Source organism: Mus caroli, unplaced genomic scaffold, assembly GCF_978045245.1.
Source record: "Mus caroli unplaced genomic scaffold, Mus_caroli_1 scaffold_8, whole genome shotgun sequence".
Classification (NCBI taxonomy): Eukaryota; Metazoa; Chordata; class Mammalia; order Rodentia; family Muridae; genus Mus; species Mus caroli.
Window position 1 is genome coordinate 131,852,707 of NW_028227263.1, and position 72,089 is coordinate 131,924,795.

The window sequence follows — 72,089 nt, forward strand, 5'->3', positions numbered from 1 at the left end:
GCAGATGCTGGTGAGGATGTGGAGAAAGAGGAACACTCCTCCATTGTTGGTGGGATTGCAAGCTTGTACAACCACTCTGGAAATCAGTCTGGCGGTTCCTCAGAAAATTGGACATAGTACTACCGGAGGATCCAGCAATACCTCTCCTGGGCATATATCCAGAAGATGTCCCAACCGGTAAAAAGGACACATGCTCCACTATGTTCATAGCAGCCCTATTTATAATAGCCAGAAGCTGGAAAGAACCCAGATGTCCCTCAACAGAGGAATGGATACAGAAATTATGGTACATTTACACAATGGAGTACTACTCAGCTATTAAAAAGAATGAATTTATGAAATTCCTAGCCAAATGGATGGACCTGGAGGGCATCATCTTGAGTGAAGTAACACAATCACAAAAGAACTCATACAATATGTATTCACTGATAAGTGGATATTAGCCCAAAACTTAGGATACCCAAGATATAAGATACAATTTGATAAACGCATGAAACTCAAGAAGAATGAAGACCAAAGTGTGGACACTGTGCACCTTCTTAGAATTGGGAACAAAACACCCAGGGAAGGAGTTACAGAGACAAAGTTCGTAGCTGTGATGAAAGGATGGACCATTTAGAGACTGCCGTATCCAGGGATCCGTCCCATAATCAGCTTCTAAACGCTGACACCATTGCATACACTAGCAAGATTTTGCTGAAAGGACCCAAATATAGCTGTCTCTTGTGAGACGATGCCGGGGCCTAGCAAACACAGGAGTGGATGTTCACAGTCAGCTATTGGATGTATCACAGGGCTCCCAATGGAGAAGCTAGAGAAAGTACCCAAGGAGCTAAAGGGATCTGCAACCCTATTGTTGGAACAACATGATGTACTAACCAGAACCCCGGAGCTCTTGTCTCTAGCTGCATATGTATCGAAAGATGGCCTAGTCGGCCATCAATGGAAAGAGAGGCCCATTGGACTTGCAAACTTTATATGCCCCAATATAGGGGAATGCCAGGGCCAAAAGAATGGGAATGGGTGGGTAGGGAAGTGGGGGGCGCTATGGGGGACTTTTGGGATAGCATTGGAAATGTAATTGAGGAAAATATGTAATAAAAATATTAAAAATCAAAAAAAAAAAATGTGTGGGCCCTAGGGAGAGGAGGCTGAAATCAAAGCATGCTTACTGCTTTTCCTATTGCCAAATAATCCCCTTAATAATCATAGCTTTTTTCCTATTAACCCATGCTAATACTGGCCTGGTAACCTAGATGTCAGAAGATGCATATCACACTGAAGGCCTGCTTGGTGTTAATTCACATAACAAGGGATTGTTCTCAGAATCAGCAACTCAGTTTTGTGGGTAGCCATTTACAGGAGTAGCTTCAACCAAGAGGAAGCAGGACCCTGAAGACTACAGGGTCCAGTGGGCACAGTAGAGCACACTGCTGACCTGGTTAGGTAATAGTGGCATCACCTCTCCTGGCTTATCTGCCAGGCTTTCCGGGCTCTCTCTGTCTTGAAAAGAGCAAGGTGACATTCATTGTCCAACCACATGTGCTCCTTGGACCATTCAACAAGTGTTATTTCAAACCTTGCCTGGGAGAGTGTGGGATGGGGTGGGGTGGGGTCATGTGGTCCACAACATTAAATTCTAATATCGATAAATGTAAAAAAAAAAAAAATTATCCAGGAAATCCAAGATACAATGAGAAGGAAAAAAACCTAAGGACTATAGGTATAGACTAGAGTGACGATTCTCAACTTAAAGGGCCAGTAAATATCTTCAACAACATTATAGAAGAAAACTTCCCTAACCTAAAGAAAGAGATGCACATGAACATACAAGAAGCCTCCCATCACATAATAATCAAAACACCAAATGCGCTAAACAAAGAATATTAAAATCAGTAAGGGAAGAAGGTCAAGTAACATATTAAGGCAGACCTATCAGAATTACACCAGACTTCTCACCAGAGACTATGCAAGCTAGAAGATCCTGGACAGAGGTTATACAGACACTAAGAGAACACAAATGCCAGCCCAGGCTACTATACCCAACCAAACACTCAATTACCATAGATGGAGAAAAAAGATACCCTACAACAAAACCAAATTTACACAGTATCTTTCCATAAATTCAGCCCAAAAAAGGATAATAGATGGAAAACAACAACACACCCTAGGAGGGAAACTATACCCTAGAAAAAAGCATGAAATAATCTTTCAACAAACCCAAAAGAAGAAAGCTATACAAACATAATTCCACCTCTAACACCAAAAATAACTGAAAGTAACAGTCACTATTTCTTAATATCTCTTAATATCAATGGCCTCAACTATCCTATAAAAGACATGGACTAACAGACTGGACACATAAATAGGACTCAGCATTTTGTGGCATTGAGGAAATTCACCTCAGTGACAAAGACAAACACTGCCTCAGAGTAAAGCAAATGGTCCCAAGAAACAAGCTGGGGTAGGCATTATACTATTGAATTAAATCAACTTTCAAGCAAAAGTTATCAAAAAAGATAAGGAATGACATCTTCATACTCATCAATGGAAAAAAAAATCTACCAAGGTGAACTCTCAATTCTTAACATCTACACTCCAAATGAAAGGGCAGCCACATTCATAAAAGAAACTTTACTAAAGCTCAAAGCATACATCGCATCCCACACAATGATAATGGGAGACTTCAACATCCCACTCTCAGCAATGGACAGATCATGGAAACAGAAACTAAACATAGACATAGTGAAACTAACAGAAGTATGAACCAAATGGATCTAACAGATACTTATAGAACATTTCATCCTAAAGCAAAAGAATAAAGCTGCTTCTCAGCAACTCATGATACTTTCTCCAAAACTGATCATATAATTCATCACAAAACAGGTCTCAACAGATACGAGAAGATTGAAATAATCCCATGCACCCTATCTCATAACCACAGACTAAGTCTGGTCTTAAATACCAACAAAAGCAACAGAAAGCACATATACACGTGGAAGCTGAACAATGCTCTACTCAATGATAACTTGGTCAAGGAAGAAATAAAGAAAAAAATTAAAGATTTTTTAGAATTTAATGAAAATGAAGAGTCTGGGTCTGAAGGCGGCCGGAGCGGCTGTCTCAATTACGATGAGGCTCCTGCTACTTCTGCTGGTGGCGGCGTCGGCAGTGGTCCGCAGCGAGGCTTCTGCCAACCTGGGCGGCGTGCCCAGCAAGAGATTAAAGATGCAGTACGCCACCGGGCCGCTGCTCAAGTTCCAGATTTGTGTGTCCTGAGGGTACAGGCGGGTGTTTGAGGAGTACATGCGGATTATTAGCCAGCGGTATCCAGACATCCGCATTGAAGGCGAGAATTATCTCCCTCAACCAATTTACAGACACATAGCATCTTTCCTGTCAGTCTTCAAACTAGTATTAATAGGCTTAATAATTGTTGGCAAAGATCCTTTTGCTTTTTTCGGCATGCAAGCTCCTAGCATCTGGCAGTGGGGCCAAGAAAATAAGGTTTATGCATGTATGATGGTTTTCTTCCTGAGCAACATGATTGAGAACCAGTGTATGTCAACAGGTGCATTTGAGATAACTTTAAATGATGTGCCAGTGTGGTCTAAGCTGGAATCTGGACATCTTCCATCCATGCAACAACTTGTTCAAATTCTTGACAATGAAATGAAACTCAATGTGCATATGGATTCAATCCCACATCATCGATCATAGCCCTACCTATCAGCACCGAAAACTCTTTTACACTAAGGGATTTTGCAAGAGCAGCGTGACTGACATTATGAAGGCCTGTACTGAAGACAGCAAGTTGTTAGTACAGACCAGATGTTTCTTGGCAGGCTCGTTGTACCTCTTGGAAAACCTCAGTGCAAGACAGTTTTCCATGCTGGCACATGCTGAATTCTGCACATACATGTAGTGCAGTGGTCCTGTGTAGCTTCCCCGAGCCCACTGTTCATAGTTTCTTCTTGACACAGCATTACTACTTGTAATTCTTTTCTTGGTCATGGGTGAGAAAGCACAGCATTCAGTTCTAACTTGAGTTTTTTTCAACATGTGTGTTAAGTTGTGTTTTTATATGAATTTTCTTTTTAAATAGTTAAACATCAGTGTTCTTGGCAACACCTGAAGTTCCCAAATAATTTTTAAGAGTTTCTCAGATAGCTCTAATTGGCCATGTTTAATACATAGTTTTGAAAACATTGCAGATTGTGAACAGTAAATTTTACAGGATTATGGAGAGGAAATCCAATATCCAGAATACTCTACTCTGTGTGTGTGTGTGTGTGTGTGTGTGTGTGTGTGTGAGGTGGGATTATCAAGAACAGTAAAACCAACTACTTTAAAAATCCTATTGTGTAGTTCAAATGTCTTGCCTTGACCAATCTAATGAATTGATTAATGGGCCCTTTATACTAAACTAATTTTTTTAAATATATTTTATTACGTATTTTCCTCAATTACATTTCCAATGCTATCCCAAAAGTCCCCCATACCCTCCCTATACTAAACTAATTGAAACTGAGCAGATGTTAAGGTAAATGAAAGTGTACTGCTCAGTGCTTCTGTTAGTTAGCATTATTTTTAACAACCATCTGCCTAAGTTTTTTGTTTTTGACTTACAGACAATCTCATAAAGAACATACTTTAGATTCACACACAAGTAATGAGCTAATTTACTGTTTTTAGAACAGTTGAAACTCACCTCACTAAAGAAAAATTCAGCGAAACCTCTTTACAAAGTATGTATTATGTAAACAGAGATCGTTTGTCTAGTGATTGAATTATCTTAACATCATATATCAGAATTTTATTGTATTTGAAAGACAAAATTAAAAATATTTTTAATGTTTTCATATATTTCCAGAGTTCTAAAGAGAAATTCAGAGTTGATAAAGACAATAAGAATGATTTCGCAGAAATAGAGCATAATTTTGAATAGCAGTTACATAGCAGCTGTGGCAACAGAAAGGGATTAAGTGGAAGAGCCAAATGTAACCCTGGACTTGTGAGTGGAAGTTATGAGCTGAGGGAAGGAAATGCAATGGATGACTTGATGTTGATGCCACCTGACTCTTAGATGTTGAGAGCAGCTTGACTACTGGACATACACTGAGTGCATTCAGGCAATGCCTCTTACAGCCTAAAGTGGAATCTACTGTGATCTTCAGATAGCAGGAAGATAGTCTAGTGATGGAATGTTACCCTTTTGACTAGGATCGTAGCACTGCTAGCCTAGGTTCTTTTGGTAATAGACATTGTAATTTAAATGGAAAGTTCCATATATATGTATATATTGACTAGATCTTAAAACCTTGCTAATATGGTTGCCTACCACTTCAGACTTGCAAAGTTTAACATCGGAGGGGCCTTTCTTCAAGTAATAGGCATTCCATTTGTGATGCAGTTAGCTTTATGGCATATAGACATTCATAATTTGAGCCATGGATGTTCATGTGTACTTGACAGGTCAAACTATGAAGGACAATGTCAAATCCAACTTTCTCCGTGTATGCCTTAGGTTGAATTTGTTTCCAAGTTAATAGCTTTTACTGGCTTAGACATTCACACTCATCTCTGTTTTATTTTATGCTTAGTCATATTTAAAGCCAGAATTTAATAGTCTACTAGACAGATAAATGAGATGCATGAATATAAAAATATATAAGGGAAAGGAGATGGTAAACTATTTATAACTTTATTATATTACTAACAGTTCAAAGTTTATTAGTTGCTTATAAATTGTATAGTTACAAAATGTCTGTGCTCCATTAATCAGAAGATCGCAATGTATCAGCAGGCTGGCTAATTTTACTGGAGTTTTCAACACAGTTGCTATTGTGGAAGGTTTTTTGCATTAATTAAAAAGTTGGTAAAACCTGGCTTTTACCTCAGCGTGTCAGATGTATAGAGAACACGTGCTTTCACTGTGTGAGTGGCATTGGCTGTGCACTGGCATTCGTGATAGTTGCTCAGCCTGAACAGCTGTGAAAAGGGGTGAGCTCCAGTCATGGTTCATTCTTTCTTCAGAGGTTTAGTAGTTTGGAATTTTGATTGACTGGCACATTCTATCATTGTCATAACTTAAATAATTCAGTTAAAATTTTTTAAAACATGATTTGATATTTAGGGCTTTTCTTTTTTAAAAAATGAGAAGCAAGTAGAGAATTGTAAAGATTTGGGACTTATTTGTGGCATTGTGAAAATAAATAAGCCAATGTGAAAGGAAAAAAAAAAAAGAAAAGAAAATGAAGCCACAACAGAAACAAACTTTTGGGACACAATGAAAGCAGTCCTAAGAAGAAAACTCATAGCTCTAAGTGCCTACAAAATAAACTGAAGAGAGCTTACAATAGCAGCCTGACAGCACACCTGAAAGCCCTAGAACAAAAAGAAGCAAATACACCCAAAAGGAGTAGATGGCAGGAAATAATCAAACTCAGGACTGAAATCAACCAAATAGAAGCAAAAGGAACTATACAAAGAATCAACCAAACTAGGAGCTGGTTCTTTGAGAAAAATCAAAAAGATAGATAAACCCTTAGCCAGACTAACCAGAGGGCACAAAGACAGTATCCAAATTAATAAACTCAGAAATGCAAAGGGAGACATAATGGAATATATCTTAAAATAACTTTTCTGTTTATTGAATATTAACAGTTGAAAATATTGAAATCATGTTCTACAAACATCATGGAAATAATATTGATATTTTTTTCTCACTGTGCTTGAAATTAGCATTTTTTAACGTTTAACTTCTAAGAGTTTTTGCTATTTTGAAATTTTTAAAATATACTTACAGATAAAATAATTTCTCTTCAAGAAACACTGATAATCTTTTCTAAGTAAACTTATAGTTAGTCGGTGGGGTCGTTCTTTCTCTTTTGTGTGCAAGACGACACCAGCATACTGGAACAAAAAAAATTCCTCCTGCTTTTGCATTGATCTCCTACTCCAAGTTATTTACTCAGGGGATCTCCAGTAAGTTAAGGCTTGCCAGAGTCTTACATTTGGTGTGTTGGCCATTCATTGCCCAGGAATTCAACTCCCTGTAGGAACACACCAGAGCAGTGAATCGGAGGTCTCCAACAGGTACCTCAGTTCTTGTTTTTCTTGCTATTTGTCAAAGTCTGAGTCTGTAAGTCTCTTGGATCTTTCAGTTTGCTTGAAAGTGTGGGGTTGATACCCCAGGGTTGGGGGCCCTGAAGGACGCTTCAGTCCCCCCTGAAGGGAGCTGTGATGGCTCCACTCCTTCTGGAAATGCCAAGACAGTAACAGCAGGGGCAACTGGTTTGTTTCAGTGCAGCTAGAGCCAGCCAAGCAACTCGATTCTGCGTCTATGGATGGGACGAACTTTCTGTAATTGGGCCCATGAAAGGGGCAAATTGTGTGTTGATTGTCTTTCTCTGTGTTCTTGGACCTAGGCACCCATCCATTGCAGGGTCTAGCTGTCTGTGTGTTGATTGTTTTTCTCTGTTTGTTGGTATCTCGTCATGTGTTCTTGGACTAAGACTGGCAACATTTTTTTTTTTTTTTTGGACATTGAACAAACTGAAAGACAAGTTAGTTACTCTCTGCTTCTCCAAATGACCCCCTTCAGAGTAGGGTGGCCACTTGTAAGGACCTTCAACTTGCAGGTGATCAAAGCAGTAGAGGAGAGCCTTTAGGCCAGGATCCCTCAGGCATCTGGAACAAGTGTCCTATATAGTTACCTGGAAGACTCTAGTGGAGGACTCTCCTTCTCCCTCATAGATAAAAGCCTTTTTTCCTAAGACCCAACCAACAGGTTCTGGCCTTCAGGAAGAAGGAAGCACAAGAGGAAGGATCCAGACCTAAGGAGAAGTTGATCCTCCAAGACCCTTCAACAACGGATCTGTTGCTCCAAGACCCTCCTCAGGCATATCTCCCTACCCTTGCCCCCATGGCCCACCCAGCACCAGTAAAGGTTCTGGGATTCCCAGCCCACATGGGACCAGGGCTATTGTACCCCCCTTTACTGGAGGAAGGAGCGGGAGGAGACTTGAGAGCCACCACCCCTGATACCACAGTGGCTCTCTCACTAAGGGCAAATGGGCCTCTGGAAAGTCAATCAGGATATGCAATATTGGCCCTCTCTTTGGGCAACTTGTACAACTGGGCGGCCCAGCCCCCACCCCCTTTTCCAAGGGGCCAATTAATCTCTTTGAAACTGTATTAATTATAATGCAGGAAGTCAGAAAGACTGCCCCCTCAGACATGGGGGCACCATCAATTAACCAGGCTGTCCTGGATAGCAGGCTTTCCCTGACTAGCCCTGACTGGGACTTTAATATGGCAAAAGGTAAGGGGCACCTGAAGGTCCACCACCAGATTCCATTGGCAGGTCATAAGGGGGCTGCATGACGACCCACAAATTTGACCAAGGTACATGAGTTTAAGCAGGGACCAGATTAGTTACTCACAGTGTTTCTAGTGCAGCCCATGGAGGCATTTCACCATAATACACCCTATAACCCCAGCAACAAGGAGCATAAAACTATTGCGACAATGGCTTTTATAGACCAGACTAGTAGAGATACCAGGTAAAATCTTCACAAGCTAGAAAGACAGAATAAAGTGTTGAGGGATTTAGTGTAGGTTGTTGAGAAAGTCTACCATTACAAGGAGACATAGGAGGAGAAGGAGCAGAGAAAGAGAAAGAAAGAAAAGTAACAGGAAACGAATCTACAGAGAGTCCTGGCTACAATAGTTAGGGGATGCAGAGAAGAGAGACAGAAAAGGGCAAGAGTGCATACTGCAAGGAGAGAGGCCACTGGACTCTAACAAATGAGTTCCCTAACAAATGGAAGCCAGGAACAGGAAAGCTCATGCCTTGGGAAAAGTACCCCCAAACATCAAAGGTCTTAGCCCTGGGTGAAGACAGTAATTAGTGGAGACAGGGTTCATACCCCCTCCCCAAACCCAGGGTAACTCTGGGAGTGGAGGGGAAACTTACTCATTTCTTGGTGGACACAGGGGCTCAACACTTGGTCCTCCAAACTGATGGCCCCATTTCCAAAAAAAGATGTTCGGTCCAAGGAATCATTGACACCAAAATGTATTCATGAACTACCCGAAGAACAGTGGACCTAGGGGATGGTATGGGTATCCAATTCATTTAGGGTCACCCCAGTCTGTCCCTCCCCTCTGTTGGGCTGAGACATACTCTCCAAAATGGGGGCCCAGATACACTTCCTGCCTGACGGGCTGCAACTAACAGGCCCAAAAGGAAAGAACTCTCCAACTGATCCCTGCATCAAGTTGAGGCTACCTGGTTTACAGATGGGAGCAGTTTTCTCCATGAAGGTCAGAGACAAGCAGGTGCTGCTGTGGTGGATGGCAGAAATGTCATCTGGGCAGAACCTCTACCCCACTCTCCCCCCACCATAACCCACCACACCATACCCCGCACCTCTACCCCCTGGCACATCAACGCAGAAAGTGGAGATAATTGCCCTCACCAAGGACTTGGAACTTGGAGCTAGCAAGAAAATTAACATCCACATGGAAAACATCCACAGCCCATGTCCACAGAGCTATATGCCAAGACTGCTCACATCAGAGATAACAAAAAACAAACAAGAAATCTTGAATCTCTTGGATGCCCTAATGAAGCTGGCAACTGTGAGTATTATTTACTTCCTAGGACATCAGAAGGGAAGAGACTATAGTGACTAAGTGGCCTTGGGCAATATCCAGGCAGATCAAGTGACTATGCAAGAGCCAATCCTGGTCTACAAGAAACACCTGCTGGGAAATGGGACTGGACTAAGGGATGGCTTCACTTAAAATATATGGAAGAAAAAAGGACTCAGATTGCTAGCCAACCTACCAACTACTACCTAGAGAAGGAAGGGCAATGGCACATAAAAGAAAGAAAACTATACTTCCCAGAAATCAAGCAAAAGACTTACTAGGCCAAATGCACAGATGGACTCATTTAGGGGATAAAAAGCTCATTCAAGCAGTTAAGGGACCTAAAGTATATATAACAGGCTTTAGGTCCTAGGCCAAAGAGGTGGTAGAACAGTGTAAGGTATGCCAGCAAGTGAATGCTTATGCAGCCAAGAATAAACAGGGCAAAAGACCTAGGGGAGAAGGGCCTGGAGTATATTGTTAGGTCAATTTTACAGAACTTAAGCCAGGAAAATGTGGTTACAAATACCTTCTAGTGTTTGTAGATAATGTCTCTGGATGGGTTGAGGCTTTCCCCACTGAACAGGAAACAGCTACCATGGTAGTTAAGAAGATATTAGAAGAAATTTTCCAGAGGTTCAGAATGTCCAAGGTAATTGGATCAGACAATGTTCTGCATTTGTCTCTTAAGGTAAGTCAGGGATTGGCAGAAACCTTGGGGACTAATTGGAAGCTCCATTGTGTGTACTGTCCCCAGAGCTCAGGGCAGGTAGAGAGAATAAGTAGAACCTTAAAAGAGACCTTGACTAAATTGACCTTGGAGACTGGCTCAGATTGGTTGGTGCTCCTCCCCTTGGCCCTGTTCTGAGCCCAGAACACCTCCTATCATTTTAACCTGACCCCTTTGAGATCCTGTATGGGACTCAAACTCTCTTGATCCCCCCCCAGAGTGATTTTTCAGGCTGACAATGATCTTATGGCTCGATTGCAAGCTTTCCAGATCAGCCACCAGCATTTGTGACCTAAATTTAGTGCCCTGTATTACACAGGTACCCCAGAGGTTTCACACAAGTACCAATTTTGAGATTGGGTATATGTTAAGAGTCATTGTGATGAAAACTTGGGAGCAAAGTGGATAGGGCTGTTCCCGGTATTGTTGACCACCCTGACATCCATTAAACTGGATGGAGTAACTGCTTGGGTTCACATCAGACCAGCACCTGTGCCTGACACCAACTAGATGGCAGCCAGACACCCAAGTTACCGCCTTCTGCAAACCCAGAGAAACCACAAGAAGGCTATGGTGTACCTTCTGGTGCTGAGTCTTGGCAGCCCTCACAACCCTACGAGGGTGACTTGGCAGGTGCTCTTAGCCACTGGGGATGTGGCTTGGTCCACTACCCACATTGTATCTGGTGGCTGGAACCTGTCTTTGGTTTCTGTGATTTAGGAGTGGGCTTTGACTTCTGGGGTGTCCCTGCCCTGCAGACACAGGGGGAGGGATTGTCTGAATGTGGGGGAGAAGGGACTTGTAAATCTAAACCATGTCCCAGAAGTGGTCATGGATGGTGGTTTAGGGTGTGGACACCCAAAATTGAGAAGTGTCTTGAGAGAAATCCCCATATACATGTGCCCCTGAGATGGGAGAAGGCAGCATCAGGCTCATCAGTGTTAGGGGGCCAACCACTTTTTCTATGCTACCTGGGGGTGTGAAACATCAGGAAACACATTCAGAGCATAGTTAAAGATTCTATGGCCAAGGTGAGAGAAGCATTAGCCAAGCAGGAGAGAGAGGGAGAAAACAGAGTCAGGGCTACTTTGAGTTTTGGTTTAACTCCTACACTTGGTTAACCACCCTCATATTTGACTTGTTAGGAGCCCTAATTGTTCTCCTGATATTGTTGATTTTGGCCCCTACATTTTGAACTGCTTGGTTGCTTTTCTTACGGAATGCATAGGTACAGTACAGCTAATGATCTTAAAGCAGAAATGGAGAGAACTAGATACATAAAACCAGGAGTATGAGCTATCAGAATACCAGCAATAGCTTCAGGATTGAAGCATGCACAAAGAAAAGGAGCAATGAAAAGAACAGCTCAGGAAGTTTGGAAAATTCCACCAGACCCTTCCCCTCCTAGAAGAGAAAGGTCATAGTGAACATGGGCACTGGCTGGCCAGTCCCAGGTGCACCTTTTAAATAACGCTTGCTTTAGTGGGGCAGTCATGGATTTCATCTTTCTCCTCAACATTTTCAGGTGTAACAGTGTTATCAAAGATGTTTAACTCTCTAAATACTCTATTCCCTTATATCTCTAAAACTTTGGCTAAAAGATAAACTTTACCTCACAAAAAATATATATATAGTTAGACAATGAACAAAGATATATAATACATTCTAATTACTCTCTCACTATGTCAGGTGGTATCATGTAAGGGCTTTTGAATCTATTTCTTAATGATTCATTTTTAATTTTCTATGCTCTTTTACTATGCTTAATTCCCAAAGAATATTTCTTAAAAGATTAAACTGCTACATATGCATAGGGGGTGTAAGTTCAGTCTAGGCATGTTCTTTACTTAGTGGTTCAGTCTCTTTGATCACACATGGGCCAACATAGGCTCCCTACACATAAGTAGCAGATGTGCAGTTTGGTCTTAAAAAGCCTCTCTTCAACATTTGGAATGGGACCTGTCTCTGACTAGGACTCTGTCGCCTGCCTTTGAACCCCTTTCCCCTAGTTGGACTGCTTTGTCTGGCCTCAGTGGGAGAGGATACACTTAGTCTTAATGAGACTTGATGTGCCAGGATGAGTTAGTACAAGGGGGTGGGGAGAAATGAGGAGGATGGTGTGATGGGAAGGGGTGGGGAGTGAAGCACTCCCCCTTACTGAGGAGAAGGGGAAGGGGGAATGGGAGAAGGGGAACAGGAGGGTGAGAGGGTGGAAGGATAGCACTGGGAGGACAGGCTCCAATCAGGAAATAAAGTGAATAAATAATAAATAAGATTAAACTGAAAGCTAAAAGTAAACCTCAGTTTGTAGAGTGATTACCTGGCTCATGCAAAACTCCTCAAATTTATCACCAGCACCTTGTAAACCAGACATGATGGTACACAACAGGAATCCCACAAGTTAGGAGATGGACATGGAAGGATCCATAGTCAAGCAATCTGGAGGACATGGCAAATTCTTGAGCAATCTGGACTGCAGGAGACCTTGTCTCCATTAATAAATAGAAATAAAGTGAATAAATAAAAGCTGAGCAGGTGAGTGAGAGCTGGCTCAGTGGTTAGGAGCACTGGCTGCTCTTCCAGAAGACCTGGATTGACCCCCAGCACCCATGTTTCGGCGCACAGCTGCCTCTAACTCCAGCTCCAGAAGATCCTAGGCCTCTGGCCTCCAGGCACCTGAACTCTTGTGCACATATCCACACTCATACACATAACTATTCTTTACTTTTTGTTTTAATTAAACTGACAGTCACTGAGAAGTTTCCTGGCACTTGAACTCCAATTTTGTAGGACTGAGGATATAACTCAATGGTAGAAAGCTTACCTGATATCCATGAGGCAATTCAATCCCCAGTACCACAAACAAAATTCTAATTTTATATTAGATGTTTTTTTATTATCATCATAATTACTACATGACTGTTGAAATGCAGCATCCTTGCTTTCAACCTGGTGCAACAGATGTTACATCGGCCTGGGCCTGTGATCTCAACATGCAGAAAGCAACAGCTAAAGGGTTGTCACAGGTCTGAAGGAAGGTTGGACTAAACAGTGAGTCCCAACATAGACTAGGCTATATGAGAATTTGCTTTCTTTAAAAAAAAAAATTAAAATTTGAATCAGACAATAGCCTAATTATTATTATAATATATATATAGTATATTTATATTATGTATACATTGTATTGTCTTGTGCATTATTTTTGGCACTGTACCACAGAGCTAACTCCCAGGTTCCCACAGTCTTACCTCCAAATGCATATGGTGGCTATGCAAAGACACCATCTATGTTCATTTCGAAGACTTGTTTTGTTTTGTTTTGTTTTTCAAGACAGGGTTTCTCTGTATAGCCCTGGCTGTCCTGGAACTCACTTTGTAGACCAGGCTGGCCTCGAACTCAGAAATCCATCTGCCTCTGCCTCCCGAGTGCTGGGATTAAAGGCGTGCACCACCACGCCCAGCAACTTTAATAAGAACAAAAAGTCCCCATTGCTATGGAGTCCTAAATGGGGAGTGTTTTCTTCCAGACTTCCCTGAACTAAGGGCCTTTCCACCAGATCACATGCCCTGACTGATCAGGGTGTGCTAGCCATTTCTACAAGCAGACTGAGAACACCAGATCCTGTTCAGTTCTCTGGATGGAGGGAGCATTCTCTATACACTGAGGGCACAGGACAGAGGCTTCCATGGAACCTTGTGGAAAGGAAGCATTGAGCTCCTCCCTTCCAACTCCCACGTGTCACTCTAGTGCCTTCAGTCCCAAGGGACAGCACACAATCAAGTAGAAACAGAGTTTTGGAAAATGTGTAAGGGCTGGAGAAATGGCTCAGTGGTTAAGAGCACTGGCTGCTCTTCCAGAAGTCCTGAGTTCAACTCCTAGAAATTACATGGTGACTCACAACCATAGGATCTGATGCCCTCTTCTGGTGTGTCTGAAGATAGCGGTGGTGTACTCATATACATAAATTTACTCTTTAAAAAAGAAAAGAAACATGTATAAACATCCAAAGATCAGGGAGGACACTCACCACAGACTCTGATTTCTGACACATTGTTGGTTCAAGAAGTCAACAAAAAGTCTTCTGTAATATCTACTCCCAAGCCTAACAATGTTCAGCTTGATCCCCAGAACCCACATAGTGGCAGGAAAGAACTGACTTCCATATGTTGTCCTCTGACCTTCAACTGCACACCTTGTCACACCCACACTCACATATCCACACACATACATACTAAATAAGTGAAAACTAATTTTTCCAGTGTTTTGATGCGGGGTCTCACCGTGTAATTTTCACTTGCTATGTGGACCAAGCTGGCTTCTAAATCACAGAGATCCGAATGTCTGACTCTCTCTGCCTCTCTGCCTCTCTGCCTCTCTGCCTCTCTGCCTCTCTGCCTCTCTGCCTCTCTGCCTCTCTGCCTCTCTGCCTCTCTGCCTCTCTGCCTCTCTGCCTCTCTGCCTCTCTGCCTCTCTGCCTCTCTGCCTCTCTGCCTCTCTGCCTCTGACTCTCCACACCACAGGACCCCTAGCACACCTAGGACCTCAGGGTCATGGGTGAGTGGAATGCAACATCAGCTCTAAAGAATCCCAGAGGGTCTTGTGCCAGCAGAAACCCCGCCCAAACAGAAGCTGGGAAAAAATCTGGTCAGGGACAGCCCCACCATCTAACACCTGAACCCACTGGAGGGCGCCATGGGCCCCAAAGGACTCTACACACTGCAGGACCCCTAGCACACCCAGGACCTCATAATTACTGGAGAGCATGTGGGCAACAGAAGCAACAGAGCTTCTTGGACAGGGTCTCTTCCGGCCTTCATCCTCAGCCAGGAGGCAAAGCTGAGACCCAGACCACTGGGCGCCTTCCTTGCCAGAGGAGAGTCAGCCTACAGGGAGGGCTCTGACACCAGTACTCAGGAGGTGTATTGGAGCTCCAGATTTCTGGACAACTGCCCTGAAAGAGGAGAGCTTGCCTGCACAGAGTGCTCTGACCACTGGAACTCAGGTGAGAGTTGGACTCCCAGGAGTGCTGACAGAGAGACTAACAGAATCACAGGAGGAACAAGCTCCAACCAGAGACAGCTAGAACATTAACACCAGAGATTACCAGATGGAGAAAGGCAAACATAAGAATCTTACTAACAGAAACCAAGACCACTGGGCATCATCAGAACCCAGTACGCCCACCTCAACATACCCGAAAAGCAAGACTCAGATTTAAAATCGTATCTCATGATGGTGGTAGAAGATTTTTAAGAAGGGCATTAATAACTCACTTAAAGAAATACAGGAGAACACTGCTAAACAGGTAGAAGCCCTTAAAGAATTACAGGAAAACAAAACCAAACAGGTAATGGAGTTAAACAAAACCATCCAAGATCTAAAAATGGAAGTAGAAACAATAAAGAAAACCCAAAGGGAGACAACTCTGGAGATAGAAATCCTAGGAAAGAAATCAGGAACCACAGATGCAAGCATCAGCAACAGAATACAAGAGATGGAAGAGAGAATCTCAGCTGCAGAAGATTCCATACAAAACATGGACATAGAAAAAAATTTGATTACAACATAGAAAAAATTGCTGTAATCAAAAAAAAAAAATGCAAAATCCAAAAAGATCCTAACTCAATACATCCAGGAAATCCAGGACAGATTGAGAAGACCAAACCTATGGATAATACGTATAGATGAGAATGAAGACTTTCAACTTAAAGGGCCAGTAAATATCGTCACCAAAATTATTTTATTATTAAATAAGAAAACTTCCCTAACCTAAAGAAAGGCATGCCCATAAACATACAAGAAGCTTACAGGACTCCAAATAGACTGGGCCAGAAAAGAAATTCGTCCCATCACATAATAATCAGAACAAATGCACTAAATAAAGACAGAATATTAAAAGCAGTAAAGGAAAAAGGCCAATGTGAGAGACCAAACCATGGGAAACTAGGTCCCACAGTTACTCTCACCCTAAAGATCCAGCTGACCCTTTGAATGAAATTATGTCATCCCCTCCTTCATTGTCTCCACCTGGTGCCTGAGACTGCCAGCTCCACTCCCTCCTTCACTTGGCACCTAGAACTGCTTAGATGAAGGCAGCTTCACCTACTCTTCCATGTCTCCCTTTGGTGCCTGGGACTGTTTATGGCACTCCAAGATAGCTACAAGATGTTTGATGGCTTCCTGGGACTGTGAGATCAGGGCTGGCACTCCAAGATAAACTGCAGAATGTTTGAAGGACGCCCAGGACAGTTTTAGGGATGACATTCCAAGATAAGTTGCAAGAAGCCTGTAATCAGCATTCACCCCAGATGTCCAACCCTTTCTCTGTATTTTATTATGCCCCCTCGACCCCTCCCTATTTTCTCTCACTGTGTGCTTATAATCAGGCTCCTAGTCTTCATTAAACAGACCTTGACAGGAATCCTCCTTGGTCTCTCTCTCTCTTTTTCCTGCCCGATTCTCTTGCAGATTTGCAGTTCCCCTTGTACCCACGAATAACTGGGTCCTGCTGGTCAGGACAGGTCAAGTAACATAAAAAGGAAGACTTATTAGAATTACCCAAGACTTCTCATCAGAGACTATGAAAGCCACAATATTCTGGACAGATGGTATACAGAAACAAAGAGAACACAAATGCCAGCCTGGGCTACTATACCAAGCAAAACCCTCAATTACCATAGATGAAGAAACCAAAGTATTCCATGACAAAACCAAATTCACACAATATCTTTTCACGAATCCAGCCTTTCAAAGGATAATAAAGGGAAAACTCCAACACAAGGACAGAAACTACGCCCTAGAAAAAGCAAGAAAGTAATCCTTCAACAAACCTAAAAGGAGACAGCTGCAAGAACAGAACCCCAACTCTAACAACAAAAATAACAAGAAGCAACAATTACTTTTCCTTAATATCTCTTAATATCAATAAATTCCCCAATAAAAGGACATAGACTAAGAGACTGGCTACTTGAACAGGACCCAACATTTTGCTGCATAAAGAAAACACAACACAAGGACAAACACAGACACTACCTCAGAGTAAAAGGCTAGAAAACAATTTTCCAAGCAAATGGTTCGAAGAAACAACCTGGAGTAGCCATTCTAATATCAAATAAAATCGACTTCCAACCCAAAGTTATCAAAAAAGACAAGGAGGGGCACTTCATAGTCATCAAAGGCAAAATCTTCCAAGATGAACTCTCAATTTTGAATACCTATGTTCAAAATGCAAGGGCAGCCAGCCACATTCATTAAGGAAATTTAGTAAAGCTCAAAGCACACATTTCACCTCACACAATAATAGTGGGAGACTTCAACACCCAACTTTCCTCATTGGACAGATCCTGGAAACAGAAAAAAACAGAGACACATTGAAACTAACAGAAGTTATGAAACAAATGGATTTAACAGATATCTACAGAACATTTTATCCTAAAACAAAAGGATATACCTTCTTCTCAGCACCTCATGGTACCTTCTCCAAAATAGACCATATAATTGGTCACAAAGCAGGCCTCAACAAATACAAAATATTGAAATTGCCCCATGCATCCTATCAGATCACCACAGACTAAGGCTAATCTTCAATACAAACACAAATAATAGAAAGCCAACATTCACATGGAAGCTGAATAACACTCTACTCAATGATACCTTAGTCAAGAAATAAAGAGATTAAAGACTTTTTAAAGTTTAATGAATTGAAGCCACAACATACCCAAACTTATGGGACACAATGAAAGCATTCCTAACAGGAAAATAGCTATGAGTTCTGCCAAAAAGAAACTAGAGAGAGCATACACTAGCAACTTGGCAGCACACATAAAAGCTGTAGAACAAAAGGAAGCAAATTCACCCAAGAGGAGTAAACAGCAGGAAATAATTAAACTCAGGGCTGAAATCAACCAAGTGGAAACAAACGGAACTATACAAAGAATCAACCAAACCAGGAGCTGGTTCTTTGAGAAAATCAATAAGACAGATAAACCTTTAGCCAGACTAAGTAGAGGGCACAGGGACAGTATCCTAATTAACAAAATCAGAAATGAAAAGGGAGACATAACAACAGAACCTGAAGAAATCCAAAACACCATCAGATCCTACTACAAAAGGCTATACTCAACAAAACTGGAAAACCTGGATGAAATGGACAATTTTCTAGACAAATACCAGGTACCAAAACTAAATCAGGATCAGATTAATGACTTAAACAGTCCTACATCCCCTAAAGAAATAGAAAGTCATTAATAGTCTCCCAACCGAAAAAAGTCCAGGACCAGATGGGATTAGTGCAGAGTTTTTTTTTGTTTTTTTGTTTTGTTTTGTTTTTGTTTTTGTTTTTGTTTTTTGTTTTTTGTTTTTTTGATTTTTTTCTTCATTAAGATTTTAATGTAGATGTAAATGAATTATTTTTTAAAAATTAAAGTTTCCAGTTTGTCTTCGCTGATCAGTGAGACTTCGAGCAGTTAGGATGCCGTGTGGAAGCCGAAGCCGCACTTCCTGGGTGACTCCTCCGGCCAGCAGGGCCCCTCAGATGAGGGCTTCTCCCTGAAGAGCACCTGCAGCTCAGCCTCCAGCAGCAGCTGCACCATCTTCAGTTGGCTCACCTGCCGCTGCGCCCCGGCAGCCAGGCCTGATGGCCCAGATGGCTACCACTGCGGCCAGTGTGGCTGTGGGCTCTGCAGTGGGGCACACCCTGGGTCATGCCATCACTGGGGGCTTCAGCGGAGGTGGTAGTGCTGAGCCCGCAAAGCCCGACATCACTTACCAGGAGCCTCAGGAAGCCCAGCTGCAGAACCAGCAGTCTTTTGGACCTTGCTCTCTAGAGATCAAGCAGTTTCTGGAGTGTGCTCAGAACCAGAGCGATGTCAAGCTCTGTGAGGGCTTCAACGAGGTACTGCGGCAGTGCAGGATTGCAAATGGTTTGATCTAATCAAGAAATTCAAGCTGAAGAGATATAACATTGGTTCTGTATAATTGATAGTACAAGACTACAAGTGTGGACCCTTATATTTCTAACAGTTCCATTGCTTTGCAATGGCCATGAAAGAGATCTAACTATGGATGCTTACTGAGGCTTGTATGTAGCGTTGGTTACTGGGCAAGTGTTTGACCTCCTTGAACTGTGTTGTGATTGTGAGTTAAAAAATAAATAAATAAATTGGTTATTCTGAAAAAAAATAAAGTTTCCGTTTGTTTAGAATAAAGATTTAGTGCACAAATATAACCGGAAGCCAACAGAAAAATAGTTTTGCCCTGTCATTTCCTTAAGAAAGCATTGCAGCTACCTAGAAGAGGCCAAAAGAAAAAGAAAAAATCCTTTCTAGGCTTTCACAGAAGGATATGTTAAACTATGTACAGCAGTCTGATGTGCAACAGTGCAATAAATATGTACATATACATTCCTATCTGAGTTAGGTCATTCTACAGTATTCAGAGTGTACTGAGCTGGGACTAGAAATGAGAAGAGGATGGAACAGTGAATAGGAAAATGGAGGTTATGATGGTTTGGTACCAAGAGAATAATAAATGTCTGACTAATGAATTATTTTAACTTTGGGGCAGACTCAAAAAGTTGTTTTGAAATAAATGACTCCTGTAAGGAATGCGTACTATGATAGTTGTTAAATGTCAGGCTGTTTTCTTTCTTTCTTTCTTTCTTTTGATAAACAGCACTGTCCTGAGTTATATGGTGCTAGTATACTGCAGAGTTCTATCAGACCTTCAAAGAAGACCTAATTCCAATACTCCTCACACTATTCCACAAAATAGAAATAGAAGGTACTCTACCCTATTCATTCTATGAAGCCACAAATACTCTGATACCTAAACCACATAAAGACCCTACAAAGAAAGAGAACTTCAGACCAATTTCCTTTATGAACATCGGTGCAAAATACTCAATAAAATCCTCACTAACCCAATCCAAGAACATATCAAAACAATCATCCATCATGATCAAGTAGGTTTCATCCCAGGGATGCAGGAATCATTCAATACACAGAAATCCATCAACTTAATCCATTATATAAACAAAGAGAAAAACCACAAGATCATCTCGTTAGATGCTGAGAAAGCATTTGACAAAATCCAACACCCCTTCATGATAAAAGTTTGGGAAAGATCAGGAATTCAAAGCTCATACATAAACATAATAAAAGCAATCTACAGCAAACCAGTAGCCAACATCAGACTAAATGGAGAGAAACTCCAAGCAATCCTACTAAAATCAGGGACTAGACAAGGCTGCCCACTTTCTCCCTACCTACTCAATATAGTACTTGAAGTCCTAGCCAGAGCAATTCGACAAAAAAAAAAAAAGGAGATCAAGGGGATACAAATTGGAAAGGAAGAAGTCAAAATTTCAATATTTGCAGATGATATGATAGTATATATCAGTGACCCTAAAAATTCCACCAGAGAACTCCTAAAACTGATAAAAAGCTTCAGTGCAGCAGTTGTATATAAAATTAACTCAAACAAATCAGTGGCCTTTCTCTACACAAAAGATAAACAGGCATAGAAAGAAATTAGGGAAACAACACCCTTCACAATAGTCAGAAAAAATATAAAATACCTTGGTGTGACTCTAACTATGGAAATGAAAAATGTATATGACAAGAACTTCAAGTCTCTGAAGAAAGAAATTGAAAATCTCAGAAAATGGAAAGATTTCCCATGCTCATGGATTGGCAGGATTAATATAGTAAAAATGGCTATCCTGCCAAAAGCAATCTACAGATTCAATGCAATCCCCATCAAAATTCAACTCAATTCTTCACAGAGTTAGAAAGAGCAATTTGCAAATTCATCGGGAATAACAAAAGACCTAGGATAGCAAAAACTATTCCAAACAGAACCTCTGGTGGAATCACCATGCCTGACCTCAAGCTGTACTACAGAGCAATTGTGATAAAAACTGCATGGTACTGGTACAGCGACAGACAGGTAGATCAATGGAATAGAATTGAAGACCCAGAAATTAACCCACAGACCTATAGTCACTTGATCTTTGACAAAGCAGCTAAAACCATCCAGTGGAAAAAAGACAGCATTTTCAACAAAAGGTGCTGGCATAAGTTGTGGCTAGCATGTAGAAGAATGTGAATTGATCTATTCTTATCTCCTTGTACAAAGCTCACGCCTAAGTGGATCAAAGACCTCCACATAAAACCAGAGACCCTGAAACTTACAGACAAGAAAGTGGGGAAGAGCCTCGAACATATGGGCACAGGGGAAATTTTCCTGAACAGAACAGCAATGGCTGATGCTAATGAAAGAAAATTAAAATTCAAGGTCCATGACTCATGTGGCTTGTGTCAGTTAGTTAGGAGGGCTTTTGGGCCTAGGGCAAAGAACAAAGGCTGTAAAGTCATCCCAGGAACCAACCAGCCATAGAGATAAGATAGGGAAGACATACCAGGACTCCCAGACTGGCCTAGCGCCTCCCTGTCTCCTGCCCTTCTGATTTGGGTTAAATGTTAACCAGATGCTCTGCTGTTACCTCGATCTGCACATACAGTTTGCTGATGTTTTAACTGTCCAATTGTGTGAAGCCATGCCAATTCTTCCCCTACCCCAACTCTTTTCCTATATAAGCCCCTAACTTTTGAACCTCATGGTCGATTCCTCTATCTCCTGCGTGAGATACTTGTCAGCCGGGAGCTCCATCATTAAACTACCTCATGTGTTTGCATCAAGACAGGGTCTCTCATGATTCTTTGGGTGTGCGCGCTATCTCGTAACTCGGGTGGGGGTATCCCCACAGAGGTCTTTCACTCTAAGATCAAGAATCGACAAATGGGACCTCATAAAATTGCAAAGCTTCTGTAAGGCAAAAGACACTGTCAATAAGACAAAAATGCCACCAACAGATTGGGAAAGGATTTTTACCAATCCTAAATCCGATAAGAGACTAATATCCAATCTATAAAAAGAACTCAAGAAGATAGACTCCAGAAAATCAAATAACCCCATAAAAAATGGGGTACAGAGCTAATCAAAGAATCCTCAACTGAGGAATACAGAAGGGCTGAGAAGCATTTGAAAAATGTTCAACATCCTTAATCATCAGGGAAATGCAGATCAAAACAACTCTGAGATTCCACCACACACCAGTCAGAATGGCTAAGATCAAAAATAAAGATGACAACAGATACTGGCAAGCATGTGGAGAAAGGAACACTCCTCCATTGCTGGTGGGATTGCAAGCTGGTACAACCACTCTGGAAATAAGTCTGGCAGTTCCTCAGAAAATTGGACATAGTACTACCGGAAGATCCAGCAATACCTCTCCTGGGTATATAACCAGAAGATGTTCCAACTTGTAATAAGTACACATGCTCCACTATGTTCATAGCAGCCTTATTTATAATAGCCAGAAGCTGGAGAGAATCCAGATGTCCCTTAACAGAGGAATGGATACAGAAAATGTGGTACATTTACACAATGGGGTACTACTAAGCAATTAAAAACAATGAATTTATGAAATTCTTAGCCAAATGGTTAGATCTGGAGGATATCATCCTGAGTGAGGAAACTCAATCACAAAAGAAGTCACTTGATATGCACTCACTGATAAGTGGATATTAGCCCAGAAACTTAGAATACCCAAGATACAATTTGCAAAACACATTAAACTCAAGAACAGGAAGACCAAAGTGTGGATATTTCGTCCCTCCTTAGAATGGGGAACAAAATACCCATGGAAGGAGTTACAGAGACAAAGTTTGGAGCTGAGACAGAAGGAAGAACCATACAGAGACTGCCCCACCCGGGTATCCATCCCATAAACAATCACCAAACCTAGACACTATTTCATATGTCAGCAAGATTTTTTTGACAGAACCCTGATATAGCTGTCTCTTGTGAGGCTATGCCAGTGTCTGGTAAATACAGATGTGAATGCTCGTAGTCATCTATTGGATGAAACACAGGGTCCCCATTGAAGGAGCTAGCGAAAGTACCCAAGGAGCTGAAAGGGTCTGCAACCCTATAAGTGGAACAACAATATGAACTAACCAGTAACCCCCCCAAGCTTGTGTCTCTAGTTGCATATATAGGAGAGGATGGCCTAGTAGCCATCAATGGGAGAAGAGGCCCTTGGTCTTGGGAAGATCATATGCCCTATTACAGGGTAATGCCAGGGCCAGGAAGTGGGAATGGGTGGGTTGGGGAGCAGGGCAGGGTGGGGGGCGTCTAGGGGACTTTTGGGATAGCATCGAAATTTAAATGAAGAAAATATCTAATAAAAAATTACAAAATGGTAATAGTTGTGTTCAATTTATATCTGAGATAAAAGTGTCTTTTAATTGGACAGAAAGGGGGGAAATATTGCAGACAGCCCTAGAGCTGTTTCTATTTTGATGCTAATTACACTCTCCTGGCAGGGGCTTTGAACAAGGAATGAGTCAGTACTCAGGTGACTTCCTGTGAACCTTCTCCCCACCTTAACTTATAAAATAAAGGCTAGAGCTGACTCTGTCTTCTTCACCTGCTTACCTTGTGGGACTGAGCAACTGCTAGACCCTTGGACTTCCATTCACAGCTCCTGCTCACCATTGTTGGGGGGTTGGCTACAGACTCGAGTGTGCCCAGCCACCTGGTCATCACGGAGAGAGCTCGATGAGGAGGAGCAGCTGGTGAGAAGGCATCGGAAGGAGAAGAAGGAGCTGTAAGCCAAAATTCAGGGAATGAAGAACACTGTTCCCAAAAAAATGGCATAAAAAGGAGGTAGCAGCTCACAGAAGATGTTGCTAAGTTGGAGAGAGAAATGGAGCAAAGACACAGGGAAGAACTGGAGCAATCGAAGCAATTGACTCTCAAGGACAGTAAGATAGATTCTGTTGCTGTTAACATTTCAAACTTGGTCCTTGAGAATCAACCACCTCGGACTTCAAAAGCACGAAAGAGACGGGGGGAAAAAAAGGCTGCATTGGAAAAGGAGCGGGAAGAAAAGATAGGAGAGGCTGAAATTGAGAACTTATCTGGAGCCAGACATCTTGAGAGTGAAAAACTTGCTCAAATATTAGCAGCCAGAGAGTTGGAAATTAAACATAGTCCATCTAATCGTCATTGTATGTATGGAGCACTTTAGGATAGGCTGAGAGAACAAGACTGTGTGCTGACTGTGGCTACCCTAAGGAGGCAGACTGCTGAGTACATGCAAAGCCATTCAGACGACTTCCTGCTGTTTCTAACAAACCCCAGCACAGAAGATATGTACATGCCAGAAGAGTTTGGAAAGTATTGTGATGCTATTGTAAACACAGCAGCATGGGCGGTCAGCTCGAGCTAAGAGCTCTGTCTCACATCTTACAAACACCAATCGAGATACTACAGGCAGATGCTCCTCCTGTTATAGTTGGTGAAGAGTATCCGAGGAATCCATTAGTACTAGTATACATGAGGCATGCGTATGGCTTAGGAGAACATTATAATTCTGTTACAAGGTTGGTGAACTCAGCTACTGAAAATTGCAGCTAGTTTACAACATGTTGCACTGTTTCATAGAGTGTGCCAATCTACCAAGTGCTAGATTGTTGTAAATACTACTGAAGAACACAGCTAGCCTACATGAGTTTTATGAATAAGCTTACTAACAGCTTTAAGAAACACGTTGGATTAACTTTAACCAGTACTCTCTTAATGGCAGTTTTAGAACTTAAAGTCTATTGTGGAGGACATCATCATAGACCAAGGTGTTACTCTTCCTGCTAATTAATTTTAGTTGTCCTGCTCATTCTGGTTTGGAATAAATTTTGTTTTAAATTTTGGGCCCCCCAGCTTTATGTTCAAAAAATGAAGGTTTCAATTTAATTTTTCTTTAAAAAGTGTGGAGACTCGGTCTCTATCATCATAGGAACATATTGTGGTGACAGCAGGTTTATCAGTCTTATAAAGTGCTGGTGATCCCAGTGACTTTGGTGTTACTGGGATCAGGAGTGTGCCACTTTTTATGTAGCACATCTCTGCTGCTAAGAGGAAACTACTTCAGTAGTTAAGAATTTTTGAATACTTATATGAGAATCAGTATAAAGAAATGAATGAAATCAGTGGTAAATAGGTGTTAATTGTGTCAGTTTTGAATCTTTATAACAAATTGGAGATTTCCCTTTTATGTATGTGTAGCTTTCTAAGTTTGTAACTCCTGCATTGCTGGTTTTTCAGCCAGAGGCTGGAGTTAGGGTTGAACCTTGTTTCTCTTCAACTGAGAATTTGTACACTTGCCCCAACACTACTCAGCTGCTTTGCTTTCTCTGGAGCCTTTCCTACTGAGAGGCATCCAGTGGCCTCTCACTGCTCGCCTGTGCAAGGTGATGCTGGAGTAATGCAGAAAGGGAGGGCCATGGCCACACTCCCTTTTTAAGTCTTCCCCCCTCCAGCTGTCCTAACAAGACCTCTGCTTGTGCTCACTTTCTAGGATTCAATGAAAACCCTGGCTACACATTATTTTCTTATATAATGTATCACTTTTTCATTCAAGTGTTTGATTATTATATTTTATGTATAGGAAAAATTGAAGGTCACTGTTCAGAAGCAGAGAGATGTGTGGTAAAATCAGTACAGAAGAATTTTATGTGGAATGACTCATGTTACTCAGATTTTGAATCACTTCGAGCAGTATTCTTTGTAACAGAGCTTGCCCACACACAAGTCTGTTTGCTGTTCTTATGTAACAAAGTGCCATGGGATAGGGACACAGCTCTAGCAGAGCACTTACCTGTCATGCGTGAGGCTCAAGGTTCAATTTCTAGCAACAACAAAACAAAACAATTTATGAAAATAAAACTTTTTATTGCAATCTGTTTTTTTCCAAGATAAAAATATAACTAAGTAGAGTATCATATGTATAATATTTGGGCTTTTGACCCGTGTATACTGTCTATGAGTAAACAATGGGCTTATGATGTTAAAAGCAGGTAATAGTGTGGCAGGCTGGCAGAGACTGCTCAGCAGAGCAAGGACTTTCTGAGATCATTCCAGCTAATGATCAGTAACTAAAACATACTCTGCCTGCTATACAGTGTATTCTGAAGGGTGTCTGCTTTGTAACTTTTGATCCTTTTTTATCCTGAAATTTATAAAAGCATAAAGTTGTAAAATAAATGCTTTGAACTTAAAAAACAACAACAACAACAAAACAAACAAAAAAAGGCTAGAGCCAGTGATTGGGCAGGAGAAGGGAAGGTGGAGCTGAAAGTTTGGGAGAGAAGGAGGAGAGGGAAGAAGAGAGGATGAAGGAGGAAGAGGTTGAAGAAAAGTGGAGCAGAAAGCATGTGACCTGGAACAATAGCAAGTAATAAGGAATCTCATAGATGGGGAAGATTGGTAGATCTGTCCAATCTAGACATGCAGCTTGTACTCATATTAATTGAGTTGTGTTTTCTTTGACAAGACTTATTTGAGTTGGAGATTTACCACAACAATTCTTGAAAAACTTTGTCCCAGTTACTGATTTCCAGAGCACTCACATGTCCCTAAACAGATGAAATCATTAGAGATGGACAATTCTTTAAGAGTTTAAGAAGCTTTCTTAGTTAGGGTTCCCATTGCCGTGAAGAGATACCATGACCATGGCAACTTTTACAAAAGACAACATCTTTTTAAGTTTTATCCATTCGATATAAGGTATTCTTTATAGCATATATGCCTACATGACAGAAGAGGACATCAAATCTCATTATAGATGGTTATGAGACACCATGTGGTTGCTGGGAATTGAACTCGGGACCTCTTGAAAAACAGCCGGTGCTCTTAACTTCTGAGCTATCTCTCCAGCCCCCAAAGGGCAACATATTATTGGGGCTGGCTTAAAGTTTCTGAGGTTCACTTTATTATCATCATGGCATGAACCAAGGCAGCGTCCAGGAAGGCATGGTGCCGGAGGAGGAGCCAAGAGTTGTCCATCTTGATATGACCACAGCCAGGAGAGACTGGCATCTATAAGCAGCCAGGAGGAGGGAAGCACATCACCAGTGTCACACTTCCTCTAACAAGGCTACACATACTAATAGTGCAACTCTCTGAATCAAGCATCCTGAAGGCACCTCAGAGGCAGACGAGTGCACTCTCTGAGGTTGAAGATAGGAAGAAATGTACATGAATTGCACCCTAGACTCTGCTTCCATGAGATATACTACTGTGAACGTAGCTAATCTTCATGCAATGGACTTGTCAAGGATGTTCAAGGAACTCTGGAAAGGCGGTGACTGAATAAAAAAAATCATGTGCCCTACAAGCTTGTGGACAAGCATTTGGATTCCTAGAATCCACATAAAACTAGACATGGTGGCCGCCTATGATCCTGGCATTCAAAAGGCAGAAACAGAGAGTCCTCAAAGTAAAATAGCTAGCTAGATTAACTGGAATTGGAAAGTTCCAGGTTCAATGAGAGACCCTGCCTCAGTAAATAAAGTAGAGAATACTCACACACAGAGTCAACCTTGAGCTTTCCTGAAGATATAAACACTCACACTCGTGCATGAACACACAGACACACACACACACAAACACACACACACACACACCACATGCAAAACAAATCTTAGACTTCAAGAGAAGAAAGGTTAAATATTAATATGTAAATAAGAAGAAATCTGTTTAATTTGGTACAGATGAACATTCAGAAGTAGCTGGTATATATTGCAGCAATGCAGATTGGATCAACACTGCCACAGAATGATAGATAACTTACTGGTTACTTTTTTTTCACATCTATAGCAAAACACCTGACAAAAGCAATTTAAGGAAGAGTTTGTTACTGCTCATAGTTTAAAGGTACTATTGCCCATCATGGTGGGAAAATTATGCCACCAGGAGCTAGCATGCTATAGTCTGGAAGCAGAGAGCGATGGATGCATGATCATTTAGTTCATTTTCTTTTTTTCTATTCAGTCCAAGGGTCCAGCCCATGAGAAGATGCCACAAATATTCAGGACTGATGTTTCCTCATCGTGGAGAGGCTTTCCTATCTTATAGACAACCAGCCATGGGTTCCCATGGTAATTCTAAAGCCAAATTAGTTGACAATGATGGTGTGTGAACCTGGGCAGTGGTGGAGCACAGCTTTGATCCCAGCACTGGAGACGCAGAGGTATATGGATCTCTTAGTTCAAGGCCAGCCTGGTCTACAGCATGAATACCAGGACATCCAGGGCTACACAGAAAATCCCTGTCTTGGAAAAAGAAAAAATAGATTCTCTGTGAAACTCAGTGACAGTCACAAAAGATAGATTGTGAGAGTACTATCACACATTAAAAAACACTCTAATTGTTCCACAGGAACAATTAATATGTAGTGGCTCTTGGGGTGTGTTTTAAAGGCCTTCATCAGCCAATCAGGAACCACCCCACCTGGGGATCCATCTGGTCTGCAGACACTAAACCCTGACAATGTTGCTGTTGCCAAGAGGCATTTGCTAACAGGAACCCTGAGGGGTTCTGCCAGCACCTGAAAAATGCAGATGCGGATACCTGGAGCCCAAGATCAGACTTAGCTCAGGAATCCAGTGGGGGAGCTGTGCAGTAGGGAGTGCAGTGGGATTGCAACCCCATAGGAAGAACAATGTGGGCTGGCTGCACATTTGGGCAGATGGCAGCAGTAAGGGGCAGCAGTGTGAGCCTGACCATCCAGGAATGGCCAAGGACCAGCAACAATTGTTCTGGGAGAGAAAACTCTTCCCCAAGTGTTTAGAGCTCAGGTAAATAGCCTCTCTCAGAAGATCCTCTGAAATAACTCATGCACTTCATTCCATGTGTACAGGGGCTTCACAAACATTGAGGAGTAGGGTAAGGTCTGGGGTAGATGCTTCCCATTGGCTCAGTTTGAGATGCTAGTGATGCTCGATTTGCATGGAAGGACTCCAGATATTTTCCCTATGTGACTGATTGTCATGGTCCTCTCAATGAGGTATCATAGTTACTTGTTCTATAGCAGGTAGAGGCAGGCAGGGAGTTGCCCCATTCCTACTGTTCTCAATTCTACCATTCACTGGATTTGAGTTCATTCAACTTTACCTTCTGTCTGGTGGCATGGTCCACTTACCCTACAAGCTGATGAGTTGGCTCGGCAGGTAAAGGCACTTGCTACTTACCAAGCCTGACAACCTGAGTTCAAACCTCAATCTTCACATGGAGAGGTCCCAACACTCTACTGCCAAGCCCCAGTACACATGTAAAACAAATAAGTATAAAATAAATATCTCACCCTTGGCATCTTTTAAAGCCACCACACTTTATACATTGTGTATATACATTGTCTCTTGTGATATTTCATACTTGAATAATACATACTTGGTTTGATCCTTACTTCCATTACTCTCTTTGGGGAAATGCTGCTGTGTAAGGTCACAGTCAACCATGTCCAGATAGCTCCTCTGAGCTTGGCACAAAATGGAGGGCTCCCTATTTAGGCAGAGTTTCCATTTCTCCCTGACCTTATCTGGGGAGCCCAATCACTATACCCTCTACCTTCTTGCGCGCGCCCAACTGGCCAGGAAGAACAACGCTGCAACAGGATCCTTCTGCACACGTTTATTGGGAGAGCTTGATTGTAGAGGCGAAGAGACAGACCCCAAGCCCAGAACTGGTGCTGCTTATATAGGCCTAGGAGAGGCGTTCTCTCTCATCTGATTGGTTAACTTGTCTCTCATCTGATTGGTTAACTTGTCTCTCATCTGATTGGTTAACTTTGGTTAATTCTCAAAACCTCATCTTGGCAAAAGAACCTTTACTGCCTATGTGTGGTGGCCAGCAGTAGCCAACTGCCACTCTGCAACTGCCACTCTGTAACTGCCACTCTGAAACAGCTTCCCACACTACCTAAGGAAGATCACATAATCCTTTGCAAACCTACAAGTTCAACTTCCTCTTTCCTGATAAGAATCTTCCCAGCAAGTACTTGAGGTTCCTGGAATGCCTCTCCACACAAATGAGGCATTCACAGTACTTTGGACTCTAGCCAATGATTTGCCTTCACCCTGAAAACTCCTTCCCTCTCTCCAGGCCCTTGACCATCCCCAATAAATTGTATTCACACAAGCTGTTTCACTAAAGATTGTCTAAGAGAGCTGACTCATTGAATATACTCTTAGAGAGCTGTAGCACCAAAATCTTTAGAGAAGGCCTCCCCCACACACACTGCAGAACCCACCACCACCATCATTCCAGGCTCTGCTTCATCCTTCTAGTCTGGTGTGCATGGGTGCCTGGATACCCTGAGGAAAGAAGCAGTGCACTCTGAACCATAGCTCTGTATCCCTTTCTACACCCCACCCTTTCATCTCCACCATTTCTGAATTTACTTCATCTAGGGGCTAGGGAGGTTGCTCAGTGGTTAGGAGAGCTTGTTGTTCTTACAAAGAATCTGGGTTCAACTCTCAGCACCCACAAATTTCACAAACATCCATAATTACAGTTCCAGGGTAAATGGAATACACAGATACATGTGGAAACAAAACCCATATACATAAAAAAATAAAGCTAATTTTTTAAAATTATTTCATCGAAGGGCTGGAGAGATAACTCAGCAGTTAAGTACACACATTTTTTTCCAGTGACTCACACATGGTAGCTCACAATCATTTTTAAGTCTAGTTCCAAAGGATGCTATGCCCTCTTCTGGCCTCCTCAGACATTGCATGCACATAGTGCATTTGGGTATATGGAGACAAAATATCCAAACACAAAAAATAAGCAAATCTTCTTTTTTTAATCCCTCATCTAATTGTATCACTTTTTTCTGTATTCTACCTAAAAGAGGATATGTTATTTTTGTCTTGCTGAATTTGGCTTAATTTCTCTTAATATGGTGGTACTAAATTCCAGCCACATTCTTGCCAATAACATAGCACTATTTTTTTTTTTTTTGGTAGATAATGGGAAACCATTGTGCTGCCATACAATCTATTTGAAGTCAGCTCCTCATTGTGACACCTATTCCATTGTTTGGAATTGTGGATACTGTGGTGAGAAACATGGATAAGCCTCTATCTCTGCTGTAGACTGACTTGAGTTTTTTATGTTTAATTTCTGGAGTTCTTTTTTTACCCCAGCTACTAAACCCCTGCTGAAGCACAACTGGTTAATACTCTGCTGCATTCTGTAGGCAGTCTGTTAACTCAGGTTGTCAGATTCATGAAAAAAGCACTTTACACACTGAGCCATCTTGATGGTCCCCTGCACAGTTTTTAATATATTGTTACAATTAATTGCTATCATTCTGGGTAGGAAAGAATACTGAAGCAAGTAGTTAGACTTTCTCAAACCACACAGCCTTGAAATTGCATAATGCATATTTTTTAGCCCACTTGAGAAACACTAATGCCATGCTTTTATTTATTTTATTCAGTTTCCTGCCCCAATGTCAATATTTTTTAAGTCTTTTATTATTTAAATGTTAAATATAAACCAGACAGTGGTGTTACACACCTGCACTCTCTAGGAAGCGGAGGCAAATGAATCTCTGAGTTAGAGGCCAGCCTGATACAAGGACATGTTCCAGGACAGCCAGGGCTACACAGGGAAACCTTACCTGAAAAAGAAACAAAAAACAAAAAAAACAAACAAACAAACAAAAAAACTAAAAACAAACAGATAAATGTTAAATGTACTCTCAATGGTCCAAGAGTTGAAGTCTTGGTCCTCATGTGGCACTGTTAGCAAGGAGTGAAACATTTTAGGGGTATAGCCTAGTAAACAGTCTTTAAGATAACCTCTGTTAATGTAACATAAGTCAAAGGGCAGCCTGGGTTACATGAAAACTATCTCAACAAAACAAAAACACTTAGCACTTAGCAGTTGATGGGGAAAGGAATCATTTTCTTCCCTGTGATAGCATTGGTAAATTGTGCTTACTCCAGAAAACACCTCCCAGGAAAATCTTGCCTAGAGGGATGACTCAGCACTTAAGAATGTTGTTGTTATCAAAGTAAATAGGGAGAAGCTTGAAGCAATCCCTCTAAAATCAGGGACAAGACAAGGCTGTCCACTTTCTCCATACCTATTCAACATTGTACTTGAAGTCCTAGCCAGAGCAATTTGACAACAAAAGGAGATCAAAGGGATACAAATTGGAAAAGATGAAGTCAAAATATCACTTTTTGCAGATGATATGATAGTATATATAAATGACCCTAAAAATTCCACCACAGAACTCCTAAACCTGATAAACAGCTTCGGTGAAGTAGCTGGATATAAAATTAACTCAAACAAATCAATGGCCTTTCTCTACACAAAGAATAAACAGGCTGAGAAAGAAATTAGGGAAACAACACCCTTCTCAATAGTCACAAATAATATAAAATACCTTGGCGTGACTCTAACTAAAGAAGTGAAAGATCTGAATAATAAAAACTTCAAGTCTCTGAAGAAAGAAATTATAGAAGATCTCAGAAGATGGAAAGATCTCCCATGCTCATGGATTAGCAGGATCAATATTGTAAAAATGGCTATCTTTCCAAAAGCAATCTACAGATTCAATGCAATCCCCATCAAAATTCCAAATCAATTCTTCAACGAATTAGAAAGTGCAATCTGCAAATTCATCTGGAATAACAAAAAACCTAGGATAGCAAAAACTCTTCTCAAGGATAAAAGAACCTCTGGTGGAATCACCATGCCAGACCTAAAGCTTTACTACACAGCAATTGTGATAAAAACTGCATGGTACTGGTATAGTGACAGACAAGTAGACCAATGGAATAGAATTGAAGACCCAGAAATGAACCCACACACCTATGGTCACTTGATCTTCGACAAGGGAGCTAAAACCATCCAGTGGAAGAAAGACAGCATTTTCAACAAATGGTGCTGGCACAACTGGCGGTTATCATGTAGAAAAATGAGAATCGATCCATTCCTATCTCCTTGTACTAAGGTCAAGTCTAAGTGGATCAAGGAACTTCACATAAAACCAGAGACACTGAAACTTATAGAGGAGAAAGTGGGGAAAAGCCTTGAAGATATGGGCACAGGGGAAAAATTCTTGAATAGAACAGCAATGGCTTGTGCTGTAAGATCGAGAATTGACAAGTGGGACCTCATGAAACTGCAAAGCTTCTGCAAGGCAAAAGACACCATCAATAAGAAAAAAAAAAAACACCAACAGATTGGGAAAGGATCTTCACCTATCCTAAATCAGATAAGGGACTAATATCCAATATATATAAAGAACTCAAGAAGGTGGACTCCAGAAAATCAAATAAAAAAATGAAAAAATGGGGCTCAGAACTGAACAAAGAATTCTCACCTGAGGAATACCGAATGGCTGAGAAGCACCTGAAAAAATGTTCAACATCCTTAATCATCAGGGAAATGCAAATCAAAACAACCCTGAGATTCCACCTCACACCAGTCAGAATGGCTAAGATCAAAAATTCAGGTGACAGCAGATGCTGGCGAGGATGTGGAAAAAGAGGAACACTCCTCCATTGTTGGTGGGATTGCAAGCTTGTACAACCACTCTGGAAATCAGTCTGGCGGTTCCTCAGAAAATTGGACATAGTACTACCGGAGGATCCAGCAATACCTCTCCTGGGCATATATCCAGAAGATGTCCCAACCGGTAAGAAGGACACATGCTCCACTATGTTTATAGCAGCCTTATTTATAATAGCCAGAAGCTGGAAAGAACCCAGATGCCCCCCAACAGAGGAATGGATACAGAAATTATGGTACATTTACACAGTGGAGTACTACTCAGCTATTAAAAAGAATGAATTTATGAAATTCCTAGGCAAATGGATGGACCTGGAGGGCATCATCCTGAGTGAGGTAACACAATCACAAAGGAACTCACACAATATGTATTCACTGATAAGTGGATATTAGCCCAAAAGTTAGGATACCTAAGATATAAGATACAGTTTGCTAAACGCATGAAACTCAAGAAGAATGAAGACCAAAGTGTGGACACTATGCCCCTTCTTAGAATTGGGAACAAAATACCCATGGAAGGAGTTACATAGACAAAGTTTGGAGCTGTGATGTAAGGATGGACCATCTAGAGACTGCCATATCCAGGGATCCATCCCATAATCAGCTTCCAAACACTGACACCATTGCATACACTAGCAAGATTTTGCTGAAAGGACCCAGATATAGCTATCTCTTGTGAGACTCTGCCGGGGCCTAGCAAACACAGAAGTGAATGCTCACAGTCAGCTATTAGATGGATCACAGGGCTCCCAATGGAGAAGCTAGAGAAAGTACCCAAGGAGTTAAAGGGATCTGCAACCCTATAGGGGGAACAACATGATGAACTAACCAGTACCCCGGAGCTCTTGTCTCTAGCTGCATATGTATCGAAAGATGGCCTAGTCGGCCATCACTGGAAAGAGAGGCCCATTGGACTTGCAAACTTTATATGCCCCCAATATAGGGGAATGCCAGGGCCAAAAGAATGGGAATGGCTGGGTAGGGAAGTGGGGGGGGGAGGAGGGGTATGGGGGACTTTTGGGATAGCATTGGAAATGTAATTGAGGAAACTACGTAATTAAAAAAAAAAATGTTGTTGCTGCTGCTGCTGCTGCTGCTGCTGCTGCTGCTGCTGCTGCTGCTGCTGCTGCTGCACAGGACCTAAGTTTAATTGCCAGCACTAACAATGTTGGACAGCTCACCACCCTATATAACTCCAGCTCCAAGGTTTCCTTCCCTGTGGCCTCCACCAACATCCACACACATACACACAAATATTTTTTTGAAGATAAAAATATAATATATTAAAACCAACCCCAAACTTACAGAGAAATGATACAATGAAATGAATGTTCCAACAGGCAAGATAAGAGAATTCTATCAGTTTGAAAATTAAGTCATAAACTAAACACATTTTCAAATATAAATGATATACAAAGAAATTTCAAGGTCACACCTGTAGAGGGGAAAACAACAGTGGCTACAGAGAGTTTCACAAAGAGAGTTGAGTGCAGATGAGGTATTGAAGGGAAGAAATGATCTGGAACTTAGAGTAATAGACCATGTACAGATATAAATTTATTTGTTTTTGTTTGTTTTAATTTTAGCTTTCCATTCATTTTCTTTTTTTTTTATTACGTATTTTCCTCAATTACATTTCCAATGCTATCCCAAAAGTCCCCCATACCCCCCCCCACTTCCCTACCCACCCATTCCCATTCTTTTGGCCCTGGCATTCCCCTATATTGGGGCATATAAAGTTTGCAAGTCCAATGGGCCTCTCTTTCCAGTGATGGCCGACTAGGCCATCTTTCGATATATATTCTGCTAGAGACAAGAGCTCCGGGGTACTGGTTAGTTCATCATGTTGTTCCAACTATAGGGTTGCAGATCCCTTTAACTCCTTGGGTACTTTCTCTAGCTTCTCCATTGGGAGCCCTGTGATCCATCTAATAGCTGACAGTGAGCATCCACTTCTGTGTTTGTTTGGCCCCAGCATAGTTTCACAAGAGAGAGCTATATCTGGGTCCTTTCAGCAAAATCTTGCTAGTGTATGCAATGGTGTCAGTGTTTGGAAGCTGATTATGGGATGGATCCCTGGATATGGCAGTCTCTAGATGGTCCATCCTTTCATCACAGCTCCAAACTTTGTCTATGTAACTCCTTCCATGGGTGTTTTGTTCCCACTTGTAAGAAGGGGCACAGTGTCCACACTTTGGTCTTCATTCTTCTTGAGTTTCATGCATTTAGCAAATTGTATCTTATATCTTAGGTATCCTAACTTTTGGGCTAATGTCCACTTATCAGTGAGTACATATTGTGTGAGTTCCTTTGTGATTGTGTTACCTCACTCAGGATGATGCCCTCCAGGTCCATCCATTTGCCTAGGAATTTCATAAATTCATTCTTTTTAATAGCTGAGTAGTACTCCATTGTGTAAATGTACCATAATTTCTGTATCCATTCTTCTGTTGAGGGGCATCTGGGTTCTTTCCAGCTTCTGGCTATTATAAATAAGGCTGCTATAAACATAGTGGAGCATGTGTCCTTCTTACCGGTTGGGACATCTTCTGGATATATGCCCAGGAGAGGTATTGCTGGATCCTCCGGTAGTACTATGTCCAATTTTCTGAGGAACCGCCAGACTGATTTCCAGAGTGGTTGTACAAGCTTGCAATCCCACCAACAATGGAGGAGTGTTCCTCTTTCTCCACATCCTCACCAGCATCTGGTGTCACCCAGAGCCGCTGAGGCAGCACCCTTTTCGGACCATCACAAAAATTTTTAAAACTCTTATTAAACTCAGTGGGCCACACACAAGAAGTTATGAAAAAGGGCAGACTTGATAAGAGTGGTCCAGGGAAGAAGGAAAACAATGAGAAAAGAAAATGAAGGTGAAAGATGACTGAAATTTTTTATTTTTTTATTTATTTTTTTATTTATTTGGATTTTTGAAACAATCTCATTCTTATGTAGCCCTGGATATCCTGAAACTAGGTATGCTATAGACCAGGCTAGCTTCAAATTCATAGAGATATGCCTATCTCTAGATTCTTAGTGCTGAAATTAAAGGCATGTATTGTAGGACCCCAAATCTAGGGACCCCCACTCTAATCCAGGGACAGGGAGCACCCACGAACACAAGAATCCTCTCTTGTTGCAAGACGCATGAGGCTTTATTGGCAGAGCTCTGGGTCGACACGTATCTCACACAGGAGGCAGGGGAATCGACGACAAGGCTCGGGAGTTAGGGGTTTTTAAAGAAGCAAAGGGTTAGGAATACAAAGAATTTTGACAAAGGCATGGGATTGATTCATTAACAGAAAGATTACATGTCAGCAAAAGGGGCATCAGAGCTTTGTTCCGGTGGGCTTGGGGCTTATCTTTGTACCCGGCGCCAAGGGGTAATAGAAGGGAGGTTCCGGCCAGATGGTGTGGACTAGATAAGATGACCCTGCCTGTCTTCAGATTGAGGGGAGATTCCGGCCAGATGGTGTTATCTTAGATAATGTAGCCCCATTTGTCCTTGAATACCTTTTCATCTTTACGGCCAAGATGTTCTTAGGAATGCCTTAACAACAGCCCTGCCCTGGCATGCCTGGGGGCTATTCTGCTTTGTTCTCAGTCCCAGATCAGGGCTGTGGAATCCTACACAAGTTACAATATTCCATCTTCCTTCAGTATCACCATACAAAGCCTGAAATTTAGTAAGTGACCACATCTCACAATTTTTTTTAAAGTGTTTTGGTTGTCTGAAGCAGGGTTTCCCTGTAAGGGCCTGGCTGTCCTGAAACTCAATCTGTACACCAGGCTGACCTTGAACTCAGAGATCCACCTGCCTCTAACTCCTGAGTGCTAGGACTAAAGTTGTGTACCTCCACTTTCTGGCTTCAAACATTAAGAATTTGTAAAACAGGCCGCAGAAACAGCAGAGCAGTTGGGACAGGTTCCTACAGACCTACATCTGTGCCCAGGAGGTAGAGCAGATCCTCAGTCCTCTGTGCACCTTCCCTGACAGAGGACAGTTTGCTTCCAGGGCTCTGAACAGAAGACTCAGGTGACATAACCATTTTCTCTCCATTAACTCTCTAAGGCGGATCCAACCAGGATCACACAGCCCTCAGAAGCAGCAGAGCCGCTAGGAAGGGTATGGGCCTACATTTCCACAAAAGAAGTGGGGCTGTTCCACAGCCCTCTGTGCATGGTCTTGCCAGGAAATAGGTGGTCTCTGAGGAGTGCTGACAGAGGCTTACAGACTCACAGGAGGAACAAGCTCCAACCAGAGACAGCAAGAACATCTGACATCAGAGATTGCCATATGGCAAAAGGCAAACGAAAAAATTTACAAACAGAAACTACTTAGGATCATCAGAACCCAGTACTCCCACCACAGTGAGTCCTAACACATTGGAAAAGCAAGATTTAGATTTAAAATCATATCACATGATGACGATAGAGGATTTTAAGAAGGATATAAATAACTTTCTTAAAGAATTACAGGAGAGCCGGGTGGTGGTGACACACACCTTTAATCCCAGCACTTGGGAGGCAGAGGCAGGGAGATTTCTGAGTTCGAGGCCAGCCTGGTCTACAGAGTGAGTTCCAGGACAGCCAGGGCTACACAGAGAAACCCTGTCTCGAAAAAAAAAAAAAATTATAGGAGAACACAGGTAAACAGGTAGAAGCCCTTACACAGGAAACAAACAAACAAAAATCCCTTAAAGAATTACATGAGAACATAACAAAAGAGGTGAAGGAATTGAATAAAACCATCCAGGATCTAAAAATGGAAGTAGAAACAATTTAAAAATCACAAAGGGAGACAACTCTGGAGATAGAAAACCTAGGAAAGAAATCAGGAGCCACAGATGCAAGCATACAAGAAATAGAAGAGAGAATCTCACGTGCAAAAGCTACATTTTTAGGCGTGAGAAAGGAAAGGGTTTATTAAAAGGAAATTAATAATCAGGCAGATTGCCACAGTTATAAAAACTGCATCATGAGGGAGGAAATTGTCCCAAAAAGCAGAGAGAAATTTCAGGAGTGCCATACTTCGTTCTCTCTGGGCCTTATAGCAGGAGTACTCTGTCCCCTTTTTGTGTCTTGTTTAATCTCTGGTGCACCAATCTGTTCTCGTGTTCAATTCATGTATGTTCATGTCCAGTCTGTATGAATGAATGTTCTATGTTTTATGTTGGATAATAAAGATGGTATAAAAAAAAAAACTTTATCTGCAAAGCCAAGAGCTGCCACGTGCTTCAGCCAAGAACCAGACACGTGGCAGGAGGGCCCCTGCTGGAAAAACTGTTCATTTTAGGAAAAAGGGGAAAGTGCACAGCCTCTTAGTTCAGAGTAAAATATCTGATAAATGGTTCATGATTAATGTGTTTGACAATGGTAAAGTGTTTTTTATTCTATGATTGTAACTACAAAAATTCATATTCTCTGATTGGTCTAAAATTAACTGCTTCATTTGGTTCCTTTTTTATTGATAATGTGCTCTACATGTTTTCGCATTCAGCTCATAAGTTGTTGGTTAAGATCAATAATTGTTACATTGCTACAGATGGTTAGTGTTAAATTTGATAACTCAAGTTTAGAGTCCTTCCGACACGTGGCATAAAGCAGGCCAAGAGGCTGGGTCTCTAAAGATATTTCTAGTTTAGACAATAATTAATGTGGTTCTTATCCTAAATAGTAAAATTTAAGATAAGATTTAAAGCAATGCCTCTATATTAAAGCGCAGGGTCGGCTGACACTCGCCAGCTACCCACAACACCCGCCACAGGATCTTAAGACTTCTGGTGAGTGGAACACAGCTTCTGCTCCAATCCAATTGCGCGCGGGACCTGAGACTGCATTAGTTAGGGAAGCAGAAACCGGCCTGAGTAGGGCCACAGGCCTCATCCGGCCGGATCAGCACAGGGGAAGCTTGAGCGCAGGGTCGCCTGACACCCGCCAGCTACCCACGACCCCCGCCACAGGATTTTGGGACTGCTGGTGAGTGGAACACAGCTTCTGCTCCAGTCCAATCACACGGGACCTGAGACTGCTCTGGTTGGGGAGAGAGAAATCCGGCCTACATAGGGCCACAAGCCTCTTCCGGTCAGAAAAGCACCGGGGCAGCTAGGGCGCAGGGTCGGCTGACACTCGCCAGCTACCCACAACACCCGCCACAGGATCTTAAGACTTCTGGTGAGTGGAACACAGCTTCTGCTCCAATCCAATTGCGCGCGGGACCTGAGACTGCATTAGTTAGGGAAGCAGAAACCGGCCTGAGTAGGGCCACAGGCCTCATCCAGCCGGATCAGCACAGGGGAAGCTTGAGCGCAGGGTCGCCTGACACCCGCCAGCTACCCACGACCCCCGCCACAGGATTTTGGGACTGCTGGTCCCAAATGGGGCTCAGAACTGAACAAAGAATTCTCACCTGAGGAATACCGAATGGCAGAGAAGCACCTGAAAAAATGTTCAACATCCTTAATCATCAGGGAAATGCAAATCAAAACAACCCTGAGATTCCACCTCACACCAGTCAGAATGGCTAAGATCAAAAATTCAGGTGACAGCAGATGCTGGCGAGGATGTGGAGAAAGAGGAACACTCCTCCATTGTTGGTGGGATTGCAAGCTTGTACAACCACTCTGGAAATCAGTCTGGCGGTTCCTCAGAAAATTGGACATAGTACTACCGGAGGATCCAGCAATACCTCTCCTGGGCATATATCCAGAAGATGTCCCAACCGGTAAAAAGGACACATGCTCCACTATGTTCATAGCAGCCCTATGTATAATAGCCAGAAGCTGGAAAGAACCCAGATGTCCCTCAACAGAGGAATGGATACAGAAATTATGGTACATTTACACAATGGAGTACTACTCAGCTATTAAAAAGAATGAATTTATGAAATTCCTAGGCAAATGGATGGACCTGGAGGGCATCATCTTGAGTGAAGTAACACAATCACAAAAGAACTCACACAATATGTATTCACTGATAAGTGGATATTAGCCCAAAACTTAGGATACCCAAGATATAAGATACAATTTACTAAACGCATGAAACTTAAGAAGAATGAAGACCAAAATGTGGACACTGTGCCCCTTCTTAGAATTGGGAACAAAACACCCAGGGAAGGAGTTACAGAGACAAAGTTTGGAGCTGTGATGAAAGGATGGACCATTTAGAGACTGCTGTATCCAGGGATCCATCCCATAAGCAGCTTCTAAACGCTGACACCATTGCATACACTAGCAAGATTTTGCTGAAAGGACCCAAATATAGCTGTCTCTTGTGAGACGATGCCGGGGCCTAGCAAACACAGGAGTGGATGTTCACAGTCAGCTATTGGATGTATCACAGGGCTCCCAATGGAGAAGCTAGAGAAAGTACCCAAGGAGCTAAAGGGATCTGCAACCCTATTGTTGGAACAACATGATGTACTAACCAGTACCCCGGAGCTCTTGTCTCTAGCTGCATATGTATCGAAAGATGGCCTAGTCGGCCATCACTGGAAAGAGAGGCCCATTGGACTTGCAAACTTTATATGCCCCAATATAGGGGAATGCCAGGGCCAAAAGAATGGGAATGAGTGGGTAGGGAAGTGGGGGGCGCTATGGGGGACTTTTGGGATAGCATTGGAAATGTAACTGAGGAAAATATGTAATAAAAATATTAAAAATTTAAAAAAAATTATGGTTAAAACTGCCATTGTTCCACTGACTACAGCTTGCAGTTTGATTGCAAATTTAAGATTGATGCTCAGATTAAAAAGTATTTTACGTTTGAGTCAATACAGGGCTCTGGGCAGCCCCAGAGCGGCTTGTGGCCTTTCTTTTGTTTTGCAAACAATGCCTAAAAAAGTTTTTCCCTGTGTTCAAGAAAATTTCTTTTTAACAGTGTTACAGATCTATTCAGATGTTTAATAATGCTTAAATTCAAAGATTTTTGCTTCTAGTAAACTGGTAATCACAAAAAAAAAATTTGCCTCTAGGTATGGATAATATAGCTTTACATTATGTAAGAAAAATTTTTATTGTTTCTGCTTCTATACAAGAAGCCAAAAGTTTTAATCTTTCAGTGTATATTGTTTCCTAAGTGGAAAGTATTTTATTAACTAATGCTTCTTAAGGGAAGTTTACCTTAAATCCTTGCTCTCACCCAAAAGATTCAGAGACAATATCCTTTTATTACTTAGGGGTTTAGTTTACTACAAAAGGTTTTACAAAAAATAAAGAAAGCTTTTATAATTGTTATTAATTGGTAATTAAAAATTAGTTGTGCCCAAGACAATTCTTTGGCCAGAAAAAACATTATTGTAAAGTCATTTTTCTCATCCTCCCAGCTGATTGTTGGCCCACGTGGGCCCCACTAGCTGCTGTGGGGCGGAGTCTTAAGATGCACAGTTGCCCCTGTTCCCAGCACAAATAATCTAGTTGTGTGCTGTAGATGGTGTTTTAAAATGCTGAACAATCAAACCTTAATTTGTATATTAATAGTCAATGCCATGTCTCTGAACTCACAATTGCTTAAAATTGTTCGTCCCTCAGATACTATTAATTCTCAAATTTACAGTTACTTATACATATTTCTAGTTAATAAATAAATAAATTATATACATGTGACTCTTAATAACTTTTCAAGCTTTCTAGTTACAACTGCTCCTTAAGAAAAATGATTGAAAGTACAATTAGTCACTGCCCCTTTACAGCCAAGTATTTAAAATGATTTGTCCAACAAGTTATTAATTCAAAAGATTAGAAATTGTGAAATTTTAAAACTTTAACTTCTTAAAAGACAAAAAAGAGAAAAATTGTATCCCCATATATACTTAGTGCATTCCCATGCACACTATTTAAATCATACCTTTATTTTCAAAATTTGAGATGAAAATGTCAAATTTAATAAATGCTTTATAGTATCTTAAAAGGATCTACTTATTGGCTTATAGATTGATCCTAAAACAGCTACCTTATTAGAAAAGGGAAAAACAGGTTCTCTCCACAGAACGCTACAGAAGCATATTAGTAATTCGTGTGCCAAGCTGGCAGGTAAGTTAACTCAGTGTCCTAATTGAAATGACTAAAAAACTAAATTAAATTCATGTCTTAGGTCCATCCTTGCTTGTCATTTTTCCAGTTTAGACTAGCTTCTAGCCTTTTAACTTTATGGCAATAGTTCATCAAAGACTGTATATTCAGACTTAGTAAAATTAGTCATTTAATAGAGTCATAATGATTTTTCACTTTTCTTCAGTGTGACCAGCCATTCTAACTCAATCTTAGACTGGTCTAATATTCAGTCCAATATTAGAGATTCCTATATTCTAAATTACCTAACAAAGTTAATTCAGAGCATATCCCCCAAGGTCACCAAAGGCTCATCTTGCCTTCACCTTATTTGTCCTAAACTTTTTGCAAACTGATACTAAAGGTCAGTCTGCAGCGGATCGCCATTGGCATCCAGTTACTTCTAATTCTTATGCATTGGTAAAATGGAAGGACCCCCTGACTAATGAATGGAAGGGTCCAGATCCGGTTCTAATTTTGGGAAGAGGCTCGGTTTGTATTTTTTCACAAGATGAAGATGGAGCGCGGTGGCTGCCAGAGAGATTAATTCATCAGAAGAACACAGACTCTGACTCTTCTTGTAAATATCATTCTGAAGACTAAAATTTCTTTTGTGCTTAGAATTCAGCTGGGAACAGAAGCTCCCAGAAACACTGTTTTCCTCTGAGCCAACTCCCCTACAGGAGACAGGAGACTAGCCTTAGCTTTACAATTTGCAACTAAACAAAGTACCTGGACTTCCCCAAAAAGAAAATTTACATTGCTACTTTCTCATTGTCTAGATCTCTTTCTTTTTTCAAGCAGGTCAATCAACATCCTCCAGCCGGACTGCTGCAGGCATACATCCCCGCCCCCTAGAGCACAGGGGCATAGATAACAGTGGCAACTGTTATCTTCTTTCCAAGGACATTCTAGCACTTGGGTTTCAGTCTGAGATAGAATTTAGATTTACCAAGAGGGCTAGAAAAGTAGAAATTTCAAATATTAATAGAGATTAGATTTTATTTTGATAGAGACGGGCTTAGTCCCTTAGCTGGCCTCTGGCTTTTCACCCTCGCTGTTACTGCAACGTGTCCTTAGTTCCTCAGGCTATGGGAATAATAGGGATGAGGAGGAAAGACTTCCAGCTCCTAATTTAGCCACAAATCGTGGTGTTACTAATGACATAATTCTTGCCTAGGCATTGCTAAATCTGAGGTTGACAATTCTCCTTTAGGAGCTGCACAGCACTCAGAATTGTGCATACTGGTTCATGACCATACGAATACAGTAAGGGTACCGCTTGGTGCAGAGAACCACTGCAGGGGAAGGTCCAGCTTGACCGTTTCTGAGTTCCCTGTGCGACATACTCGGTTTAAAATGGAGGTTGGTATCTGATTCCAGCTAAAAAATCAAAAAATACCTAAGGCTCTGCCTCCCCTCCCCAAAAGATACCAAGAGCCACAAGTGTGGGTCATGATAGCACCCACGGGAGGAATCGGGTCAATGTCCACCCAAGCCAAGGTGAAAAGCCCACTCATCTACGGATGAGAAAATCATTTAATCACCTCAGTTAAGCGTTGCCTTATTAAACTTAATTAATAGGGGGGAGAGAGGTTGGAGACCATACTGTTGAAAGGGCAAGCCCTTCACTGCCTCCCACCCAAATAAAAAAGCCAATTGGCCTTGTACTACGGAGCTGGTCTTACCCCTTCTTCCTGTTTTCCCGCCTGTCATCCAAAATGCAGAGTAATATCAACTCAGTGTTATTCTTAATAGAGTACAGTTCAATTTTGTTTAGCCAGGGTTCCAACACCCTACTTAAAAATTCAACTAGGAAGTTACCTGTTCAGCACTAATTAGCATTATAAGTCAGAGCCTACAGCTCAAGGCCTTTCTATTGTTTACTAGGATAGAAAAGACAGTCTTAGCCACAGTTTACCATTAGAAAGGTTAGGGAATCCCACGGAAACAGGTTTTTAGCCCTAAGAATTCAGGCAGAACTATTGAGCATAGATAAAAAAAATTTTTTTTGCCTCAAGACAGCCTTTTCTTTTTTTTATTTTTATTTTTGTTTACAAAAGGGAGGAGATGTAGCCTCCCCCTCACCCAGCCTGGAACCTGTCTGCTCAGGGGTGGAGCTTCCTGCTCATTCGTCCTGCCACGCCTACTGCTGGACCGTGCTGCTTTGCTGCTTGGAGCCACACACATGTTCACCCTGCTACTTGACCCCGAGTTATTTGGCAGGAAATCGGGTTCCCTCCCCCTTCCTTTATAACTGGATGTCGGAACTAGTAAAATTGGGCCTTGAACAGGATGAGCTTGCCTTGGCCTCATTTCTTTCTCTCGCCGCCTAGCCCCTCTTCTCTTCCAGGTTTCCAAAATGCCTTTCCAGGCTAGAACCCAGGCTGTGATCTGCTGGCCGGACACAACAGTCAAAATATCACTATTTGCAGATAATATAATAGTATATATTAGTGACCCCAAAAATTCCACCAGCGAACTCCTAAACCTGAAAAAAAAAAAAAAACCCTTGAGTGAAGTAGCTGGATATAAAATTAACTCAAACACATCAGTGGCCTTTCTCTACACAAAGAGAGAAAAGGCTGAGAAAGAAACTAGGGAAACAACACCCTTCACAATAGTCGCAAATAATATAAAATACCTTGGTGTGACTCTAAGCAAGTGAAAGATTTGTAATGATAAGAACTTCAAGTCTCACGCCGGGCAATGGTGGCACACGCCTTTAATCCCAGGATTTGGGAGGCAGAAGCAAGCAGATTTCTGAGTTCGAGGCCATCCTGGTCTACAGCGTGAGTTCCATGACAGCTAGGACTACACAGAGAAACCCTGTCTTGGAAAAAACAAAAAACAAAACAAAAACCAAAAAAAAGTCAAGTCTCTGAAGAAAGAAATCAAACAACATCTGATGATTGGAAAGCTCTACCATGCTCATGGATTGGCAGGATTAGCATAGTAAAAATGGCCATCTTGTTAAAAGCAATCTACGGATTCAGTGCAATCCCCATCAAAATTCCAACTCAATTCTTCACAGAGTTAGGAAGGACAATTTGCAAATTCATCTGGAATAATAAAAAACCTAGGATAAGCCGGGCGTGGTGGCGCACGCCTTTAATCCCAGCACTCGGGAGGCAGAGGCAGGCAGATTTCTGAGTTCGAGGCCAGCCTGGTCTACAAAGTGAGTTCCAGGACAGCCAGGGCTACACAGAGAAACCCTGTCTCGAAAAACCAAAAAAAAAAAAAAAAAACCTAGGATAGCAAAAACTATTCTCAACAATAAGAGAACATCTGGTGGACTCACCATCCCCAACCTCAAGCTATATTACAGAGCAATTGTGACAAAAACTGCATGGTACTGCTACAGTGACAGACAGGTAGATCAATGGAATAGAATTGAAGACCCAGAAATGAACCCACACACCTATGGTCACTGGATCTTGACAAAGGAACTAAAACCATCCAGTGGAAAAAACACAGCATTTTCAGCAAATGATGCTGGCTCAACTGACAGTCAACATGTAGAAGAATTGAATTGATCCATTCTTATCTCCTTATACAAAACTCAAGTCTAAGTGGATCAAGAAATTCAACATAAAACTAGAGGCACTGAAACTTATAGAGGAGAAAGTAGAGAAGAGCCTCGAAGATATGGGCACAGGGGGAAAATTCCTGAACAAAACACCAATGGCTTGTGCTGGCTGTAAGAGCAAGAATCAACAAATGAAACCTCATAAAATTGCAAGCTTCTGTAAGGCAAAAGACACTGTCAATAAGGCAAAAGGGCCACCAACAGATTGGGAAAAGGTCTTCACCAATCCTACATCTGATAGAAGGCTAATATCCAATATATACAAAGAACTCAAGAAGTTAGACTCCAGAAAAGCAAATAACCCTATTAAAAAATGGGGTACAGAGCTAAACAAAGAATTCTCAACTGAGGAATACAGAAGGGCTGAGAAGCACCTAAAAAAATGTTCAACATCCTTAATCATCAGGGAAATGCAAATCAAAACAACCATGAGATTCCACCTCACACCAGTCAGGATGACTAAGATCAAAAACTCAGGTAACAGCAGATACTGGCAAGGATGTAGAGAAAGAGGAACACTCTTCCATTGCTGGTGGGACTGCAAGCTGGTACAACCACTCTGGAAATCATTTTGTGGTTCCTCAGAAAATTGCACGTATACTACTGGAAGATCCAGCAATACCACTCCTGGGCATATATCCAGAAGATGTTCCAACCGGTAAGAAGGACATATGTTCCTCTATGTTCATAGCAGCCTTATTTATAATAGCCAGAAGCTGGAAAGAACCCAGATGCCCCTCAACAGAGGAATGGACACAGAAAATGTGGTACATTTACACAATAGAGTACTACACAGCTATTAAAAACAATGAATTTATGAAATTCTTAGACAAATGGATGGATCGGGAGGATCTCTCCTCAATGAGTTAACCCAATCACAAAAGAACACACATCATATGCACTCACTTATATGTGGATATTAGCCTAGAAGCTCAGAATACCCAAGATAACAGTTTACAAAAAAAAAACATGAAACTCAAGAAGGAAGACCAAAGTGTGGATACTTCCATCCTTCTTAGAAGGGGGAACAAAATACCATGAAAGGAGTTACAGAGACAAAGTTTGGAGCATAGACTGAAGGAATGACCATTCAGAGACTGCTCCACCTGGTGATCCTTCCCATTAACAACCACCAAACCCAGACACTATTGCAGATGCCAATAAGAGCTTGCTGACAGGAGCTGTCTCCTGAGAAGCTCTGCCAGTGCCTGACAAATACAGAAGTGGATGCTCACAGTCATCCATTAGATAGAGCACAGGGTCCCCACTGAAGGAGCTAGAGAAAGTACCCAAGAATCTGAAGGGGTTTGCAGTCCCATAGGAGGAACAACAATATGAACTAACCAGTAACCCCAAAGCTCCCCGGGACTAAGCCACCAATCAATGAAAACACACGGAGGGACTCATGGCTCTAGCTGCATATGTAGCAGAGGATAGCCAAGTTGGTCATCAATGGGAGGAGAGGCCCTTGGTCCTGTGAAGGTTTTATGCCCCAGAATAGGGGAATGCCTGGGCCAGGAAGCAGGAGTGGGTGGTTTGAGGAGCAGGGGGAGAGGGGAGAGGATGGGGGATTTTTGGAGGAAAAACTAGAAAATGGGATAACATTTGGAAAGTAAATAAAGAAAATATCTAATAAAAGAAAAAAGAAAAAGAAGGAGATTACTACTCTTCTCTCCATTATTCATTATACTCTCTCCTGACTTACTATCTATCCTGTAGCAGACTGTTTGCAGGATCCCCTCTTCCCACCATACATCCACTCCCTGAATACTCCATTTCTTGTTGCAGACTTGATACCCCTACCTCTTTTCCATAGCCCTTCTTAGCATTTCCTCCTAACCCATCTTTCTTTCTGCCACCCAAAGACCTATAAAAGCATTCTATAACAAGGCCTCAATAGCCCCCTCAGTTGCCTATGATCCATAGAGGGCAACAAAACTCGAAGAACACCCACACAACAAAGACAAAACTAGATATTTACATCAAGAGAGGTCTCAAACATGATAACTCCACATGCTCAAAAATACAAGCATGAAGAAGCAAAACAATGTTTCCAACATAACCAGATATAGTATGCCCTGAGATTTGCAATATAGTGGCAGCAGTAGACAAGGACTTCAAAAATATCTGAGTATGTTCAAGGAATTTGAAGAGGATATGAATAAATCCCTTAATGAAGTCTGTGAAAACACACACACCAAAAAAAAATTTTTTTGAGTAAAATAATGAAAGCAAGTCGAGAGATAAAAGTAGAAATAGAATTGCTAAAGAAAATCCAAACTGAAATAAATGTGTAAATGAAAAATTAAGGATTTCAAACAAAAATCTCAAAGGTTAACCTCACCAACAGAGTACAAGGCAGAGAAGAGAGAATCTTGAGAGTTGAAGACAGAAAAAAATGGATAGCTCAGTCAAAAAAAAAAAGTTAAGTCTTTTAAAAAGAGAGCACACATGTCAACTTATACTACTTTACCCAGAAAAACTGTCAACTACAATAGATAGAGAAAGAAAACATTCCACAATAAAAACAAATTTAAACAATATTGTCTTATTCAGAGTTTCTATTCCAGCACAAACATCATGACCAAGAAGCAAGTTGGGGAGGAAAGGGTTTATTCTGCTTACAATTCCATACTGCTGTTCATCACCAAGGAAGTCAGGACTGGAACTCAAACAGGTCAGGAAGCAGGAGCTGATGCAGAGGCCATGGAAAGATGTTACTTACCTGCTTGCTTCCCCTGGCTTGCTCAACTTGCTCTCTTATAGAACCCAAGACTACCAACCCAGGAGTGGCACAATGGGCCCTCCCCTCTTGATCACCAATGGAGAAAATACCCCACAGTTGGATCTCATGGAGACACTTCCCCAACTGAAGCTCCTTTCTCTGTGATAACTCCAGCCTGTGTCAAGTTGACACACAAAACCAGTCAATACAAATTTCTACCTACAAATCGAGCTTTAACCTGAGGAGGTTAGTAACACCCAAGAAGACACAGAAATAAATAATCCCAGTACAGGATGTCAAAAGGGGGCACACACCATACCAGTTCACCACATCAAAGGAGGGGAACACACCATAACATCAAAAAACAAGAATCAATAAACGCTGCTCATTGATAACTGTTAATATTAACGATCTCAGTTCCCTAATAAAAAAGGCTCAGATTATGGTCCTACAGAGGTCAGAAGAGGACATTAGGTCCCTGAAAATGGAGTTACCAACAGTTGTGAGCTGCCATGTGGGTGTCAGGAACCAAATCTGGGTCCTCTGCAAAAGCATCAGGTGCCCTTAACCACTGAGTCATCTCTCCAGCCCATAAGTGTTGAAGTCTAGTTACCAGGTGGGTACTGGGGGGGGGGGGGGGCTAGGGGCAGATGGTTTATTTGGTAAATGTGTTTGCTGCTTGCCTGAAAACCTGAGTTGATCTGCACACCTCACAGGGTAGAAGAGAACAGAATCTACAAGTTGTCCCCTCCCCTCTCCCATCCCCCAACAACACACACACTTTTTTTAAAATGCAATAAAATCTAGTTACTAGGTTTAAAAAAAGGCTCAGATTAACAAACTAGATTAGGAAACAAAATTCACCTTTCAGCTACTTCCAAGAAATGAACCTCACCATCAAGGATAGACATCACCTCAGAATAAAAAGATGGAAAAGGATATTCCAAGCAAATGGATCCTAGAAGCAAGCCAATGTGGCCATTTTAAAATCTGACAAAACAGACTTCAAACCAAAACTAATCAGAAGAGATAGGGAAGGACACTACATGCTCATCAAAGGAAAAGTCCACCAGGAGGACAATTCTAAACAAAGGCACCCCAGGTCATAAAAAATAAAAAATAAAAAAAAAATAAAAAAACTACAGCTTGAATCACATATTGACTCTCATACAATGGGTAACTCCAATATCCTACCCTCACCAATATACAGGTCACCCAGACAACTTACTTAAGTAATGTCATGAATCAAATGGACTAGCAGAAATCTACAGAACAATTTACACAGACAAAAAAGAATACACTTTTTTCTCATCAGCTCATGGAACATTCTCCAAAACTGAATGCATACTTGGACACAAAGTAAGTCTCAACAACAGATATAAGAAAATAAAAGAATACCCTGCATCCTCTCTGACTACCATATTGTTTGAACAACAATAAACAAAAGAAAGTATAGAAGGTTGTGGAAACTAGAGCCAAGCTATGGTGGTGCACACCTTTAATTCCAGAACTTGGAAGGCAGAAGCAGGAAAATCTCCGTGAGTTCAAACCCAGTCTGATCTACAGAGTTCCAGGGCAGCCAGAGCGATATAGAGACTTGTCTCAAAATCATCATCATCATCACCATAATAGTAATAGTGATGATGATTGATTGTTGTAAGCCGGCCCACAGCCTACATGAACCGGGTACACCTGGGAGGCAGGCTGGGGCTGAAAGAGACTTAGACGGCTAGAAAAGATAATGAAGCCAAGACAAAGGTTCTGATCAAGGCCCGCGAGTTTACTCAGAGACTGTGCTTATAAAGGAGGAAGGCCCATCCCCCCCCCCACCAGTCCATTCTTGGTGTCTGGAGCCAGCCTGTAGGCGACAAGCAGGATAAGATGTTTCTTGGAGGAGAGCAGCAGCAGGTAACAGAACAATAGAGCCATCTAGGTCAGAAGGCTCCACCCCAGGTGGTCTCATTCTCAGTGGCAGCAAGGTTTGCATCAGCCCGCTTCAGGCTGGGGGAGGCTACAGAAGATGATGATGACGGAAATTGAACAACAAGATAAAAACTGAGTTGATACATAAATCAAGACTTTTAAAATGTTTCAGAATTAAATAAAAATGAATACTCACCATACGCAAACTTATGGGATACAATGAAGGCAGTTGAAGAAGCAAGATCATAGCACTAATTGCCTGCATATAAAACTGGAGAGAGCTCATACAAGTAACTTAGCAACACTCCTCAAAGTTCTAGAACAAAAAGAAGAAATAACACCCTGAAGGAGAATACTGCAAAAAGTAATAAAACTCAGGGCTGAAATGATGAACTAAAACAACAGCAAGAATACAAAGAATCAATAAAATGCAGTTGTTACTTTGAGAACAATCAACAACATTGGCAATTTTTGGTTTGGTTTGGTTTGGTTTGGTTTGGTTTGGTGTTTGGTTTTTGGTTTGTTTGTGTTGTTGTTGTTGTTGTTGTTGTTGTTGTTGTTGTTGTTGTTGTTGTCGATGTTGTTGTTCTTTCAAGATAGGGTTTCTCTGGCTGGACCTTGCTCTACTAGAACTAGCTCTGGAGACCAGGCTGGTCTTGAACTCAGAGATCCAACTGCCTCTGCCTCCTGAGTTAAAGGGTTAAAGGCATGTTTCACCACTGCCCAGCTAAGATGGACAAACTTTTACCCAAAGTATTGAAAAGATGTAAAGAGAAGATCCAAATTAATAAAATTAGAGATGAGGAGTCTGGAGACATGGGCCAATGGTTAACAACGCTGGCTGCTCTTCCAAAGGACCCTGGTTTGATTAATTCCCAGAACCTACATGGTGGCTCACAACCATCTGTAACCAGTTCCAGGGAAGCCAATATGCTCTTCTGAACTCCATGAACACTGCATGCATGTGGTGCACAGATAACATGCTGGCAATATTTAAGCACACACACAATATTAATAATAGTAATAATACTAGTAATCCTACTAATAATAATATAAAGAAAGACAAAAGAACAAATTTAATTACTTATACCTTAACAGATAACTACCATAAAAGTAGACGTAAGTAGAAAGAGAAATTGGACAAAGATTTGAAGATTGAACAATACAATTTTGAATGAACAGTGGATCATTGCAGAAATCAACAGGGAAATGTAGAAATTTCTGGCATCAGATGATAATGGCTGTGATACTTTCCACATCTACTTGAAAACTTGTAATGATTTTCTAAATAGTAAAGTTTTCTTTCTGATGTAGTTCAACTTAGGAAAAAGCACATCTCAGACAGAAACTGAGCTCTTATTTACTTGCCTTAATCAATTGCCATGAGAATCACACTGTATCTGGGAGAGTAATGTTTTCCTTGGAGTGCATTAAAATGATGCCCAATAAACAAGGTCATTGACACCATGGGAGGGAGAGTCCTCCTATCCCATCCCTTATTTAGTCCTGTCTCCTGTGAGGCAGCCTTTCCAAAACACTTTGTCCTGGGATGCTTCATGTCTGTGGATCCACACTGCCCTGAACGAGGGTTTGAAGCACTCCACACTCAGAATAAGAGGAGGTACGGCAACCTTCCTCTGTGTCTCTCTTCTCTCCTAGTCTACCATTCCATTTACAATACCTTACAGTACCTTACACTTTGGGGTCTGTTTTGTTTTTCAGATATGTTTTTCTCCTATTTTTCTGTCAAGCTAGGATATCCCTTTCTTATTTTTCTGTACAATACTTCTCTTGGCCTTCATAAATGTATTATCTTCTTAAATATTTTTATTCATGTATTTTATGTGTATGCTGGTTTTCTTACATGTATGTCTGTGAAACACATGAGTGTAGTGCTCCAGGACCAGCGGGAGGGATCAGATCCTCCAGAATTGGTCTTACAGACAGGTAAGAGCCTCCATATGGTGATGGGAATTGAACCCAGGCCCTGTGGAAGACTCTTAACTACTGAGCCATCTCAAGCCCATATTTTTTCCTTTATTAATACTTTTGCATCTGATCCAGTCAATAACTCAGTCTCATGAAAACAGTACCCATCTTGATTTTTAAGATTCTAAAATCTTTTTTTTTTTTTTTTTTTTTTTTTTTTGGTTTTTTCGAGACAGGGTTTCTCTGTATAGCTCTGGCTGTCCTGGAACTCACTTTGTAGACCAGGCTGGCCTCGAACTCAGAAATCCACCTGCCTCTGCCTCCCCAGTGCTGGGATTAAAGGCGTGCGCCACCACGAAGAATGTTTTATCTTATAGAATTTTGCACATTTTTCTTAAAGCCTCATATTGGCTTAAGTAGTCATAATGTAATCTTTTAAATTGGCATTTGGAGTTTCCCAGCTACTGTATACAACATTGAATTATGTTGCTGTGTCTTTCCTTCTGAACAACAACTCAGTCTCTACGGTTAACATATTCTCTACCAGATAGTGGCTTTCACTTTGTTTTTACTGTATATGTCTGCTGCTTGCTCTTGTTCTGCTTTAATTTCTTTAACTTCTTTTTCTTAGATTTCATTTTAAATTTACTCTTAAGTATGCTGTTGTCTTGTCACATCTCTTATCTATTTTACACACACATTCCTATAGGAGACACACTGAAGTTCATTTTAATAATGAATTTTTTTCATTATATGATTGCCAAAATTTGCATTCATTTTTAACTTGCTGGAAATCAATAGGAGTTTTCACATTCTTCTGTGTGAGGTGTCTGCATATATGTGTGTGCTCACTTGTTCATGCATGTATAAGGATAGACATTGGCATCATGTGTCTTCCTCTTGTTTGAGACAGGATCTCTCACTCAACCCGGAGCACATCAGTTGGCTAGTCTAGCTGGTCAGTGGGTTTCAGGGCTCCACCTGTCACCACCCTGCCCAGCCCACCACATTCAACCTTTACATTGGGGCTTGATGTCTGAACTCACTTTCTCAGGCTTGCATGACAAGCACTTTATTCTCAGAGTTGTCTTTCCAGCCCTGTGATGTTTCTTTATCACACAATATTATGGTTATAGACTTTTATCTAAAAGCAAACTAAACCATTGGTGATTCTTTCTTTAATGTTGGTTACACAGTCACATTTATTCCTTAATGCATATGTGCCTGATGGCAAATGATTGCTGTTTACCATGACTGTGTACAACTTCGTTATACTATGGCTATCTCCTGATCAATCTTTTAGACCCAATTTCCTCTTTTATCTGTTGGTTTGGTGAAATGCTAGATGACTTTGTTAAGATTTTCCACCAAGATGAGCATGTTAGCACATACCTTCACTTCCAGCACGTGGGATGCAGAGGCAGGCAGATCTCTGTGAGTTCAAGGACAACCTGGAATCCATAGATATGAAGCAAAGAAAAAGATTGAATTTCAGGTAACAAAAATAATTAGATAAGTGGAAGAATGAGTCTAAAGTTAATATACATCAACCCCACACACATACACCCAAATACACAGAACATGGGTGCAAATAGACATTGCAATAACAAAATATACAAATCTTTGTTAGAGTGGGTTTATCAATCAAAGCCAGTCTGGTTGATTTGGTCACTGAATATCACAGAAAACACATCTTTGTGAAGATGTGCTCAATACTGTGGGATGTGTATTCTCACCATGGCCGTTACCTTCTATCAGCTCTAAGTTGTGAGCAAAATAAACAGATAAAATGAAATGAAATGCCTCAGAACATTGCTGTTCAGCCTGTAGAGTAGAGTGAGAGGCAAAGAGTCCCACCTGGAAAGCCTTAAGAATTTAACCTTCAAAAAGCTGACGGAAACGTATGTGCAGCCCAAACACTAAAGGTCAAGTACACACATTACTGCATATGTGATAGAAGCAAGTGTTTTTGTAAACATGAAAACATTGATACTTAGGATAAATAAATAATATTGACTGATGAATAGGAATTCATTGGGGCTGGAGAAATGACTCAATAGTTAAAGACCATTAACTGCTTTTCTAAAGATCCAGGGTTTGATCCCAAGGCATGTTTATAATGGTAGACTAAGGGAGAAGAGAGAAACAGTGGGAAGGTTGCCATACCTCTTCTCGCTCTGAGTGTGGAGTGCTTCAAACCCTCGTCCAGTGTGGATCCACAGACATGAAGCATCCCAGGACAAAGTGTTTTGGAAAGGCTGCCTCACAGGAGACAGGACTAAATAAGGGATGGGATAGGAGGACTCTCCCTCCCATGGTGTCAATGACCTTGTTTATTGGGCATCATTTTAATGCACTCCAAGGAAAACATTACTCTCCCAGATACAGTGTGATTCTCATGGCAATTGATTAAGGCAAGTAAATAAGAGCTCAGTTTCTGTCTGAGATGTGCTTTTTCCTAAGTTGAACTACATCAGAAAGAAAACTTTACTATTTAGAAAATCATTACAAGTTTTCAAGTAGATGTGGAAAGTATCACAGCCATTATCATCTGATGCCAGAAATTTCTACATTGTACATTTCTCCAGATGGTGGTGGTGCAAACCTTTGATCCCAGCACGTGGGAGGTAGAGGTAGGTGGATCTCTGTGAGTTTGAGGCCAGCCTGGTCTACAGAACAAGATCGAGACAGGGCTACACAGAGAATCCCTGACTTGAAAAACCAAAAGAAGAAAAGAAGAGGAGGAGGATGAAGAGGAGGAGGAGGCACAGGAGAAAGAAGTGGAGGAAGAGAAGGAGGAAGAAAGGAAAGAAAAAAGTTGCACATTTCATCACTTCTCTCTGCTCCTGAGCTGTTATTCAGTATATTTTTCTACAAACATCATTTTCAAAATTGTTTAAAAATACAGTCCATTCATTTGGTACTCTAGACCTAATAAACCTGATCCACATTAACATCATGCTTCCAATCTTCCAGATCTTTCCCATATTGCAGCTTTGTTTTGTTGTCATAGGAAACTCGTCACTGTTCAAAGCGGAGCTGCTTTGTGTTAATTTATTGGTTGAACAACTCTGTGACCCTTTATGGCTCTTATACAAAAGAAAAAATTCCAATATTGGAGTCAATTAATGTGATTTTAACAACATGCTACCCAACAATCTGCCCATTTTTATTTAAGAAGAATAATAAAGTTATTTTGCAATTTACTTCTTCATTTTCTGTACTGAAAATGACCTGTTTCAAAGTTCACTCCACGGCAGAACAAAAACCCACATTTGGCATTAAAACAGTGTCTTAATGATTTTCATTGAATAAAGAACTTGAATGTAGACCTTGAGTAACTGAAATGACTTTAGTTATAATTCAGACATTCTGTACACTATTAAAAATTCAGGTAGTTAACATTTTTCTTGAATACAACTCCATGTACATAATTTAATAATTTTAACATTTATTACCCACTCAAATATGACACTTTGTCCAAAATGAACATATGTTAAATATTTTGAACAATACTTTCTTTCTTAATTTTTCTTTATTAAAATACTTCTAATCAAGCCGGGCGTGGTGACGCACGCCTTTAATCCCAGCACTCAGGAGGCAGAGGCAGGCAGATTTCTGAGTTTGAGGCCAGCCTGGTCTACAAAGTGAGTTCCAGGACAGCCAGAGCTATACAGAGAAACCCTGTCTTGAAAAACCAAAAAAAAAAAAAAAAGCTCTTCCGGTCAGACCAGCACCAGGGTAGCTAGGGCACAGGGTTGGCTGACACTCACCAGCTACCCACAACACCGGCCACAGGATCTTAAGACTTCTGGTGAGTGGAACACAGCTTCTGCTCCAATCCAATTGCACGCGGGACCTGAGACTGCATTAGTTAGGGAAGCAGAAAACCGTAGGGCCACAAGCCTCTTCCGGTCTGAACAGCACCTGGGTATCTAGAGAGCAGGATCTGCTGACACTCGCCAGCTACCCACGACACCACCACAGGATTTTGAGACTTCTGGTGAGTGGAACACAGCTTCTGCTCCAGTCCAATCACGCAGGACCTGAGACTGCTTTGGTTGGAGAAACAGAAATCCGGCCTGAGTAGGGCCACAAGCCTCTTCCTGTCCGAACAGCACCAGGGTAGCTAGAGCGCAGGGTCTGCTGACACCCGCCAGCTACCCACGACACCCGCCACAGGATTTTGAGACTTCTGGTGAGTGGAACACAGAGTCTGCTTCAATCTTTAAACAGTGACAACAATAACAACTAATCCCAGAGATTACCAGATGGCGAAAGGTAAACGTAAGAATCTTACTAACAGAAACCAAGACCACTCACCATCATCAGAACCGAGCACTCCAACTTCGCCCAGTCCAGGGAACCCCAACACACTGGAAAAGCTAGACCCGGTTCTAAAAGCATATCTCACGATGATGGTAGAGGACATCAAGAAGGACTTTAATAACACACTTAAAGAAATACAAAAGAACACTGGTAAACAGGCAGAAGACATTAAAGAGGAAGTACAAAAATCCCTTAAAGAATTGCAGGAGAACACTGCTAAACAGGTAGAAGACATTAAAGAGGAAGCACAAAAATCCATTAAAGAATTGCAGGAGAACACTGCTAAATAGGTAGAAGACATTAAAGAGGAAGCACAAAAATCCATTAAAGAATTGCAGGAAAACCAGACCAAACAGGTGATGGAATTGAATAAAACCATCCAAGACCTAAAAAGGGAAGTATAAACAATGAAGAAAACCCAAATTGAGGCAACACTGGAGATAGAAACACTAGGAAAGAAATCTGGAACCATAGATACGAGCATCAGCAACAGAATACAAGAGATGGAAGAGAATCTCAGGGGCAGAAGATTCCATAGAGAACATCGGCACGACAATCAAAGAAAATACAAAATCCAAAAAGATCCTAACTCAAAATATCCAGGAAATCCAGGACAAAATGAGAAGACCAAACCTACGGATAATAGGAGTAGATGAGAATGAAGATTTTCAACTCAAAGGACCAGCAAATATATTCAACAAAATTATAGAAGAAAACTTCCCAAACCTAAAGAAAGAGATGCCCATGAACATACAAGAAGCTTACAGAACTCCAAATAGACTGGACCAGAAAAGAAATTCCTTCCGACACATAATAATCAGAACAACAAATGCACTAAATAAAGATAGAATACTAAAAGCAGTAAGGGAAAAAGGTCAAGTAACATATAAAGGCAAGCCTATCAGAATTACACCGGATTTTTCACCAGAGACTATGAAAGCCAGAAGGGCCTGGACAGATGTTATACAGAAACTATGAGAACACAATTTCCAGCCCAGGCTACTATACCCAGCCGAACTCTCAATTACCATAGATGGAGAAACCAAAGTATTCCACGATAAAACCAAATTCACACATAATCTTTCCACGAAACCAGCACTTCAAAGGATAATAACAGAAAAAAAAACAATAAAAGGACGGAAACCACGTCATAGAAAAAGCAAGAAGTTAATCCCTCAACAAACCTAAAAGAAGACAGCCACAAAAACAGAACACCAACTCTAACAACAAAAATAAAAAGAAGCAACAATTACTTCTCCCTAATATCTCTTAATATCAATGGACTCAACTCCCCAATAAAAAGACATAGACTAACAGGCTGGCTACAGAAACAGGACCCAACATTTTGCTGCTTACAGGAAAATCATCTCAGAGAAAAAGATAGACACTACATCAGAACGAAAGGCTGGAAAACAATTTTCCAAGCAAATGGTAGGAAGAAACAAGCTGGAGTAGCCATTATAATATCTGATAAGATTGACTTCCAACCCAAAGTCATCAAAAAAGACAAGGAAGGGCACTTCATTCTCATCAAAGGTAAAATCCTCCAAGAGGAACTATCAATTCTGAATATCTATGCGCGAAATACAGGGCAGCCTCATTCATTAAAGATACTTTAGTAAAGCTCAAAGCACACATTGCACCTCATACAATAATAGTGGGAGACTTCAACACACCACTTTCACCAATGGACAGATCATGGAAACAGAAACTAAACAGGGACACAGTGAAACTAACAGAGGTTATGAAACAAATGGATCTGACAGATATCTACAGAACATTTTATCCTAAAACGAAAGGATATACCTTCTTCTCAGCACCTCACGGTACCTTCTCCAAAATTGACCACATAATTGGTCACAAAACAAGCCTCAATATATACAAAAATATTGAAATTGTCCCATGCACCCTATCAGATCACCATGGACTAAGACTGATCTTCAATAACAAAATAAATAATAGAAAGCCAAGACACACGTGGAAACTAAACAACACTCTTCTCAATGATACCTTGGTCAAGGAAGGAATAAAGAAAGAAATTAAGGACTTTCTGGAGTTTAATGAAAATGAAGCCACAACATACCCAAACTTATGGGACACACTGAAAGCATTTCTAAGAGGAAAACTCATAGCTCTGAGTGCCTCCAAAAAGAAACTAGAGAGAGCACACATTAGCAGCTTGACAACACACCTAAAAGCTCTAGAACGAAAGGAAGCAAATTCACCCAAGAGGAGTAGACGGCAAGAAATAATCAAACTCAGGGGTGAAATCAACCAAGTGGAAACAAGAAGAACAATTCAAAGAATCAACCAATCGAGGAGCTGGTTCTTTGAGAAAATCAACAAGATAGATAAACCCTTAGCCAGACTCACTAGAGGGCATAGGGAAAGTACTCTAATTAACAAAATCAGAAATGAAAAGGGAGACATAACAACAGACCCTGAAGAAATCCAAAACACCATCAGATCATTCTACAAAATGGTATACTCAACAAAACTGGATATCCTGGATGAAATGGACAAGTTTCTAGACAGATACCAGGTACCAAAGTTAAATCAAGATCAGGTTAATGATCTAAACAGTCCCATATCCCCTAAAGAAATAGAAGCAGTCGTTAATAGTCTCCCAACCAAGAAAAGCCCAGGACCAGATGGGTTTAGTGCAGAGTTCTATCAAACCTTCAAAGAAGAACTAATCCCAGTTCTTCACAAACTATTCCACAAAATAGAATCAGAAGGTACTCTACCCAACTCATTCTATGAAGCCACAATTGCTCTGAAACCTAAACCACATAAATACCCAACAAAAATAGAAAACTTCAGACCAATTTCCCTTATGAATATTGATGCAAAAATCCTCAATAAAGTTCTCGCTAACCGAATTCAAGAACACATCAAAACAATCATCCATCCTGACCAAGTAGGATTCATCCCAGGGATGCAAGGATGGTTCAATATACAAAAATCCATCAATGTAATCCATTATATAAACAAACTCAAAGACAAAAACCACATGATCATCTTCGTTAGATGCTGAAAAAGCATTTGACAAAATCCAACACCCATTCATGATAAAAGTCTTGGAAAGATCAGGAATTCAAGGCCCATACCTAACCATGATAAAAGCAATCTACAGCAAACCAGTAGCCAACATCAAAGTAAATGGTGAGAAGCTGGAAGCAATCCCACTAAAATCAGGGACTAGACAAGGCTGCTCACTCTCTCCCAACCTATTCAACATTGTACTTGAAGTCCTAGCCAGAGCAATTAGACAACAAAAGGAGATCAAGGGAATACAAATTGGAAAAGAAGAAGTCAAAATATCGCTTTTTGCAGATGATATGATAGTATACATAAGTGACCCTAAAAATTCCACCAGAGAACTCCTAAGCCTGATAAATAGCTTCGGTGAAGTAGCTGGATATAAAATTAACTCAAGCAAGTCAATGGCCTTTCTGTACACAAAGGATAAACAAGCAGAGAAGGAAATTAGGGAAACAACACCCTTCTCAATAGTCACAAACAATATAAAATACCTTGGCATGACTCTAACTAAGGAAGTGAAAGATCTGTATGACAAGAACTTCAAGTTCCTGAAGAAAGAAATTAAAGAAGATCTCAGAAGATGGAAAAACCTCCCATGCTCATGGATTGGCAGGATCAACATTGTAAAAATGGCTATCTTGCCAAAAGCAATCTACAGATTCAATGCAATCCCCATCAAAATTCCAACTCAATTCTTCAATGAATTGGAAAGGGCAATCTGCAAATTCATCTGGAACAACAAAAAACCTAGGATAGCAAAAACTCTTCTCAAGGATAAAAGAACCTCTGGAGGAATCACCATGCCTGACCTAAAGCTGTACTACAGAGCAATTGTGATAAAAACTGCACGGTACTGGTATAATGACAGACAAGTAGACCAATGGAACAGAATTGAAGACCCTGAGATCAACCCACATACCTATGGTCACTTGATCTTTGACAAGGGAGCAAAAACCATCCAGTGGAAAAAAGACAGCATTTTCAACAAATGGTGCTGGCACAACTGGCGGTTATCATGTAGAAGAAAGCTAATTGATCCATTCCTATCTCCTTGTACCAAGGTCAAATCTAAGTGGATTAAGGAACTCCACATAAAACCAGAGACACTGAAACTTATAGAGGAGAAAGTAGGGAAAAGCCTCGAAGATATGGGTACAGGAGAAAAATATCTGAATAGAACAGCAAAGGATTGCGCTGTAAGATCGAGAATCGATAAATGGGACCTCATAAAGTTGCAAAGCTTCTGCAAGGCAAAAGACACTGTCAATAAGACAAAAAGACCACCAACAGATTGGGAAAGGATCTTTACCTATCCTAAATCAGATAGGGGACTAATATCCAATATATATAAGGAACTCAAGAAGGTGGACTCCAGAAAATCAAATAACCCCGTTAAAAAATGGGGCTCAGAACCGAACAAAGAATTCTCACCTGAGGAATACCGAATGGCAGAGAAGCACCTGAAAAAATGTTCAACATCCTTAATCATCAGGGAAATGCAAATCAAAACAACCCTGAGATTCCACCTCACACCAGTCAGAATGGCTAAGATCAAAAATTCAGGTGACAGCAGATGCTGGCGAGGATGTGGAGAAAGAGGAACACTCCTTCATTGTTGGTGGGATTGCAAGCTGGTACAACCACTCTGGAAATCAGTTTGGCGGTTCCTCAGAAAATTGGACATAATACTACCAGAGGATCCAGCAATACCTCTCCTGGGCATATATCCAGAAGAGTTCCCAACCGGTAAGAAGGACACATGCTCCACTATGTTCATAGCAGCCTTATTTATAATAGCCAGAAGCTGGAAAGAACTCAGATGCCCCTCAACAGAGGAATGGATACAGAAAATATGGTACATTTACACAATGGAGTACTTCTCAGCTATTAAAAGGAATGAATTTATGAAATTCCTAGGCAAATGGATGGATCTGGAGGGCATCATTCTGAGTGAGGTAACATATTCACAAAGGAACTCACACAATATGTACTCACTGATAAGTGGATATTAGCCCAAAAACTTAGGATACCCAAGATATAAGATACAATTTGTTAAACGCATGAAACTCAAGAAGAACAAAGACAAAGACCCTTCTTGGAATTGAGAACAAAACACCCATGGAAAGAGTTACAGAGATAAAGTTTGGAGCTGTGATGAAAGGATGGACCATCTAAAGACTGCCATATCCAGGGATCCATCCCATAATCAGCTTCCAAACGCTGACACCATTGCATACACTAGCAAGATTTTGCTGAAAGGACCCAGATATAGCTGTCTCTTGTGAGACAATGCAGGGGCCTAGCAAACACAGAAGTAGATGCTCACAGTCAGCTATTGGATGGATCACAGGGCCCCCAATGGAGGAGCTAGAGAAAGTACCCAAGGAGCTAAAGGGAACTGCAACCCCATAGGTGGATCATTATTATGAACTAACTAGTACCCCAGCGCTCTTGTCTCTAGCTGCATTTGTATCAAAAGATGGCCTAGTAGGCCATCACTGGAAAGAGAGGCCCATTGGACTTGCCAACTTTATATGCCCCAGTACAAGGGAATGCCAGGGCCAAGGAGTGGGGGTGGGTGGGTGGGGGACTGTGGAGGGGGGGAGTGTATTGGGGACTTTCTGGATAGCATTGGAAATGTAATTGAGGAAATTACCTAATAAATAAATAAATAAATAAATAAATAAATAGTTTTTAGAAAATTAGGTAACAATTTGTGACCCTAATAAACATGTATTTTAACTGAAAGGATTAAAAGATAAATTACACATAATAAATAAAGAGAACACAAAAAAAAAAAACTACTAATCAAAATTTTGACATACCATTTGGAGCTTAGTTTACACCTTTTAACCATTGAAATATGAATTTCTGTCTCTTATACTGTTGTGGGTGGGACTCTTATGTGGAATAACCAGCAGTTTTTAGTTATTTCTTCTATTTTTTGAAATTATGATATAGATTGTTTCCCCTTTTCTTTTCCTCCTTCCAGACCCTGCTGTAAATGCTTCTTCTTGCTCTCTTTCAAATTCATGGCTACTTTCTTCACTAGTTGTTGTTATATATGGGGTGGGCAGGAGTCCATAAATACATAAATACTACCTACTCTTTATAATGTAACTTGTATATATGTATTCAGGGCAGACCATTTGATATTGAATACCCAATTTTAATTGAAACAGTTGGTATGCTCTTCCCTGGGAAAGAACATTTCTCCTGCTCTTGACTTTCCTTAGTTACCTGCAGTTCTTTGTATAGGGTTGAGGCCTCTTTAAGGATCCACCATGCATCAAGGAAACATCTCTTTGCAATAGATGGAGACCATTGCAAAAAACCAAGACCAACCAAAGTGCAGAATAGTGAATCCCTGTTACAACAGATGTACCAACAACACAAATCCTAAACTTTAAGCTCAAGGAATGGGGAATAGAAAGATTTTTAAGAGTCAGGGGATCAGAGAATTTGCTGTGCAATTTATCTGAAAATGTCAGAAGCAACACCCATAGATTATCACCAACATAGATGCTTTGGGGTTTTTTTCCAATTTTTTATTAAGTATTTTCTTCATTTACATTTCAAATGCTATCTCGAAAGTCCCCTATACCCTCCCTTCCACCCTGCTCCCTTACCCCACCCACTCCCACTTCTTGGCCCTGGTGTTCCCCTGTATTGGAGCATATAAAGTTTGCAAGACCAAGGGGCCTCTCTTCCCAATGATAGCCGACTAGGCCATCTTCTGCAACATATGCAGCTAGAGACATGAGCTCTGGGGCTACTGGTTAGATCATATTGTTGTTCGACCTATAGGGTTGCAGACCCCTTCAGCTCCTTGGGTACTTTCTCTAGCTCCTCCATTGGGGGCCCTGTTTTGTGCTACATCTACTCCAGTAGTGGCAAGCGCGACAGGACCCAAAAACCTGGGCGCTGTCCCGAGGCGAAAAGTTCATGGAAACTTAGTCTCCTGGAATTGTGGCATCCTGTATAAAGAATGCTCCAATGTCCTTGCTTAGTTGGTAAACGGATCTGTGTGCTTTCCCTTAATGTTGCTTTATTACAAGTGCTCCTAAGGATTGATATTTTGACATATAGCTAAGTTAGATTCTAGGCAGTCCTTGATCCGACCTTGGGCATGGATAGCTAAGTCACTGCTCTATACAGAAATTTACCATTATCTAGGAAGAAGGAAGTTTGTGACATAAAGAGGACATAAAGTATCTACTGTGCCACCAGTAGATACTTAGAACTATAGATAGCTGAGTTACACCCATACACAGGTATTTACAATGGCCTAGGGGGAAGGTGGACTATACAATAGACTAGAGTAGGAACTATGGCAAGGGCATGAAGCCCTTGCCCCTGACTTCTAAGATTAAGTGGGCCTTAGGTGGAGTTGTTTTTGATCCCAGTTGTTAACATTGAGTTTTACCCCAGTTGGTTCCTGCCAGTTTTTCCATGTTTGTATTCCTGTTTTGTGTAAGAATCCAGTAACCTCTTTGTACCTTGCCAGTGTATCACCCAACTTCCCTATTTTCTTCTGTATTTTCTTCTTTGACAAATTACACTCAGATCCACACTCCCTTGTGTCGAGTCTGTCTGTCAATTCCCACAGACTCCTTGCCCACCTGTGACCAGAGACCCATTCCACACAGACAAGGGACCAAAAGGGTCTGCTGCAGTGTTGGTTGAGTTTTTTAAGATAGGGTTTCTCTGTGTGGCTCTGGGTGTCCTGATTCTCACTTTGTAGACCAGGCTTGCCTTTAACTCACAGAGATCTATCTGCCCCTTCCTCCCACATGCTGGGATTGAAGGCATGTGCCACCAATAGAATTACATCATATCACCGCCTCCTTTTTCTTCCTCTAGACCCTCACAACAACCCTCCCTAAAACCCCTCCCTCTCATATCCCCCACATACACTCTCAAGTTGATAGTACTTTTTTCTCTCATTATGATTGTTACATACACATATCTTTGTGTGTGTGTATATATATGTGTGTGTGTGTGTGTGTGTGTGTGTGTGTGTGTGTGTGTGTGCATGTGTATGCACCTGTATATAGAGTTATAATCTGCTGAGTCTGTTTCTGTTGTTTGTGTGTATAATGATCACTCTGCATTGGACAGTCAATAAGAGAGTTATTTCATCCCTGTTAGATGCTAATTCTCCTTCTTCTAGCAGTCCTTGGTTGCATGTAAGATTTTCTTTAGGGTCAGTAGCCCATGAGAATCCTCACCATGTTAATATGTCCATTGATATGTCATTGCATCCATCTTTATTATATACCCATTTCTAGGTGAGACTCTTTCCCAGCAAACTTACTTGTATTCTGGCTCTTACAATCCTTTTGCCTCTGCTTCTGCAATGTTCCCTAAGCCATAGATATAGGAGCTGTGGTGTCGATGTAGTCATTGGAGTGAGTCTCTCCACAATCCCTTGATTTCTACACTGTGATCAGTTGTGGCTTTCTGAGATGGTTTCTATTTGAGCTGAGGATTTGGAACTAGGAACCAAATATAAAAGAGAACATGCATTTGTCTTTCTGGGTCTGCTTACCCAAACTTTTGTAATGAATCCAAATAAAACATTTTCAACAATCTGTCCTTGACTGCAATCCTTTCACGCTTTTGGTCCCTGTCTGCATAGAATGGGTCTCTTCTTCTGGACAAGAAGTCGGTGAAATGAATGACAGACAGATCAACAGGAGAGGTTGTGTAGAATCTGAATGTAATTTGTCAAGTCAAGCATCAAACTTTTTATACAGAAGAATAACAAGAAACCAGGTGAGATACATCTGCCGAGTTACGGTGACACAAAACATAAGGAATGTATACATCAAAAGAAGGCGGGGACCAGGCCACTGCCATTAAGAAGGGAGCCAGGTATAATGCTAGTCTATTGTTAAGCCCACCACCAGGAGTTCTTAGTAAATGCCTGATTTACGATGTTTCTTTGGGCCTAGTGAAGAAACCTGTCTCAGGGGATTCCCTAACTCTTTCATGGTAAACCCACCTATTCACTAGGCCATTGTGAATTCCCTTGTCTGGGTAAGACTGGCTATTGTCCCAAGTAAACACTCTGCAGACCAGCCCTGAGCTATTCTGGCTCCATTCTTTGTAATGCCTAATTAGTTTCACCATCTCTACTAGAAGTAAATTTGAATGTTAATTCCTACTGAATTCCAAGTTTGTTGGCTTCAAGGATTTTCTGGGAGTTGGAACACTGGTGAAGGCTTAGCTATGTCAGAATTCAATCTTTAAAGGCACTTACAATAAAATAATACTAAAAGAGAGCACATGGATCCATACACCAGACTAACATGGGGATAGGGGATGAGTATACGGGTTATGAGAATGCCTGGTTCCAGGAGGTTAAGTTTCCTTGAAACTCTTTGCCTCGTGAGTGCTTTCAGGCCTCTCGGCCTGCCAAGCAGACTTCACTGGATCGTGTGTAGCAAGCTTTCTCTATCTGAGGTGAATGTTCCCTTACATAACCCAAATTAAGGTCATCTGCAACCACTGGCAACTAAACACAACTTTAGGTATTCACACTTGAATTGGGGTAAAGTGTTTGCCAAGAAAATCCTTGTAATACATTTACAGCATTCCCACCTTCCTCTCAGGCCTCACAATTGCCCATTTCCCCACACACACTCACACTCTTTCTCAAATTCATGACCTCTTCTTTTATAATTATCACTAATATATACATACAATTACACATAAATATTACACAATACATTTATATGTAAACTACTAAGCCCAGTTAGTGTTGCTTGTCTGTATATGTTCCTAAGGCTGATTACTTAAGATTGGATAAACTATCAGGAGCTTTATACTGCTTCCTCTTCTCTCAACAGCCATTGATTACTTGTAACTCAAAATCTGGGGGTGAGGTCTTAATCAAACTAGGTACACTGAATCCAATAGAAGAAAAAATGGGGGAAACTCTTGAACACATGGGCACAGGGGAAATTTTCCTGAACAGAACACCAATGGCTTGTTCTCTAAGATCAACAATTCCCAAATGGGACCTCATAAAACTGAAAAACTTCTATAAGACAAAGGATACTGTAAATAGGACAAAATGACAACCAACAGCTTAAGAAAAGATCTTTACCAAACCTACATCCGATAGAGGGCTAATATCCAATATATACAAGGAACTCAAGAAGTTAGACTCCAGAGAATCAAATAACCCTATTTAAAAATGGGCAACAGGGCTGGAGAAATGACTCAGTGGTTAAGAGCACTGACTGCTCTTCTGAAGGTCCTGAGTTCAAATCCCAGCAACCACATGTGACTCACAACCATCCCTAATGAGATCTGATGCCCTCTTCTGATGCATCTGAAGACAGCTACAGTGTGCTTAGATATAATAATAATAAATAAATCTTTTTCTTAAAAAATGGGGAACAGAGCTAAACAGAGAATTCTCAACTGAGGAAACTTGAATGTCCAAGAAGCACGTTAAGAAATGTTCAACATTCTTAGTCAGAAGGGAAATGCAAATCAAAACAACCATGAGATTCCACCTCACACCAGTCAGACTGGCTAAGATCAAAATCTCAGATGACAGCAGATGCTGGCAAGGATGTGGAGAAAGAGAAACACTTCTCCATTGCTGGTGGGATTGCAAGCTGGAATAACCACTCTGAAAATCAGCCTGGCGGTTCCTCAGAAAATTGGGCATAGTACATACTACTTGGGGACCCAACTATACCCTTTCTGGGCATACACCAAGAAATTGCTCCAACTTGTAATAAGGACACATGCTCCACTATGTTCAAAGCAACTTGTTTATAATAGCCAGAAGCTGGAAAGAACCCAGATGTCCCTCAACAGAGGAATGGATACAGAAAATGTGGCACAACAGGCTACTACTACTCAGCTATTAAAAACAATGAATTCATGAAATTCACAGGCAGATGGATGGAACTTGAAAATATCATCCTGAGTGAGGTAACTTAGTCACAAAAGAACACACATAGTATGTACTCACTGGTAAGTAAATATTAGCCCAAAAGTTCAGAATACCCAAGATTCAATTCACAGACCATATGAAGCCGAAGAAGAAGGAAGACCAAAGTACAGATGCTTCAGTGCTTCTTAGAAGAGGGAACAAGCCGGGCGTGGTGGCGCATGCCTTTAATCCCAGCACTCGGGAGGCAGAGGCAGCCGGATTTCTGAGTTCAAGGCCAGCCTGGTCTACAAAGTGAGTTCCAGGACAGCCAGGGCTACACAGAGAAACCCTGTCTCCAAAAAAAAAAAAGAAGAAGAGGGAACAAAAGACTCACAGGAGGAAATATGGAGACAAAGTGTGGAGCAGAGACTGAAAAAAAGGCTATCCACAGACTGCGCTATCTGGGAATCTATCCCATATACAGTTACCAAATCCAGATAGTATTGTGGATGCTGGGAAGTATTTGCTGAAAGGAGCCTGATATGTCTCCTGTCAGATTCTGCCAGAGCCTGACAAATACAGAAGTAGATGCTCTCAGCCAACCGGTAGATTTAGTGTGGGATCCCTGATGGAGGAATTGGAGAAGGGACTGAAGAAGCTGAGAGAATTTGCATCCCCATGGGGGGAGCAACAGTGTAAAGTGGTCAGACTCTCCCCCAACCTCCACAGCTCCGGGGAATGGACCACCAACAAAAGAGTACATGTGGAAGGATCCATGGCTCTGGCCACATAAGTGGCAGAGGATGGCCTTGTTGTAAATCAATGGGAGGAGCGGCCCTTGGGCCTGAGGGTATTTGATGCCCCAGTTTAAGGGAATGGCAGGGCAGGCAGACCAGAGTGGGTGGGTTGAGAAGCACCCTTATAGAAACAGGGGAAAGGTAGTGGTATAGGGTTTTTCCAAAGGGGAAACCTGTTAAAAGGAAAATATTTGAAATGTAAATAAGGATTATATCCAATTTTTTAAAAGAATAGAAAGTAAAAAATATTTCTTAACATTAAAAAAAAGAGAGAGAGAGGACAGGCGTAGTGGTGCACGCCTTTAATCCCAGCACTCGGGAGGCAGAGGCAGGCAGATTTCTGAGTTCCAGGCCAGCCTGGTCTACAAAGTGAGTTCCAGGACAGCCAGGGCTATACAGAGAAACCGGGTCTCGAAAAAAACAAAAAGAAGAAGAAGAAGAAGAAGAAGAAGAAGAAGAAGAAGAAGAAGAAGAAGAAGAAGAAGAAGAAGAAGAAGAAGAAGAAGAAGAAGAAAAAGAAAAAGAAGAAGAAGAAGAAGAAGAAGAAGAAGAAGAAAGAGGAAGAAATACAGGAAAACACAACCAAACAGGTGAAGGAATTGAACAAAACCGTGCAAGAACTAAAAATGGAAATAGAAACAATAAAAAAAAATCACAAAGGGAGACAACCCTGGAGATAGAAAACCTAGGAAAAAAACGTAGGAAAGTGATCAGGCATCACTAACAGAATACAAGAGATAGAAGGGAGAATCTCAGGTGCAGAAAATACCATAGAGCTTCCTTGGGCGCAGAATCAGCGGACACCTCCATGGTCCCTAGAGGACTCTCCACGAGATATTAGGACCACTAGTGTATGGAACTCAACTTCGGTTACAATCCAATCTCGTGGGACCTGAGACAGCAGTAGGGAAGCAGAAAACTGGCCTGACCAGGGGAACAAGTCCCTTCCAGTCAGCGCCAGCACCGGGTCACCTTGGGCACAGAGTCTGCAGACAACCCCACAGTCCCTAGAGGACTCTCCACGTGATCTTAGAACCACTGACCAGACAGCTCCATGGTCCTCAAAGGACACACCACTTTCAGGCACTGTAACACGCCCAGGATCTTAGGACAACAGGATCCCAGGATAACAGGAGCTGGGTCACACCAGTATTTCAGGATCTCAGAGGAACTTGACTGCCAAGAACTCTGACACACCAAGAATATCAGGTTCAGAGGAGCCCACTTTCAAAGGATCACAGAGAAAGCTGAACCCTGAGGAGTCTTGAATCAACTGGGATTATAGGAAGGACAGGCTCCAATCAGATATATTGAGGTCAGCAAATACTTGAGATAATGAGATGGCAGGAGGCAAGGTTAAGAACGGAAGCAACAGAAACCAAGATTACTTGACATCATCAGAACCAAACTCTCCCACCACAGCAAGTCCTGGATACACCATCACACCAGAAAAGCAAGACATGAATCTACAGTCACTTCTTATGATGATGATGGAGGACTTGAAGAAGGAAATACAGGAAAACACAGGTAAACAGCTAGGAGACTTTAAAGAGGAAACACAAAAAATGCCTTAGAGAGTTACAGTTCCACTACCAAACAGGTGATGGAATTGAACAAAAACATCCAGGAACTAAAAATGGAAGTAGAAACAATAAAGAAGACCCAAACAGAGACAACTCTAGAGATAGAAACCCTAGAAAAGAAATCAGAAAACATAGATATGAGCATCAACAACAGAATACAAGAGATGGAAGAATCTCAGGTGCAGAAGATTCCATAGAGAACATGGAAACAACAATCAAAGAAAATACAAAATGCAAAAAGATCCTAACTCAAAACATCCAGAAAATCCAGGACACAATGAGAAGACCAAACCTACGGATAATAGGAGTTAATGAGAATGAAGATTTTCAACTTAAAGGGCCAGCAAATATCTTCAACAAAATTATAGAGGAAAACTTCCCATACCTAAAGAAAGAGATGCCCATGAACATACAAGAAGCCTACAGAACTACAAATAGACTGGACCAGAAAAGAAATTCCTCCCGACACATAATAATCAGAACAACAAATGCACTAAATAAAGACAAAAATCTTAAAAGCAGTAAGGGGAAAAGGTCAAGTAACATATAAAAGCAGGCCTATTAGAATTACTCCAGACTTCTCACCAGAGACTATGAAAGCCGGAAGATCCTGGACAGAGGTTATACAGACACTAAGAGAACACAAATGCCAGCCCAGGCTGATATACCCAGCCAAACTCTCAATTAATATAGATGGGGAAACCAAAGTATTCCATGACAAAACCAAATTCACACAATATGTTTCCATGAATCCATCCCTTCCAAAGATAATAGCAGAAAAAAAAAAAAAAACAATACAAGGACAGAAACTACGCCCTAGAAAAACCAAGAAAGTAATCCTTCAACAAACCTAAATTAAAACAGCCACAAAAACAGAATCCCAAATCTAACAATAAAAATAACAGGAAGCAACAATTACTTTCTCTTAATATCAATGAACTCAATTCCCCAATAAAAAGATATAGACTAACAGACTGGATATACAAACAGGACCCAACATTATGCTGCTTACAGGAAACCCATCTCAGGGAAAAAGACAGACACTACCTCAGAATGAGGGGCTGGAAAACAATTTTCCAAGCAAACGGTCTGAAGAAACAAGCTGGAGTAGCCATTCTAATATGAAATAAAATCGACTTCCAACCCAAAGTTATAAAAAAAAGACTAGGAGGGGCACTTCATACTCATCAAAGGTAAAATCTTCCAAGAAAAACTCTGAATTCTGAATATATATGCTCCAAATGCAAGGGCAGCCACATTCATTAAAGAAACTTTAGTAAAGCTAAAAGCACACATTGCACCTCACACAATGTAGTGGAAGACTTCAACACCCCACTCTCATTAATGGACAGATCCTGGAAACAGAAACTAAACAGAGACACAGTGAAATTAACAGAAG

At 41.2% G+C, this 72,089-nt stretch overlaps 3 pseudogenes; all 3 read left to right on the plus strand.

Moving 5' to 3' along the window:
* The first annotated feature begins 3,096 nt into the window (after positions 1-3,096).
* LOC110297239 (thioredoxin reductase-like selenoprotein T pseudogene) lies at positions 3,097-4,067 on the plus strand (annotated as a pseudogene).
* Positions 4,068-18,845: 14,778 nt separating this feature from the next.
* Positions 18,846-19,466, plus strand: LOC110297242 (coiled-coil-helix-coiled-coil-helix domain-containing protein 2 pseudogene; annotated as a pseudogene).
* Positions 19,467-22,512: 3,046 nt separating this feature from the next.
* On the plus strand, positions 22,513-24,874 carry LOC110297375 (deubiquitinase OTUD6B pseudogene; annotated as a pseudogene).
* The last annotated feature ends 47,215 nt before the right edge of the window (positions 24,875-72,089 follow it).